The sequence below is a fragment of the Mus musculus genome, chromosome X (genome assembly GCF_000001635.26).
Source record: "Mus musculus strain C57BL/6J chromosome X, GRCm38.p6 C57BL/6J".
Lineage (NCBI taxonomy): Eukaryota > Metazoa > Chordata > Mammalia > Rodentia > Muridae > Mus > Mus musculus.
The window spans coordinates 153,989,312-154,042,323 of NC_000086.7; the positions used below are offsets into that span (position 1 = coordinate 153,989,312).

Below are 53,012 nucleotides of genomic sequence, written 5' to 3' on the forward strand. Positions count from 1 at the left end.
GGTGTTGGATTTTGTCAAATGCTTTCTCAGTATCTAATGGGATGATCATGTGTTTTTTTTCTTTGAGTTTGTTTATATAGTGGATTATGTTTATTAATTTCTATGTATTAAGCCATCCCTGCATCCTTGGGGTGAAGTCTACGTTCTCAGGATGGATGATCATTTTGATGTGTTCTTGGATTTGGTGTGCGAGGACGTTACTGAGTATTTTTGCTTTGATATTCATAAGGGGAATTGGTCTGAAGTTGTCTTTCTTTGTTGGATCTTTGTGTGTTTTAGGTATTAGAGTAATTGTGGCTACATAGAATGAATTGGGTATAGTACATTCTGTTTCTATTTTGTGGAATAGTTTGAGAAAAGTTGGAAATAGGTGTTCTTTGAAGTTCTGATAGAACTCTGCACTAAACCCATTTGGTCCTGAGGGTTTTTTTTTTGTTGTTTTTTTGTTTTTGTTTTTGTTTTGGCTGGGAGACTATTGATGACTGCTTCTATTAATCTGAATCTGATTAAACTTTGGTACCTTGTATTTGTCTAGGAAGTTGTTCTTTTCACTCAGGTTTTCTACTTTTGTTGAGTATAGCCTTTTGTAGTAGGATCTGATAATATATTGGATTTCCTCAGGTTCTGTTGTTATGTCTACTTTTTATTTCTGATTTTATTAATTAGGATATTGTCCCTGTGCCCTCTAGTTGATTTTCTCAAAGAACCAGCTCCTGGTTTGGTTGTTTCTTTGAATAATTCTTTTTGTTTCCACTTGGTTGATTTCAGCCCTGAGTTTGATTATTTACTGCCTTCTCCTCCTTTTGGGTGAATTTGCTTCCTTTAGTTCTAGAGCTTCTAGGTGTGCAGTCTGCCTGCTAGTGTATGCTCTCTGTAGTTTCTTTTTGGAGACACTCAGGGCTATGAGTTTTCCTCTTAGGACTGCTTCACTCTGTCCCATAAGTTTTGGAATCTTGTGGCTTCATTTTCATTAAACTCTAAAAAATCTTTAATTTCTTTCCTTATTTCATCCTTAACCAAGGAATCATTGAGTAGAGTGTTGTTCAGTTTCTAAGTGAATGTTGGCTTTCTACTACTTATGTTGTTATTGAAGATAAGCCTTAGTCTGTGGTGATGTGATAGGATGCATGGGATAATTTCAATCTTTTTGTATCTGTGGAGGCCTGTTTTGTGACCAATTAGATGATCAATTTTGGAGGATGTACCATGTGGCAGGGAGAAGAATGTATATCATTTTGTTTTATGATAAAATGTTCTGCAGATGCCTATTAAATCCATTTGTTTCATAACTTCTGTTAGTGTCCATGTGTCTATGTTTAGTTGATGTTTCCAGGATCTGTCCATTGGTAAGAGTGGGGTGTTGAAGTCTCCTACTATTATTGTGTGAGGTGCAATGTGTGCTTTGAGCTTTACTAAACTTTCTTTAATGAATGTGGCTTCCCTTGTATTTGGAGCACAGATATTCAGAATTGAGAGTTCATCTTTTAGATTTTAACTTTGAGGAGTATGAAGAGCCCCTTCGTGTCTTTTTTGATGACTTTGGTTTAAAAGTCAGTTTTATTTGATAGAATGGCTACTCCAGCTTGTTTCTTCAGACCATTTGCTTGAAAAAATTTTTTCCAGCCTTTCACTCTGATTTAGTGTCTGTCTTTTTTCCTGAGGTGGGTTTCCTGTAAGCAGCAAAATGTTGGTTCCTGTTTATGTAGCCAGTCTCTTAGTCTATGTCTTTTTATTGGGTAATTGAGTCCATTGATGTTAAGAGAAATTAAAATAAAGTAATTGTTGCTTCCTGGTATTTTTGTTGTTAAAGCTGGGATTCTGTTCTTGCGGCTATCTTCTTTTAGGTTTATTGAAGGGTTATTTTCTTGTTTTTTCTAGGGTATAGTTTCTACCCTTGTGTTGGCATTTTCCCTTTATTATCCTTTGAACGGTTGGATTTGTGGAAAGATATTTTGTGAATTTGGTTTTGTTATGAAATACTTTGTTTTCTCCATCTGTGGTAATTGAGAGTTTTGCTGGGTATAGTAGTCTGGTTTGGCATTTGTGTTCTCTTAGGGTCTGTATAACATCTGTCCAGGATCTTCTGGCTTTCATAGTCTCTGGTGAGAAGTCTGGTGTAATTCTAATAGGTCTGCCTTTATATATTACTTGACCTTTTTCCTTTACTGCTTTTAATATTCTATCTTTATTTAGTGCATTTGTTGTTTTGATTATTATGTGTAGAGAGGAATTTCTTTTCTAGTCCAAAGTATTTGGAGTTCTGTAGGCTTCTTGTATGTTCATGGACATTTCTTTCTTTAGGTTTGGGAAGTTTTCTTTTATAATTTTGTTGAAGATATTTGCTGGCCCTTTATGTTGAAAATCGTCTTTCTCATCTATTCCTATTATCCACACTTTTGGTCTTCTCATTGTGTCCTGGATTCCCTGGATGTTTTGAGATAGGATCTTTTTGCATTTTGAATTTTCTTTTATTGTTGTGCCCATGTTCTCTATGGAATCTTCTGCATCTGACATTTTCCCTTCCATCTCTTGTATTCTGTTGGTGATGCTCATATTTATGGTTCTTGATTTCTTTCCTAGAGTTTCTATCTCCAGAGTTGTTTCACTTTGGGTTTTCTTTATTGTTTCTACTTCTCTTTTTAGGTTTTGGATGGTTTTGTTCAATTCTATCATAAATTCTATTTGTGTTTTCCTGTAGCACTTTAAGGGATTTTTGTGTTTCCCCTAGACCTCCACATTGTCAATGTTTGTACATTTAATTTCCTAATGTTCTCTTTTTAATACTTACTGAACTGTTTAATACTTATAGAACTGTGCCATTTTTCGATTCCCAAGAATTTTTCTGAATAAACATATTGTTAATCAAAATTTTCCTGGGATCCCATAAAAAATTCCACCAGTGCCTTATCTACTCTCCAAGAACTAACTTAGCTAAGTCAGGCCTTTAGTGAAACTTTATCCATTTGTAGCCAGATATTCTCTTGGTTTTGCCTAGTTGTTAACAGATTATGTCACTCTATAGCCTCATGACTCGACTCCAAGTCATACTTGTGGTCATTATACTACTGCAACAGTTTTCATGTTGTTCTTAAAAAAAAAAAAACTTTTCACATCTTTCCTATCATTTACTTTCTAGCAGTGTTTGCAGATCTTTAACACTGATTTGACTGGGAAGCTTTCCAAATCCTTGAATGGCAGCACCATCCCCATCATGCCGGCCTTTTATATGGCCATGGAATAACAGAAATACATTTTTATTATGAGTGCCCTAAAGAAAGCACACCTGTTTTATTTCCAATTTCCAATTAATATGTTGAGCACAGAGAATATCAACTATCCCTGATGAATCACCACTGAACTGAATGGTCATTGGAAACAAATCCTCACATACCAACATAAAACCAACACACACACACACACACACACACACACACACACACACACAAACGCACACACACAAATCCCTAAAATGTTTCACTTTGTTTGCACAATTCGTATATTAATTTTACTTTCCTATTTTCAAAGAACATTGAGGTTTGCTGCTACCACATTCATGCTCAGTCTTAGCTCTTGTCAGCAAATTCATATACCGTATATTTTTTTTTTCCTGGAGAATGCCTTCATAATCAATCTTGCTGGTGCTATCTCAATCTTCTCAGTTTGATTTCTGGATATGTAGCTCTCACAACCTCTTTGCCTTGTATAATGCCCGGAACATTCCCACAAGTGTCAATCTAGAACTGGGAAGCCTAGGATTTTAACCTCTCTACCTTCGGGCCATTCTAGACCTTATTCAATTTTCCCCATAAATTTCCAGATAATTTAAAGGGAAACATTAATGTTAGATTCATTCCCACTGTCAGTTTCCTAGGTCCTATATAGCTAGATTCCTCATGGTTAATTCTACCATGAAAATAAGCATTACTCTATGATGTTCACATGGTCTAGCACCACTATGTAGGAAAAGTTGATACATAGATCTTACCATGAACTGCAAATAACTTAACATAAATTCACACACTAGAGCCATTCATACTTTATCCAGTCTAGACTCCTTGACAAGAAAGCTCTTGCAACATCATTCTCTGTCATTTCTATAACCAAGCCTATGAGTACCATCTTCACAAATTCATTTCATAGCTAGGAGGAAAAGATAAGGCACTAACTTTCTTAATAATTCTCTCCAAATTTTTCTTCATATACAGCCATGCAAATTGTCATTTGCCTTCCTTTAGTGAAGAAAGCTCCTTCGCTGGGTTTCTCCACTGAGTTTTCCCATGCTGATACTGATACAAGGATATCACACTTCAAGACATTGCTCTGGAAGCACACATTGTTAGCAGATAGATAAATATAATGAGGTGGAAGTATATATGCTAGAATTATCCAAACACCACCACCACATTTGACTGTGTTCTTTATTTTCTTGACATTAACCTGAGATGCACACATCCACAGCCTATCTCCTTAGTTCAGGACCTAAATATGGATGCACTCATGAAACATTATTTTCTCTCTGAGGTTCTTTAACTATTTTCACTCCCCCAAAGAGTCTTGTAGCACAATGCATAGGTTTTTCCTAAAAACGACACAACATGTGTCATCTCTGCAAGAGGAGACATAGTTCCCGGTCCACATATCCCTGGTAAGTTCATTCAAAACAGCCCATGTGCACCAGGAACACCTGGTGCACTCTTGATTTTTGAGCACAGATAAATGCTGGCTTTGTCTGCTGAATTCTGGACCTTAAACACTAGAGACATTCCCTGATGCACAAGCCTACTTAAGATAAGAAGATGATGCACTGAACTGGTCTCTTCTTGGTATTTTATTTTTACCATTAATTAATAATCTTCTATGATGTGTGGGAGGCACTAATCTATGAGTTTATCAGTATCTTTATAATTCAATTCATTTAAATCATCCTTGAGCAGAATAATGTAAGGGGTTTTCTATGCCTATTAAATTTCAACCTCCATTCCACTTCAGCATATATTTTGAGTTCTGTCTCATGGACATGGATTTTTAAAATCCATTTAAATTATGTTGTTTACTCATGTAACATTTGTGACACTATTATATGAATACATCTGCTAGTAAGTCCCTGTTGTAGTTCACAGGATTTGCAGCTCTTTGATATTGACAATTGGAAGTATTCTAATTTTCATAATATGCATGTACATCAATAGGAATGAATCTTGTATTTGGCAGGAGCTACATTTCTTCATGTTCAATTACTTAAGAAATAGTTTCCTTCCCAATAGGGTCATACTTATATAAAATTGCAGAGAATCTTGAATGGAATTGAAACAGTCTTTTTTTTCAGGAAGCATATAGTTTATGGAACCCTATTCACCCATGGTTTAAAGTAATATATCCTGTTCTGGTCCACTGGGGTTTTATTAGAGGCATAAGTTGTGTAGTAGGAAGTTATTTTACCCATTTAAATTCCTTGCATATTTGTTCATAATTAATAATGTGCTTCTTTTTTTCCATTTTTAATTAGGTATTTAGCTCATTTACATTTCCAATGCTATACCAAAAGTCCCCCATAACCACCCACCCCCACTCCCCTAACCGCCCACTCCCCCTTTTTGGCCCTGGCGTTCCCCTGTACTGGGGCATATAAAGTTTGCGTGTCCAATGGGCCTCTCTTTCCAGTGATGGCCGACTAAGCCATCTTTTGATACATATGCAGCTAGAGTCAAGAGCTCCGGGGTACTGGTTAGTTCATAATGTTGATCCACCTATAGGGTTGCAGATCCCTTTAGCTCCTTGGGTACTTTCTCTAGCTCCTCCATTGGAAGCCCTGTGATCCATCCATTAGCTGACTGTGAGCATCCACTTCTGTGTTTGCTAGGCCCCGGCATAGTCTCACAAGAGACAGCTACATCTGGGTCCTTTCGATAAAATCTTGCTAGTGTATGCAGTAGTGTCAGCGTTTGGATGCTGATTATGGGGTGGATCCCTGGATATGGCAGTCTCTACATGGTCCATCCTTTCATCTCAGCTCCAAACTTTGTCTCTGTAATTCCTTCCAAGGGTGTTTTGTTCCCAATTCTAAGAAGGGGCAAAGTGTCCACACTTCAGTCTTCATTTTTCTTGAGTTTCATGTGTTTAGGAAATTGTATCTTATATCTTGGGTATCCTAGGTTTTGGGCTAATATCCACTTATCAGTGAGTACATATTGTGTGAGTTCCTTTTTGAATGTGTTACCTCACTCAGGAAGATGCCCTCCAGGTCCATCCATTTGCCTAGGAATTTCATAAATTCATTCTTTTTAATAGCTGAGTAGTACTCCATTGTGTAGATGTACCACAGTTTCTGTATCCATTCCTCTGTTGAGGGGCATCTGGGTACTTTCCAGCTTCTGGCTATTATAAATAAGGCTGCTATGAACATAGTGGAGCATGTGTCCTTCTTACCAGTTGGGGCATCTTCTGGATATATGCCCAGGAGAGGTATTGCTGGATCCTCCGGTAGTACTATGTCCAATTTTCTGAGGAACCGCCAGACTGATTTCCAGAGTGGTTGTACAAGCCTGCAATCCCACCAAAAATGGAGGAGTGTTCCTCTTTCTCCACATCCACGCCAGCATCTGCTGTCACCTGAATTTTTGATCTTAGCCATTCTGACTGGTGTGAGGTAGAATCTCAGGGTTGTTTTGATTTGCATTTCCCTGATGATTAAGGTTGTTGAACATTTTTTCAGGTGCTTCTCTGCCATTCGGTATTCCTAAGGTGAGAATTCTTTGTTCAGTTCTGAGCCCCATTTTTTAATGGGGTTATTTGATTTTCTGGAGTCCACCTTCTTGAGTTCTTTATATATGTTGGATATTAGTCCCCTATCTGATTTAGGATAGGTAAAGATCCTTTCCCAATCTGTTGGTGGCCTTTTTGTCTTATTGACGATGTCTTTTGCCTTGCAGAAACTTTGGAGTTTCATTAGGTCCCATTTGTCAATTCTCGATCTTACAGCACAAGCCATTGCTGTTCTGTTCAGGAATTTTTCCCCTGTGCCCATATCTTCAAGGCTTTTCCCCACTTTCTCCTCTATAAGTTTCAGTGTCTCTGGTTTTATGTGAAGTTCCCTGATCCATTTAGATTTGACCTTAGTACAAGGAGATATTATGGATCGATTCGCATTCTTCTACATGATAACAACCAGTTGTGCCAGCACCAATTGTTGAAAATGCTGTCTTTCTTCCACTGGATGGTTTTAGCTCCCTTGTCGAAGATCAAGTGACCATAGGTGTGTGGGTTCATTTCTGGGTCTCCAATTCTATTCCATTGGTCTACTTGTCTGTCTCTATACCAGTACCATGCAGTTTTTATCACAATTGCTCTGTAGTAAAGCTTTAGGTCAGGCATGGTGATTCCACCAGAGGTTCTTTTATCCTTGAGAAGAGTTTTTGATATCCTAGGTTTTTTGTTATTCCAGATGAATTTGCAAATTGCTCCTTCTAATTCCTTGAAGAATTGAGTTGGAATTTTGATGGGGATTGCATTGAATCTGTAGATTGCTTTTGGCAAGATAGCCATTTTTACAATGTTGATCCTGCCAATCCATGAGCATGGGAGAGCTTTCCATCTTCTGAGATCTTCTTTAATTTCTTTCTTCAGAGACTTGAAGTTTTTATCATACAGATCTTTCACTTCCTTAGTTAGAGTCACGCCGAGATATTTTATATTATTTGTGACTATTGAGAAGGGTGTTGTTTCCCTAATTTCTTTCTCAGCCTGTTTATCCTTTGTATACAGAAAGGCCATTGACTTGTGTGAGTTAATTTTATATCCAGCTACTTCATTGAAGCTGTTTATCAGGTTTAGGAGATCTCTGGTGGAATTTTTAGGGTCACTTATATATACTATCATATCATCTACAAAAAGTGATATTTTGACTTCCTCTTTTCCAATTTGTATCCCCTTGATCTCCTTTTGTTGTCGAATTGCTCTGGCTAATACTTCTAGTACTATGTTGAAAAGGTAGGGAGAAAGTGGGCAGCCTTGTCTAGTCCCTGATTTTAGTGGGATTGCTTCCAGCTTCTCTCCATTTACTTTGATGTTGGCTACTGGTTTGCTGTAGATTGCTTTTATCATGTTTAGGTATGGGCCTTGAATTCCTGATCTTTCCAAAACTTTTATCATGAATGGGTGTTGGATCTTGTCAAATGCTTTTTCTGCATCTAACGAGATGATCATGTGGTTTTTGTCTTTGAGTTTGTTTATATAATGGATTACATTGATGGATTTTCGTATATTAAACCATCCCTGCATCCCTGGAATAAAACCTACTTGGTCAGGATGGATGATTGCTTTAATGTGTTCTTGGATTCGGTTAGCGAGAATTTTATTGAGCATTTTTGCATCGATATTCATAAGAGAAATTGGTCTGAAGTTCTCTATCTTTGTTGGATCTTTCTGTGGTTTAGGTATCAGAGTAATAGTGGCTTCATAAAATGAGTTGGGTAGAGTACCTTCTACTTCTATCTTGTGAAAAAGTTTGTGCAGAACTGGAATTAGATCTTCTTTGAAGGTCTGATAGAACTCTGCACTAAACCCGTCTGGTCCGGGGCTTTTTTTGGCTGGGAGATTATTTATAACTGCTTCTATTTCTTTAGGGGATATGGGACTGTTTAAAAGGTTAACTTGATCCTGATTCAACTTTGGTACCTGGTATCTGTCCAGAAATTTGTCCATTTCGTCCAGGTTTTCCAGTTTTGTTGAGTATAGCCTTTTGTAGAAGGATCTGATGGTGTTTTGGATTTCTTCAGGATCTGTTGTTATGTCTCCCTTTTCAGTTCTGATTTTGTTAATTAGGATTTTGTCTCTGTGCCCTCTAGTGAGTCTAGCTAAGGGTTTATCTATCTTGTTGATTTTCTCAAAGAACCAACTCCTCGTTTGGTTAATTCTTTGAATAGTTCTTCTTGTTTCCACTTGGTTGATTTCACCCCTGAGTTTTATTATTTCCTGCCGTCTACTCCTCTTGGGTGAATTTGCTTCCTTTTTTCTAGAGCTTTTAGATGTGTTGTCAAGCTGCTAGTATGTGCTCTCTCCCATTTGTTCTTGGAGGCACTCAGAGCTATGAGTTTCCCTCTTAGAAATGCTTTCATTGTGTCCCAAAGTTTTGGGTACGTTGTGGCTTCATTTTCATTAAACTATAAAAAGTCTTCAATTTCTTTCTTTATTCCTTCCTTGACCAAGGTATCATTGAGAAGAGTGTTGTTCAGTTTCCACGTCAGTGTTGGCTTTCTCTTATTTTTTTTTGTTATTGAAGATCAGCCTTAGTGCATGGTGATCTGATAGGATACATGGGAATATTTCAATATTTTTGAATCTGTTGAGGCCTGTTTTGTGACCTATTATGTGGTCAGTTTTGGAGAAGGTACCATGAGGTGCTGAGAAGAAGGTATATCCTTTTGTTTTAGGATAAAATGTTCTGTAGATATCTGTCAGATCCATTTGTTTCATCACTTCTGTTAGTTTCAGTGTGTCCCTGTTTAGTTTCTGTTTCCATGATCTGTCCATTGGTAAAAGTGGTGTGTTGAAGTCTCCCACTATTATTTTTTGTGTGAGGTGCAATGTGTGCTTTGAGCTTTACTAAAGTTTCTTTAATGAATGTGGCTGCCCTTGTTTTTGGAGCATAGATATTCAGAATTGAGAGTTCCTCTTGGAGGATATTACCTTTGATGAGAACGAAGTGCCCCTCCTTGTCTTTTTTGATGACTTTGGGTTGGAAGTCAATCTTATCAGATATTAGGATGGCTACTCCAGCTTGTTTCTTCATACCATTTGCTTGGAAAATTGTTTTCCAGCCTTTCATTCTCAGGTAGTGTCTATCTTTTTCTCTGAGATGAGTTTCCTATAAGCAGCAAAATGTTGGGTCTTGTTTGTGTAGCCAGTTTGTTAGTCTATGTCTTTTTATTGGGGAGTTGAGACCATTGATGTTAAGAGAAATTAAGGAAAAGTAATTGTTGCTTCCTGTTATTTTTGTTGTTAAAGTTGGCATTCTGTTCTTGTGGCTGTCTTCTTTTAGGTTTGTTGAGGAATTACCTTCTTGTTTTTTTTCTAGGGCGTGGTTCCCGTCCTTGTATTGTTTTTTTTCTGTTATTATCCTTTGAAGGGCTGGATTCGTGGAGAGATAATGGGTGAATTTGGTTTTGTGGAATACTTTGGTTTCTCCATCTATGGTAATTGAGAGTTTGGCTGGGTATAGTAGCCTGGGCTGGAATTTGTGTTCTCTTAGTGTCTGTATAACATCTGTCCAGGCTCTTCTGGCTTTCATAGTCTCTGGTGAAAAATCTGGTGTAATTCTGATAGGCTTGCCTTTATATGTTACTTGACCTTTTTCCCTTACTGCTTTTAGTATTCTATCTTTATTTAGTGCATTTGTTGTTCTGATTATTATGTGTCGGGAGGAATTTCTTGTCTGGTCCAGTCTATTTGGAGTTTTGTAGGCTTCTTGTATGTTCATAGGCATCACTTTCTTTAGATTTGGGAAGTTTTCTTCAATAATTTTGTTGAAGATGTTTGATGGTCCTTTGAGTTGAAAATCTTCATTCTCATCCACTCCTATTATCCGTAGGTTTGGTCTTCTCATTGTGTCCTGGATTTCCTGGATGTTTTGAATTAGGATCTTTTTGCATTTTCCATTTTCTTTGATTGTTGTGCCGATGTTCTCTATGGAATCTTCTGCACCTGAGATTCTCTCTTCCATCTCTTGTATTCTGTTGCTGATGCTCAAATCTATGGTTCCAGATTTCTTTCATAGGGTTTCTATCTCCAGTGTTGCCTCACTTTGAATTTTCTTTATTGTATCTACTTCCCTTTTTAGGTCTAGTATGGTTTTGTTCATTTCCATCACCTGTTTGTATGTTTTTTCCTCTTTTTCTGTAAGGACTTCTACCTATTTGATTGTGTTTTCCTGTTTTTCTTTAAGGACTTGTAACTCTTTAGCAGTGTTCTCCTGTATTTCTTTAAGTGATTTATTAAAGTCCTTCTTGATGTCCTCTACCATCATCTTGAGATATGCTTTTAAATCTAGGTCTAGGTTTTCGGGTGTGTTGGGGTGCCCTGGACTGGGCAATGTGGGAGTGCTGGGTTCTGATGATGGTGAGTGGTCTTGGTTCCTGTTAGTAGGATTCCTACATTTACCTTTTGCCATCTGGTAATCTCTGGAGTTAGTAGTTAATTGACTCTGTTTAGAGATTGTTCTTCTGGTGATTCTGTTACTGTCTATCAGCAGACCTGGGAGACAGATTCTCTCCTCTGAGTTTCAGTGCTCAGAGCACTCTCTGCTGGCAAGCTCTCTTACAGGGAAGGTGCGCAGATATCTTGTTTTTGGACCTCCTCCTGGTCCAAGAAGAAGGCCCAAAACAGGGCCTTTCTCAGAAGCTGTGTTGCTTTGGCAGTTCCCAGAAGCTGTCAGCCTTGAGCAGAATAATGTAAGGGTTTTTCTATGCCTATCAAATTTCAACCTCCTTTCCACTTCAGCATATGTTTGGGGTTCTGTCTCATGGAATGGGTCTTCAATCCATTTAAATTATGTTGTTTACTCATGTAACATTTGTGACACTCTCATATGAATACATCTGCTAGAACATCCCTGTTGTAGTTCACAGGATTTGCAGCTCTTTGATATTGACAATTGGAAGTAGTCTAATTTTCATTAATATGCATGCACATAAATAGGAATGAAGCTTGTATTTGGCAGGAGCTCCATTTCTTCATGTTCAATTATTAAGAAATAGTTTCCTTCTCAATAGGGTCATACTTACATAAAATTGTAGAGAATGTTGAATGGAATTGAAACAGTATTTTTTTCAGGAAGCTTATCTTTTATGGAACACTATTCACCCATGGTTTAAAGTAATATATTCCATTCTGGACTACTGGGGTTTTATTAGAGGCATAAGTTGTGTAGTAGGGAGTTATTTCACCCATTCAAATTCCTTGCATATATGTTCATAATTAATAATGTGCTTCTTTAATGGATTCCCACAAGAGTTTATAAAAGGCTCTCAGTATTTTCTGTACCTGAGATTCTCCACAAAGGAATGTGATTACATTGTTTTCCTTAAGCATCAACTACATTATGAAAATATTTCACCAGGGATTTGCTTTGTTTATTTTTGCAATATGCATTACAGATATACATTCTCTTACTACTGCTTGTTGGCAAAATTTGAGCAAATTATCATAGCCTTTAGACCTTGAAAATTAAAAAGCTAAGGGATATAGAGGAAAAAGTAAGCATAAACACAGCTTGAGAATCAATTGATGCTTGGTATAGAACAAATTTATTTAGAATGAGTTGAGAACTACATGAGTTTCCTGTAGGAAGAGGAAACTTCTTAAAGAACATTCTCACAAATGTTGGAAATCCAAAACTTATCACTTCACGCATCTAGAAGGCCCATTTTGGAAGCATCATTGGCCTTCACAGGACGCTTTAGTTTCAAATCGCTTATCTCAGAGAGAAACATGATCACACCAAAGAGTGACATGGTGGCTATAAGGAGGCCTACTGGTAACACCACAGTTAAATGTTTGCTTGTTAAAGCTTCTTTCTTAACAGGAAAATCAGATGGAAAGTCAAGAGTGGTGTGGCCATAAAAATCTACCATGTGGTTCCAGATCACAGAAACAAATGTGAACATGCTGCTAACAGACAAAATTAAGGCAGAGATCTTGTAGCAATATATCTGCATCTCCACTAGTGGGTTCTTCGTGCAGCTGATTTTAATGGCCATTACACAGAAAACCAGAACCACAGGCTTCATCAAAATGGCCCATACTACCAGGTTCTGAGCATACATAAATTCAGTTGAAATGTTCCAAGTTGAATCAATAGGGGTGTATACCAGCATCTTGGTTAGTGTTCCAGAGATGTTAAACTGCTGAGGGTAATATGCTTCAAACAGGCCAAAGGACACAAACTGCACAACATTGCTGTCAAATTCCCATAGGCGCCAGGATAAGATGCTTGCAATAAGTACTTCAAGCATGAAAGCTGCTAAGCTGCTAAGGAGGCCGCTCAGCTTGTAGATGCAGTCCTTCTCATTGATAAATCTGTAGATGACACTAAACAAGTATAAAGTCAAATAATGACACAAAAGTATATGGGAAAACAATAGGCACATTACATTGGGCAGTAAGATCTCATACCCAGTCTGGGATTTCACATAAGTACATTTCCATGAATAAGTGTTTACCATACTACAAGTAACTGTATAAGAAGCCTGGAAGTCCATGACAATCAGAGGATTACTGTTTTCAAGTAATTTTGTTACAAAATTTTATGTATCTGTCAACTACTAAAATGTAATTTTATATTAACTAAGAATATTCACCCTTGGAATTAATAGTATAAAAATGAATTTGTATTGTCATATATGATGTGATGTTTATTATATGTGAATTCAATTCACAAATGCCAAAAATACATGAAAGCCACGAATACAAGAATGTTCAAATATCATTTCTAAATTACATTATAGCACTATCATGTGACTATTATAAACTGAAGTGTGCTGAAAGAATAAGCAAAATGGCCTGGTGAGAGCGAGAGGGTCTGCCCGGCCCGAGAGGTTTGTGCCTCAGGCCCTGGCGGGAGCCTCCTTGGCTCCGGGACTCCGAGGAGGGCAGGCTGCACGGGTGAGGGTGTGGAATACAGAGATCAGCAGTTTCTGGGACAGGCGAGAGCCACAGAGCTTCTGAGGCGGCGCCATCTTCGGCTCCAGACAACCGGCCACCTTCCTGGCCAAAGCAACACAGCTTCTGGGAAAGATCCTGTTTTGGGCCTTCATCTTTAGCCAGGAGGAGGTCCAAACACCAGATAACTGTACACCTTCCCTGAAAGAGGAGAACTTGCCTGCAGAGACTGCTCTGACCACTGAAACTCAGAGGAGAGAGCTAGTCTCCCACGCCTGCTGATAGAGGGTAACAAAATCAACAGAGGAACAATCTCTAAACAAAGACAACTATAAAAACTAACTCCAGAGATTGCCAGATGGTGAAAGGTAAACGTAAGAATCCTACTAACAGAAACCACCTGAAAAGGTAGACCTGGATTTAAAAGCATATCTCATGATGATGGTAGAGGACATAAAGAAGGAATTTAATAACTCACTTAAAGAAATACAGGAGAACACTGCTAAAGAGTTACAAGTCCTTAAAGAAATACAGGAAAACACAACCAAACAGGTAGAAGTCCTTATAGAAAAACAGGAAAACACATCCAAACAGGTGATGGAAATGAACAAAACCATACTAGACCTAAAAAGGGAAGTAGATACAATAAAGAAAACCCAAAGTGAGGCAACGCTGAAGATAGAAACCCTAGGAAAGAAATCTGGAACCATAGATGCCAGCATCAGCAACAGAATACAAGAGATGGAAGAGAGAATCTCAGGTGCAGAAGATTCCATAGAGAACATCGGCACAACAATCAAAGAAAATGGAAAATGCAAAAAGATCCTAACTCAAAACATCCAGGAAATCCAGGACACAATGAGAAGACCAAACCTACGGATAATAGGAGTGGATGAGAATGAAGATTTTCAACTCAACGTACCATCAAACATCTTCAACAAAATTATTGAAGAAAACTTCCCAAATCTAAAGAAAGAGATGCCCATGAACATACAAGACGCCTACAGAACTCCAAATAGACTGGACCAGACAAGAAATTCCTCCCGACACATAATAATCAGAACATCAAATGCACTAAATAAAGATAGAATACTAAAAGCAGTAAGGGAAAAAGGACAAGTAACATATAAAGGCAAGCCTATCAGAATTATACCAGATTTTTCACCAGAGACTATGAAAGCCAGAAGAGCCTGGACAGATGTTTTATAGACACTAAGAGAACACAAATTCCAGCCCAGGCTACTATACCCAGCCAAACTCTCAATTACCATAGATGGAGAAACCAAAGTATTCCACGACAAAACTAAATTCACCCATTATCTCTCCACGAATCCAGCCCTTCAAAGGATAATAACAGAAAAAAAAAAAAAAAACAATACAAGGACGGGTACCACGCCCTAGAAAAAACAAGAAGATAATCCCTCAACAAAACTAAAAGAAGACAGCCACAAGAACAGAATGCCAACTTTAACAACAAAAATAACAGGAAGCAACAATTACTTTTCCTTAATATCTCTTAATATCAATTTTCTCAACTCCCCAATAAAAAGACATAGACTAACACACTGGCTACACAAACAAGACCCAACATTTTGCTGCTTACAGGAAACTCATCTCAGGGAAAAAGATAGACACTACCTGAGAATGAAAGGCTGGAAAACAATTTTCCAAGCAAATGGTATGAAGAAACAAGCTGGAGTAGCCATCCTAATATCTGATAAGATTGACTTCCAACCCAAAGTCATCAAAAAAGACAAGGAGGGGCACTTCGTTCTCATTAAAGGTAAAATCCTCCAAGAGGAACTCTCAATTCTGAATATCTATGCTCCAAAAACAAGGGCAGCCACATTCATTAAAGAAACTTTAGTAAAGCTCAAAGCACACATTGCACCTCACACAATAATAGTGGGAGACTTCAACACACCACTTTCACCAATGGACAGATCATGGAAACAGAAACTAAACAGGGACACACTGAAACTAACAGAAGTGATGAAACAAATGGATCTGACAGATATCTACAGAACATTTTATCCTAAAACAAAAGGATATACCTTCTTCTCAGCACCTCATGGTACCTTCTCCAAAACTGACCACATAATAGGTCACAAAACAGGCCTCAACAGATTCAAAAATATTGAAATTGTCCCATGCATCCTATCAGATCACCATGCACTAAGGCTGATCTTCAATAAGAAAATAAATAATAGAAAGCCAACATTCACGTGGAAACTGAACAACACTCTTCTCAATGATACCTTGGTCAAGGAAGGAATAAAGAAAGAAATTAAGGACTTTTTGGAGTTTAATGAAAATGAAGCCACAACATACCCAAACTTATGGGACACAATGAAAGCATTCCTAAGAGGAAAACTCATAGCTCTGAGTGCCTCCAAAAAGAAACTAGAGAGAGCACACATTAGCAGCTTGACAACACACCTAAAAGGTCTAGAAGAAAGGTAATCAAATTCACCCAAGAGGAGTAGAAGGCAGGAAATAATCAAACTGAGGGGTGAAATCAACCAAGCAGAAACAAGAAGAACTATTCAAAGAATTAACCAAACGAGGAGTTGGTTCTTTGAGAAAATCAACAAGATAGATAAACCCTTAGCTAGACTCACTAGAGGGCACAGGGATAAAATCCTAATTAACAAAATCAGAAATGAAAAGGGAGACATAACAACAGATCCTGAAGAAATCCAAAACACCATCAGATCCTTCTACAAGAGGCTATACTCAACAAAACTGGAAAACCTGGATGAAATGGACAAATTTCTGGACAGATACCAGGTACCAAAGTTGAATCAGGATCAAGTTGACCATCTAAACAGTCCCATATCCCCTAAAGAAATAGAAGCAGTTATTAATAGTCTCCCAGCCAAAAAAAGCCCCGGACCAGTTGGGTTTAGTGCAGAGTTCTATCAGATCTTCAAAGAAGACCTAATTCCAGTTCTTCACAAACTATTCCACAAAACAGAAACAAAAGGTACTCTACCCAACTCATTCTATGAAGCCACAATTACTCTGATACCTAAACCACAAAAAGACCCCACAAAGATAGAGAACTTCAGACCAATATCCCTTATGAATATTGATGCAAAAATCCTCAATAAAGTTCTTGCTAACCGAATCCAAGAACACATCAAAACAATCATCCATCCTGACCAAGTAGGTTTCATCCCAGGGATGCAGGGATGGTTCAATATATGGAAATCCATCAACGTAATCCAGTATACAAACAAACTCAAAGACAAAAACCACATGATCATCTCGTTAGATGCTGAGAAAGCATTTGACAAAATCCAACACCCATTCATGATAAAAGTCTTGGAAAGATCAGGAATTCAAGGCCCATACATAAACATGATAAAAGCAATCTACAGCAAACCAATAGCCAACATCAAAGTAAATGGTGAGAAGCTGGAAGCAATCCCACTAAAATCAGGGACCAGACAAGGCTGTCCACTCTCGCCCTACCTATTCAACATTGTACTTGAAGTCCTAGCCAGAGCAATTAGACAACAAAAGGAGATTAAGGGGATACAAATTGGAAAGGAAGAAGTCAAAATATCACTTTTTGCAGATGATATGATAGTATATATAAGTGACCCTAAAAATTCCACCAGAGAACTACTAAGCCTGATAAACAGCTTCAATGAAGTAGCTGGATATAAAATTAACTCACACAAGTCAATGGCCTTTCTGTATACAAAGGATAAACAGGCTGAGAAAGAAATTAGGGAAACAACACCCTTCTCAATAGTCACAAATAATATAAAATACCTTGGCATGACTCTAACTAAGGAAGTGAAAGATCTGTATGATAAGAACTTCAAGTCTCTAAAGAAAGAAATTAAAGAAGAGCTCAGAAGATGGAAAGATCTCCCATGCTCATGGATTGGCAGGATCAACATTGTAAAAATGGCTATTTTGCCAAAAGCAATCTACAGATTCAATGCAATCCCCATCAAAATTCCAACTCAATTCTTCAACGAATTAGAAAGGGCAATGTGCAGATTCATCTGGAATAACAAAAAACCGAGGATAGCAAAAACTCTTCTCAAGGATAAAAGAACCTCTGGTGGAATCACCATGCCGGACCTAAAACTGTACTACAGAGCAATTGTGATCAAAACTGCATGGTTCTGGTATAGTGACAGACAAGTAGACCAATGGAACAGAATTGAAGACCCAGAGATGAACCCACACACCTATCGTCACTTGATCTTTGACAAGGGAGCTAAAACCATCCAGTGGAAAAAAGACAGCATTTTCAACAAATGGTGCTGGCAGAACTGGCGGTCATCATGTAGAAGAATGCGAATTGATCCATTTCTATCTCCTTGTACTAAGGTCAAATCTAAGTGGATTAAGGAACTCCACATAAAACCAGAGACACTGAAACTTATAGAGGAGAAAGTAGGGAAAAGCCTCGAAGATATGTGTACACGGGAAAAAGTCCTGAATAGAAGAGCAATGACTTGTGCTGTAAGATCAAGAATCGATAAATGGGACCTCATAAAATTGCAAAGCTTCTGTAGGGCAAAAGACACTGTCAATAAGACAAAAAGGCCACCAACAGATTGGGAAAGGATCTTTACCTATCCCAAATCGGATAGGGGACTAATATCCAATATATATATAAAGAACTCAAGAAGGTGGACTCCAGAAAATCAAATAACCCCATTAAAAAATGGGGCTCAGAGCTGAACAAAGAATTCTCACCTGAGGAATACCGAATGGCAGAGAAACACCTGAAAAAATGTTCAACATCCTTAATCATCAGGGAAATGCAAATCAAAACAACACTGAGATTCCACTTCACTCCAGTCAGAATGGCTAAGATCAAAAACTCAGGTGACAGCAGATGTTGTCGAGGATGTGGAGAAAGGGGAACACTCCTCCATTGTTGGTGGGATTGCAAGCTTTTACAACCACTCTGGAAATCAGTCTGGCGGTTCCTCAGAAAATTGGACATAGTACTACCGGAGGATCCTGCAATACCTCTCCTGAGCAAATATCCAGAAGATGTCCCAACCGGCAAGAAGAACACATGCTCCACTATGTTCATAGCAGCCTTGTTTATAATAGCCAGAAGCTGGAAAGTACCCAGATGCCCCTCAACAGAGGAATGGATACAGAAAATGTGGTACATTTGCACAATGGAATACTACTCAGCTATTAAAAAATGAATTTATGAAATTCCTAGGCAAATGGATGGACCTGGAGGGTATCATCCTGAGTGAAGTAACCCAATCACAAAAGAACTCGCACAGTATGTACTCACTGATAAGTGGATAATAGCCCAGAAACTTAGGATACCCAAGATATAAGATACAACTTGCCAAACGCATGAAATTCAAGAAGAACAAAGACCAAAGTGTGGACACTTTACCCTTTCTTAGAAATGGGAACAAAACACCCATAGAAGGAGTTAAAGAGACAAAATTTGGAGCTGTGACGAAAGAATGGACCATCTAGTGACTGCCATATGCAGGGATCCATCCCATAATCAGCTTCCAAATGCTGACACCATTGCATACACTAGCAAGATTTCGCTGAAAGGACCCAATATAGCTCTCTCTTGTGAGACTATGCCGGGGCCTAGCAAACACAGAAGTGGATGATCACAGTCAGCTATTGGATGGGTCACACGGCCCCTAATGGAGGAGCTAGAGAAATTACCCAAGGAGCTAAAGGGAACTGCAACCCTATAGGTGGAACAACAATATGAGCTAACCAGTACCCGGGAGCTCTTGTCTTTAGCTGCATATGTATCAAAAGATGGCCTAGTCGGCCATCACTGCAAAGAGAGGCCCATTGGACTTGCAAACTTTATATGTCCCAGTACAGGGGAAAGCCAGGGCCAAAAAGGGGGAGTGGGTGGGAAGGGGATTGGGGGGGTGGGTATGGGGGACCTTTGGGATAGCATTGAAAATGTAAATGAGGAAAATACCTAATAAAAAAAGAATAAGCAAAATGAAAACTGATATGGCATAATGATGTATGTACAAATTTCATATATGAAACAGCTATAGACTTATATATGTATACAGGCTTGATAGACACACTGTCATGAACCCACACACTTGCAAACAGGAACACATCAAAATTACATGCCAAAGGAACTCTATGTAGAAAAAACTAACAGTGTTGAATGTCTTTGTGGCATATCTTTTTGAAATGTGAAAATCTTTAAAAAGCTATACAAATTTTTAATTAAGGGCACAGTGAAAATGAATTTCAAAATATGTAAATATCTAGGCCACAGCTACTCCTCAGTGAAAGGGTGATTGCTGCTCTTGTGAAAGGGCCTAAAATCATTCTTCAGTGCCAAAGTCTGAAATCTACACACAAATCAGGAAGACTTGTTAAAATTTACATAATTTAAATATAATGTATTCAAATGCCCATTTTCAGGTTATGAACTTTATTTGATTGTTGCACATATACTGACTATCTCTTGTCTAACTTTTAAGAAAAATAGACTCCAATTGTAATGTATGCACAAGTTCATTTAGATCTGTACTAAGTTAAAACTTTGGAAATAGTTAGTTAATGTTCATAGAAAACTGTGAATCGAGGGATTCCATGGGTTATTTGAAAATAAAACCACGGGGGGGGGAATTTTTGTATCTACCATATATGTGGTATATTTCATTGCCACTGTATATGCAGATGTTTTGAGGGTACTAAAATCATGATCTAGTGGCTAGGAAAACTTCCCTCCCAGGCACCCACTCTTTAACACCTACTAGGGAATGTGCTTCCTATTTGGAGAAGATAGTATCTGTACCACTTGAAAAGTTATAGCAGAGAGATAGGATTTCTTTTCTTTAATATTATTAACATTTTATTAGATGAAGTTAAAATATGATTACATAATTTCCTTCTTCCCTCAAACCGTTCCTATTTATATTACCTCCCTTACTCCCAAATGTATGGCCCCATTTTCTTTATTTATATAAAATGTAATATTCATTAGCCCAGAAACTTAGTATAGCGAGAGATAACGTACAAGATGCAAAACACATGAAACTGAAGAACGAAGACCAAAGTGTGGACACTTTGCTCCTTCTTAGAATTGGAAACAATCACCCATGGAAGGAGTTACAGAGACAAAGTTTGGAGCTGAGACAAAAGGATGGACCATGTAGAGACTGCCATATCCAGGGATCCATCCCATAGTCAGCATCCAAACGATGACACCATGGCATACACTAGCAAGCCTTTGTTGCAAGGACCGTGATATACCTGTCTCTTGTGATACTAGACCGGGGCCCAGCAAACACATAAGTGGATGCTCACAATGAGCTATTGGATAGATCACAGGGCCCCCAATGGAGAAGCTAGAGAAAGTATCCAAGGAGCTAAAGAGATCTGCAAACCTATCGGTGGAACAACATTATGAACTAACCAGTACCCCAGAGCTCTTGACTCTAGCTGCATATGTATCAAAAGATGGCCTAGTCGGCCATCACTGGAAAGAGAGGCCCATTGGTCAGGCAAACTTTATATGCCCCAGTACAGGGGAACACCAGGGCCAAAAAATAGGAATGTGTGGGTAGGGGAGTGGGGGGGTGTGTGTGGGAATTTTGGGATAGCATTGGAAATGTAATTGAGGAAAATACGTAATAAAAATAAATAAAAATAAAATGTAATATTCTACAACTATACACACACACACATATATTTATAAGTATATAACTACAATCTTCTCAGTGCATACAATGTTACTTGTATTTATATTTCAAATCTGATCAGTCGATATAGTTTCACCAATGGGAAGATTCTTTCCAGGGTGCCTTAGGGTTTTATTGCGATGAAGAGACACCATGACTACAACAACTCTTTTTGTTAAAGATTTTTTTCATATACATTTCAAATCCTACCCTGAAAGTTCCCTATATCCTCCCCATGCCATGCTTCCCTACACACCCACTCCCACTTCTTGGCCCTGGCATTACCCTGTACTGTGGCATATAATGTTTTCAATACCAAGGGGCGAGAGATAGGATTCTAATTGATGGTATCTTCAGTAATACCCTGTTCAAGTCTTCTTACTTACCAAGGCAAATCTGTGCCAGTGAATTGCAGGAACAGTGAATATCGATTTACAACTACACAAAGGTGGAAAGTGTTATTATGCCACACAGATGAACTAGTCTAGAAGGACCAGGTTTTGCCTATGTTTGAATCCCATGGAGTAGATGTATCTCTTTCATACAGACCCATTTTAAAACCCTCTATCCAACTTGTGTAATGTTTTACCTCCGAGTATCAACGATGAGTTGATCCATTTGAAAGATGCTGTGATCATAAATATCTTTGAATTCACAGGAAATGTTGAATAGAAATGGAGTCCCAAGGAGGTGAATCACCTTTAGGAAGTGAAATTGTGTTAGGCAGAAATTTCAACTCAGAACAGTGTCTCACCAACCAACTGCTGACTCACACATACCTTTACAATTCTGTCCTACTTTGATTAGTTGGAGCCTCATTTATAAACTTCACAGAGCTTAAACATCCTGAAATGTCTAAACCTCCAGTCAGATCTGCACAATCATTATGCCCCTGTTATATTTAGGAAAAGAGAGCATAATTCACCCACTCATGTCCAGGAAATTATAAAGGTGTAATAACACAAGCTGAAGAGCTCTCTTACACAAGCATGGCTTCCACACACTTGATATTCTCAGATGTACATATATGGAAATTTATATTAACAAATTACTAAAAATTATGTCAAGTACCTTTTTTGTCTTCTTGGTCTTATGAAATGAACAGTTATTACTAATAACTAAATAACATGTCAAATACTTGTGTGGGGAATATGGCTATGGAGAGAAAGTCTGGTTTCCAGTTGAGCTGAGGTCTGAACCTTGGGACCTGGTGCTGACAATTCAACTACATGCAAAGGAAGGAGTTCTCTCATGTCTCCTGGAACTCTGGCTCCTGTTGAAGTTACTGCCCCCCCCATGTCCCCCACAAGAGAAACATGGTTAGTAGTTGCATAGGCAATGTTCCAAGCTTATGACCTGCAGGATAAACACCTCCCCAGTTAACTAGCAACAGCATACCATAGGAAGGCTGTTTGGGTCTTCCTCTCTCTATTGCTCTCTATATCTTACTCCCTTTACTCTCCTCTCTACTCTCCTCTCATTCTCTTGCTCTCTCTTTCTCTCTAGCCTTTGTTCTTTCTGTCTCCCTTTTCCCCCTCTCTTCTCTTGGCCATGGCCTGACTCTCTCTCTTTCCACCTTTTCTCTTTCATCCTGCCTTTCTACAATAAAGCTCTAAAACCATAGACTGTCTATGTTCATCTGTGCTTACTCTTGCCTGTATGAGAACATCTCTCCCTCAGCCCTCTCCCCCATAACTCCAGGGCACAGGGTGTTGGCCTGGGGCCCCATGGTTTTTGGGACTGCCCCTTGTCCAGCACTGTAGAGTGGGGTCAGTGGCTTAGATACCCACCCAGGGCCGAGTAGACAGTGACAGGCATTTCTCTCGCTTCTGCCTGCCCAGAGCACAGGAGAAACTATGGCTAGACATGGGATATCCTCTGTTCCCCCTCCTTCCCCAGCCCCCTTTTAGTTCCCACAAACTTGCCTTTATCTTTTCATTGAAGTGCAACTGTTAGTGACTGCCCAGTGTTAGAGACTCACATTAAAAAGTTTTATGTTTCCAAGACTACCAAAAGTGAATGGCTCATTATGACTCAGACTTAAGATATAGTCTTAAAGGGCCAGTGATGCTAATGCTCTTCTCATATGTTAGAATGTTTCTGGAAATATTTTTTTTCATTTTTAATTTAGAAAGATTCCTTATACAGCATAACTTGATGATGGATTTCCCCTTTGATATTTGAAGATCCTTCCACACCTGCATACTCATCCCAACTGTATATCAATTTACTCATTACAACAAAGCATAGAAGGTCTTATAATACCCTTAATTATAGTAGGAAAAAACAGGAAATCCGTAACTATAACAAATAAAAATCTGAGGAGATTTAAAATAAGTGATGTCACTAGTGCCTGTCATTATCCCTTTCCTGGAGTGCAGTAGATGTACTTTTGGTGAAAATGATTTTTTTTTTCTAGAAAGCATAAACTGGAAATAGCTTCTAGGTTACTGGTGATTCACTGTGTTCAGTACTTTGTGTTAGTTCTACTATTGTCTGGTGTGCACTTGTGTGCATACTCTCAAAGTTTTCTGAATGACAGGAAAGGGCATAATGGATGCATGTCATTTAGGACTGAATACTTCAAAGACTCTCATGTTCTCCACATTGTTCAGTTGAGGGTCTCTTTGTTAATTATCATCTATGGCCCATAAAATCTTGTACAATATCGATTGAGTGAGGCAGTTATGTATGACAAAATAGTATTAAGAGTGAACTAATTTCAATGTTCCCTGATCTGAATATTAGGAGTAGATTTTCCCTATAGCAATGAAGTATCTAATATCAGGTGCCTGTCCACCTAAGCAGTGTTATTTACAATATCTACTAATATTACTACTTCAATTGGAAACAGAGTTTAGCAAAAATGTTGCATGTTAATCCCATAGCATTTGTGAAACTTACACGTGTATATCATCCTAACAGGTCACTGTAGTTCTAAGAACTTGCATCTCTGTGTTCTTGCTGGTTATAATTATCCTGTATTAATTACTCCAGAATCTTAAAGTACCATTTTCACTAACTACATGCATGAAAAACACAGGAAGAGTTCACAGAGAGAGAGAGAGAGAGAGAGAGGGAGAGAGAGAGAGAGAGAGAGAGAGAGAGAGAGAGAGAGAGAGAGAGAGAGAGAAGACAATTAGAAGGAAGGAATGAAAGTCATGTACATATGAAGACATAATACTATCATTACAAAAATATACAACAGGAACAAAAAAGATGAAAAATTATCAATCAATGGCAATTAATATGTCTCTATTCCTCAATAAAAAGACACAGATTCCAGTGTGGATAAGAAATACATCCACCTTTCAAATGCATACAAGAAACACACATTGGAATGGGATTGACTTCAAAGATTTGATTCAATTTTTTTTCTTTTGTTTTGGGGAGACTTTTTTTTTAGCTAATCTGTTTTCTTTTTCATTCTTTTTCTTTTTTTCTTGGATATTTTCTTCATTTACATTCCAAATACTAACCCAAAATTTCCCTATACCCTCCCCCCACTGATCCCCTACCCACTCACTCCCACTTCTTGGCCCTGGCTTTCCCCTGTACTGGGGCACATAAAGTTTTCTAGACCAAGGGTCCTCTCCTCCCAGTGACGGCCAACTAAGCCTTCTTCTGCTACATATGCAGCTAGAGACACGAGTTCTGGGGTTACTGATTAGTTCATATTGTTGTTCTGCCTATAGGGTTGCAGACCCCTTCAGATCTTGGGTATTTTCTCAAGCTCCTACATCCTACCTCGTCCTATAGATGACTAGGAGCATCTATTTCTGTATTTGCCAGGCACTGGTAAAGCCTCAAAGGAGACAGCTCTATCAGGGTCTTTTCAGCAAAATTTTGCTGGTGTATGTAATAGTGTCTGCGTTTGGTGGCTGATTATGGGATGGAACCCAAGGTGGGGCAGTCTCTGGATGGTCGATCCTTTCGTCTTATCTTTATACTTTGTCTCTGCAACTATTTCCATGGATATTTTATTCCCTATAATAGGGAGGAATGAAGTATCCACGAGTTGGTCTTCCTTCTTGATTTTCTTGTGTCGTGGAAGTTGTATCTTGGATGTTCTAGGTTTCTAGGATAATATCCACTTATCAGTGAGTGCATATCAAGTGACTTCTTTTGTTATTGGGTTACCACACTCAGGATGATATACTCCAGATACATCCATTTGCCCAAGAATTTCATAAATTCATTGTTTTTAATAGCTGAGTAGTACTCCATTGTGTAAATGTACCACATTTTCTGTATCTATTCCTCTGTTGTGTGTCATCTGGGTTCTTCCAGTTTCTAGCTATTATAAATAGGGCTTATATGAACATAGTGGAGCATGTGTCCTTATTACCAGTTGGAACAACTTCAGGGTATATACCCAGGAAAGTTATTACTGGATCTACTGGTAGTACTATGTCCATTTTATTGAGGAAACACCAGACTGATTTCCAGAGTGGTTATACAAGCTTGCAATTCCACCAGCAATGGAGGAGTGTTCCTCTTTCTCCACATCATGGTCAGCATCTGCTGTCACCTGAATTTTTTATCCTAGCCATTCTGACTGGTGTGAGGTGGAATCTCAGGGTTGTATTGATTTGTATTTCCCTGATGATTATGGATGTTTTTCATTTTTTTCAAGTGCTTCTCAGCCCTTCATTACTCCTCGGTTGAGAATTCAATGTTTAGCTGTGTACCCCATTTTATAATAGGGTTATTTGAATTTCTGCAGTCCAGCTTCTTGAGCTCCTTGTATATATTGGATATTATTTCTCTATCAGACTTAGGATTGGTAAAAATTCTTTCCCAATCTGGTGGTGGCCTTTTTGTCTTATTGACAGTGTCTTTTGCCCTACAGAAGCTTTGCAATTTTATAAGGTCCCATTTGTCGATTTTTGATCTTACAGCAGAGGCCATTGCTCTTCTTTTTAGGAAATTTTCTCTTGTACCCATATCTTTGAGGGTTTTCCATACTTTCTCCTCTATAAATTTCATTGTCTCTGGTTTTATGTGAAGGTCTTTGGTCCACTTAGACTTGAGCTTTGTACAAGCAAATAAGAATAGATCAGTTTGCATTCTTCTACATGATAACTGCCAGCTGTGCCTTCACAATTTGTTGAAAATGCTGTCTTTTTCAACTGGATGGTTTTAGCTCCCTTGTCAAACATCAGGTGACCATAGGTGTGTGGGTTCATTTTTGGGTCATCAATTCTATTCTATTCATCTACCTGTCTGTCATTCTACCAGTACCATGCAGTTTTGATCACAATTGCTCTATAGTACAGGTTGAGGTCAAGAATGGTGATTCCCACAGAGGTTCTTTTATTGTTGAGAATCTTTTTTGCTATCCTAGGTTTTTTGTTACTCCAGATGAATATTCAAATTGCCCTTTCTTTCTTTCTTTCTTTCTTTCTTTCTTTCTTTCTTTCTTTCTTTCTTTCTTTCTTTTTCTTTTTTTCTTTTTCTTTTTTTTGAGACAGGGTTTCTCTGTGTAGCCCTGGCTGTCCTGGAACTTACTTTGTAGACAATGCTGGCCTCGAACTCAGAAATCTACCTACCTCTGCCTCCCAAATGCTGGGATTAAAGGCGTGTGCCACCACCACCCCAAATTGTCCTTTCTAATTCAGTGAAGAATTCAGTTGGAATTTAAATGGGGATTGCATTGAATCTGTAGATTGCTTTCAGCAGGAGAGACCTTTTTATTATATTAATCCTGCCAATCCATGATCACGGGAGCTCTTTCCTACTTCTGAGATCTTCTTCAATTTCTTTCCTCAGAAATTTGAAGTTCTTGTCATAAAGATTTTTCACTTCCTTAGTTGAAGTCACACCAAGGTATTTTTTATTATTTGTGGCTATTGTGAAGGGTGTTGTTATCCTAATTTTTTTCTCATCCTGTTCATCCTTTGTGTAGAGAAAGGCCACTCATTTATTTGAGTTAATATTATATCCAGCTACTGCAATGAAGTTGTTTATCAGGTTTAGGAGTTTCTGGTGGAATTTTCAGGATCACATTTATATACTATCATCTCATCTGCAAACACTGACATTTTGCCTTCTTTCTTTCCAAATTGTATCCCCTTGATCTCCTTTTCTTCTCGATTGCTATGGTTAGGATTTCAAATAGTATATTAAATAGGTAGGGAGAAGTCCGCAGCCTTGTCTAGTCCATGATTTTAGTGGGATTGCTTTGACTTTTTCTCCATTTAGTTTGATGTTGGCTACTGGTGTGCTGTATATTTCTTTTATTTTGTTTAGTTATGGGTCTTAAATCCCTTATCTTTCCAAGACTTTTATCATGAAGGGGTGTTGGATTTTGTCAAATGCTTTCTCAGCATCTAATGGGAAGATCATGTGGTTTTTGTCTTTAAGTTTGTTTATTTGGTGTATTCTATTGATGGATTTCCATATATTAAACCATCCCTGCATCCCTGGGATGAAGCCTAATTTCTCAGGATGGATGATCATTTTGATGTATTCTTGGATTTGTGTGCAAGGATGTTTTTGCATCGATATTCATAAGGGAAATTGTTCTGAAGTTGTCTTTCTTTGTTGGATCTTTGTGTGTTTTAGGTATCAGAGTAATTGTGGCTTCATAGAATGAACTGGGTTGAGTACATTCTGTTTCTATTTTGTGAAATAGTTTGAGAAGTGTTGGAATTAGGTGTTCTTTGAAATTCTCATAGAACTGTGCACTAAGCCCATCTGATCATGAGTTGTTTTTTTTTTTGTTGTTGTTGTTTTGTTGTTGTTTTTTTTTTTTTTTTTTGGCTGGGAGACTATTGATGACTGCTTCTATTAATCTGAATCTAATTAAACTTTTTTTAACTTGTATTTGTCTAGGAAGTTGTCCATTTCACTCAGGTTTTCTACTTTTGTTGAGTATAGCGTTTTGTTGTAGGATTTGATAATATTTTGGATTTCCTCAGGTTCTGTTTTTATGTCTACTTTTTATTTCTGATTCTGTTAATTAGGATACTGTCCCTGTGCCCTCTAGTTATTCTGGCTAAGGGTTTATCTATCTTGTTGATTTTCTCAAAGAACCAGCTCCTGGTTTGGTTGTTTCTTTGAATAATTCTTTTTGTTTCCACTTGGTTGATTTCAGCCCTGAGTTTGATTATTTCCTGCCTTCTCCTCCTCTTGGGTGAATTAGCTTCCTTTAGTTCTAGAGCTTCTAGGTGTGCAGTCTGATGGCTAGTATATGCTCTCTGTAGTTTTTTTTTTTTTTTTTTTTGGAGGCACTCAGGGCTATGAGTTTTCCTCTTAGGACTGCCTTCACTTTGTCCCATAAGTTTTGGAATCTTGTGGTTTCATTTTCATTAAACTCTAAAAAGTCTTTAATTTCTTTCCTTATTTCATCCTTAACCAAGGAATCATTGAGTAGAGTGTTGTTCAGTTTCTAAGTGAATGTTGGCTTTCTACTACTTATGTTGTTATTGAAGATCAGCCTTAGTCTGTGATGATGTGATAGGATGCATGGGATAATTTCAATATTTTTGTATATGTGGATATCTGTTCTGTGACCAATTAGATGGTCAATTTTGGAGGATGTACCATGTGGCGGGGAGAAGAAGGTATATTGTTTTGTTTTATGATAAAATGTTCTGCAGATGCCTATTAAGTCTATTTGTTTCATAACTTCTGTTAGTGTCCATGTGTCACGGTTTAGTTTCTGTTTCCATGATCTGTCCATTGGTGAAAGTGGTGTGTTGAAGTCTCCTACTTTTATTGTGTGAGGTGCAATGTGTCCTTTGAGCTTCACTAAAGTTTCTTTAATGAATGTGGCTTCCCTTGTATTTGGAGCACAGATATTCAGAATTGAGAGTTCATCTTTTAGAGTTTAAGTTTGAGGAGTATGAAGAGCCCCTTCGTGTCTTTTTTGATGACTTTGGTTTAAAAGTCAGTTTTATTTGATAGAATGGCTACTCCAGCTTGTTTCTTCAGACCATTTGCTTGAAAATTTTTTTTCCAGCCTTTCACTCTGATTTAGTGTCTGTCTTTTTCCCTGAGGAGGGTTTCTTGTAAGCAGCAAAATGTTGGTTCCTGTTTGTGTAGCCAGTCTCTTAGTCTATGTCTTTTTATTGGGTAATTGAGTCCATTGATGTTAAGAGAAATTAAAGAAAAGTAATTGTTCCTTCCTGTTATTTTTGTTGTTAAAGCTGGGATCCTGTTCTGGCGGCTGTCTTCTTTTATGTTTGTTGAAGGATAATTATCTTGCTTTTTCTAGGGTATAGTTTCTAGCCTTGTGTTGGTGTTTTGTTTTTATTATCCTTTGAAGGGATGGAGTCGTGGAAAGTTATTTTGTGAATTTGGTTTTGTCATGGAATACTTTGTTTTCTCCATCTGTGGTAATTGAGAGTTTTGCTGATTATAGTAGTCTGGGAAGACATTTGTGTTCTCTTTAAGGTCTGTATAACATCTGTACAGGATCTTCTGGCTTTCATAGTCTCTGGTGAGAAGTCTGGTGTAATACTTATAGGTATGCCTTTATATGTTACTTGACCTTTTTCCTTTACTGCTTTTAATATTCTATCTTTATTTAGTGCATTTGTTGTTTTGATTATTTTGTGTTGAGAGGAATTTCTCTTCTGGTCCAAACTATTCAGAGTTCTGTAGGCTTCTTGTATGTTCATGGGCATCTCTTGCTTTTGGTTTGGGAAGGTTTCTTTTATAATTTTGTTGAAGATATTTGCTGGCCCTTTATGTTGAAAATCGTCCTTCTTATCTATTCCTATTATCCACATTTTTAGTCTTCTCATTGTGTCCTGAATTCCCTGGATTCTTTGAGTTAGGATCTTTTTGCATTTTGAATTTTCTTTTATTGTTGTGCTCATGTTCTCTATGGAATCTTCTGCATCTGACATCCTCTCTTCCATCTCTTGTATTTTGTTGCTGATGCTCGTATCTATGTTTCTTGATTTCTTTTCTAGGGTTTCTATCTCCAGAGTTGTTTCACTTTGGGTTTTCTTTATTGTTTCTACTTCTCTTTTTAGATTTTGGATGGTTTTGTTCAATTCTATCACCTGTTTGTTTGTATTTTCCTATAGCTCTTTAAGGGATTTTTGTGTTTCCTCTAGACCTCCACATTGTCCATGTTTGTAGATTTAATTTCCTAATGTTCTCTCTTTAATACTTACTGAACTGTTTAATACTTACAGAACTGTGCCATTTTTCTATTCCCAAGAATTCTTCTGAATAAACACATTGTTAATCAAAATTTCTCTGGGATCCCAAAAAAATTCCATCAGTGCCTTATCTACTCTCCAAGAGCTAACTCAGCTATGTCAAGCCTTTAATGAATCTTTATCCATTTGTAGCCAGATATTCTCTTGGTTTTGCCTAGTTGCTAACAGATTATGTCACCCTATAGCCTCATGACTCCACTCTAAGTCATACTTGTGGTCATTATACTACTGCAACAGCTTTCATGTTGTTCTTACAAAGAAAACCTTTCACATCTTTCCTATTGTTTACTTTCTAGCAGTGTTTGCAGATCTTTAACACTGCTTTGACTGGGAAGCTTTCCAAATCCTTGAATGGCAGCACCATTCCCATCATGCCAGGCCTTTTCCATGGCCATGGAATTACAGAAATCAATTGTTACTGCAAGTACCGTAAAGAAAGCACAACTGTTGTATTTCCAATTTCCAATTACTATCTGAATGCACAGAGAATATCAACTATCCCTGATGAATCACCACTAAACTGAATGGTCATTGGAAACACATCCTCACATATCAACACAAAACCAACTCTCTCTCTCTCTCTCTCTCTCTCTCTCTCTCTCTCTCTCTCTCTCACACACACACACACACACACACACACACACACACACAAATCTCTAAAATGTTTCACTTTTTTTGCACAATTCACATATTAATTTTTCTTTCCTATTTTCAAAGAACATTGAGTTTTTGCTGCTACCACACTTATGTTCAGTCTTAGCTCTGGTCACCATATTCACATATCAATTTTCTCCTGGAGAATACCTTCAGAATCAATCTTGCTGGCACTATCTCAATCTTCTCAGTTTGATTTTTGGATATGTAGCTCTCACAACCTCTTTGCCTTGTGAACATTCCCATGAGTGTCATTCTAGAACTGTGAAGCCTAGGATTTTGACCTCTCCACCTGTGGGCCATTCTAGACCTTATTCATTTTTTTGTCATAATTTTCCAGATAATTTAAAGGGAAACATTAATGTTAGATTCATTCCCACTGCAAATTGGTTAGGTCCTATACTGCTAGATTCCTCATGGTTAATTCCCCCATGAAAAAAAGCATTCCTCTATGATGTTCACATGGTCTAGCATCACTATGTAGGAAAAGGTGATACATAGATCTGATGATGAACTGCAAATAACTTAATATAAATTCACACTCTAGAGCCATTCCTACTTTATCCAATCTAGGCTCTTTGACAAGAAAGCTCTTGAAACATCTTTCTCTGTCATTCCTATAATCAAGCCTACAAGTACCATCTTCACAAATTCATTTCATAGCTAGGAGGAAAAGATAAGGTACTAATTTTCTTAATAATTCTCTCCAAATTTTCTCCATATACAGCCATGCAAATTGTCATTTGCCTTCCTTTAGTGAAGAAAGCTCCTTCGCTGGGTTTCTCCACTGAGTTTTCCCATGCTGATACTGATACAAGGATATCACACTTCAAGACATTGCTCTGCAAGCACACATTGTTAGCAGATAGATAAATATAATGAGATGGAAGGATATATACTAGAATTATCTAAACACCAGCACCACATTAACTGTGTTCTTTATTTTCTTGACATTAACCTGAGATGCACACATCCACAGTCTATCTCCACAGTTCAGGACCTAAATATGGATGCACTCATGAAACATCATTTTCTCTCTGAGGTTCTTTAACTATTTTCACTCCCCCAAAGAGTCTTGCAGAACAATGCATGGGTTTTTCCAAAAAAAAACAACACAACATGTGTCATCTCTGCAAGAGGAGGCATAGTTCCCGGTCCACATATCCTTGGTAAGTTCATTCAAAACAGCCCATGTGCACCAGGAACACCTGGTGCACTCTTGATTTTTGAGCACAGATAAATGCTGGCTTTGTCTGCTGAATTCTGGACCTTAAACACTAGAGACATTCCCTGATGCCCAAGCCTTCTTAAAGATAAGAATATGATGCACTGAATTGGTCTCTTCTTGGTATTTTTTTTACCATTAATTAATAATGTTCTACGATGTGTAGGAGGCACCAATCTATGAGTTTATCAGAATGTCTTTATAATTCAATTCATTTAAATCATCCTTGAGCAGAGTAATGTAAGGGTTTTTCTATGCCTATCAAATTTCAACCTCCTTTCCACTTCAACATATGTTTGGGGTTCTGTCTCATGGAATGGGTCTTCAATTCATTTAAATTATGTTGTTTACTCATGTAACATTTGTGACACTCTCATATGAATACATCTGCTAGAATGTCCCTGTTGTAGTTCACAGGATTTGCAGCTCTTTGATATTGACAATTGGAAGTAGTCTAATTTTCATTAATATGCATGCACATAAATAGGAATGAAGCTTGTATTTGGCAGGAGCTCCATTTCTTTATGTTCATTTACTTAAGAAATAGTTTCCTTCTCAATAGGGTCATACTTACATAAAATTGTAGAGAATGTTGAATGGAATTGAAACAGTATTTTTTTCAGGAAGCTTATCTTTTATGGAACACTATTCACCCATGGTTTAAAGTAATATATTCCATTCTGGACTACTGGGGTTTTATTAGAGGCATAAGTTGTGTAGTAGGGAGTTATTGCACCCATTCAAATTCCTTGCATATATGTTCATAATTAATAATGTGCTTCTTTAATGGATTCCCACAAGAGTTTATAAAAGGCTCTCAGTATTTTCTGTACCTGAGATTCTCCACAAAGGAATGTGATTACATTGTTTTCCTTAAGCATCAACTACATTATGAAAATATTTCACCAGGGATTTGCTTTGTTTATTTTTGCAATATGCATTACAGATATACATTCTCTTACTACTGCTTGTTGGCAAAATTTGAGCAAATTATCATAGCCTTTAGACCTTGAAAATTAAAAAGCTAAGGGATATAGAGGAAAAAGTAAGCATAAACACAGCTTGAGAATCAATTGATGCTTGGTATAGAACAAATTTATTTAGAATGAGTTGAGAACTACATGAGTTTCCTGTAGGAAGAGGAAACTTCTTAAAGAACATTCTCACAAATGTTGGAAATCCAAAACTTATCACTTCACGCATCTAGAAGGCCCATTTTGGAAGCATCATTGGCCTTCACAGGACGCTTTAGTTTCAAATCGCTTATCTCAGAGAGAAACATGATCACACCAAAGAGTGACATGGTGGCTATAAGGAGGCCTACTGGTAACACCACAGTTAAATGTTTGCTTGTTAAAGCTTCTTTCTTAACAGGAAAATCAGATGGAAAGTCAAGAGTGGTGTGGCCATAAAAATCTACCATGTGGTTCCAGATCACAGAAACAAATGTGAACATGCTGCTAACAGACAAAATTAAGGCAGAGATCTTGTAGCAATATATCTGCATCTCCACTAGTGGGTTCTTCGTGCAGCTGATTTTAATGGCCATTACACAGAAAACCAGAACCACAGGCTTCATCAAAATGGCCCATACTACCAGGTTCTGAGCATACATAAATTCAGTTGAAATGTTCCAAGTTGAATCAATAGGGGTGTATACCAGCATCTTGGTTAGTGTTCCAGAGATGTTAAACTGCTGAGGGTAATATGCTTCAAACAGGCCAAAGGACACAAACTGCACAACATTGCTGTCAAATTCCCATAGGCGCCAGGATAAGATGCTTGCAATAAGTACTTCAAGCATGAAAGCTGCTAAGCTGCTAAGGAGGCCGCTCAGCTTGTAGATGCAGTCCTTCTCATTGATAAATCTGTAGATGACACTAAACAAGTATAAAGTCAAATAATGACACAAAAGTATATGGGAAAACAATAGGCACATTACATTGGGCAGTAAGATCTCATACCCAGTCTGGGATTTCACATAAGTACATTTCCATGAATAAGTGTTTACCATACTACAAGTAACTGTATAAGAAGCCTGGAAGTCCATGACAATCAGAGGATTACTGTTTTCAAGTAATTTTGTTACAAAATTTTATGTATCTGTCAACTACTAAAATGTAATTTTATATTAACTAAGAATATTCACCCTTGGAATTAATAGTATAAAAATGAATTTGTATTGTCATATATGATGTGATGTTTATTATATGTGAATTCAATTCACAAATGCCAAAAATACATGAAAGCCACGAATACAAGAATGTTCAAATATCATTTCTAAATTACATTATAGCACTATCATGTGACTATTATAAACTGAAGTGTGCTGAAAGAATAAGCAAAATGGCCTGGTGAGAGCGAGAGGGTCTGCCCGGCCCGAGAGGTTTGTGCCTCAGGCCCTGGCGGGAGCCTCCTTGGCTCCGGGACTCCGAGGAGGGCAGGCTGCACGGGTGAGGGTGTGGAATACAGAGATCAGCAGTTTCTGGGACAGGCGAGAGCCACAGAGCTTCTGAGGCGGCGCCATCTTCGGCTCCAGACAACCGGCCACCTTCCTGGCCAAAGCAACACAGCTTCTGGGAAAGATCCTGTTTTGGGCCTTCATCTTTAGCCAGGAGGAGGTCCAAACACCAGATAACTGTACACCTTCCCTGAAAGAGGAGAACTTGCCTGCAGAGACTGCTCTGACCACTGAAACTCAGAGGAGAGAGCTAGTCTCCCACGCCTGCTGATAGAGGGTAACAAAATCAACAGAGGAACAATCTCTAAACAAAGACAACTATAACAACTAACTCCAGAGATTGCCAGATGGTGAAAGGTAAACGTAAGAATCCTACTAACAGAAACCACCTGAAAAGGTAGACCTGGATTTAAAAGCATATCTCATGATGATGGTAGAGGACATAAAGAAGGAATTTAATAACTCACTTAAAGAAATACAGGAGAACACTGCTAAAGAGTTACAAGTCCTTAAAGAAATACAGGAAAACACAACCAAACAGGTAGAAGTCCTTATAGAAAAACAGGAAAACACATCCAAACAGGTGATGGAAATGAACAAAACCATACTAGACCTAAAAAGGGAAGTAGATACAATAAAGAAAACCCAAAGTGAGGCAACGCTGAAGATAGAAACCCTAGGAAAGAAATCTGGAACCATAGATGCCAGCATCAGCAACAGAATACAAGAGATGGAAGAGAGAATCTCAGGTGCAGAAGATTCCATAGAGAACATCGGCACAACAATCAAAGAAAATGGAAAATGCAAAAAGATCCTAACTCAAAACATCCAGGAAATCCAGGACACAATGAGAAGACCAAACCTACGGATAATAGGAGTGGATGAGAATGAAGATTTTCAACTCAACGTACCATCAAACATCTTCAACAAAATTATTGAAGAAAACTTCCCAAATCTAAAGAAAGAGATGCCCATGAACATACAAGACGCCTACAGAACTCCAAATAGACTGGACCAGACAAGAAATTCCTCCCGACACATAATAATCAGAACATCAAATGCACTAAATAAAGATAGAATACTAAAAGCAGTAAGGGAAAAAGGACAAGTAACATATAAAGGCAAGCCTATCAGAATTACACCAGATTTTTCACCAGAGACTATGAAAGCCAGAAGAGCCTGGACAGATGTTTTATAGACACTAAGAGAACACAAATTCCAGCCCAGGCTACTATACCCAGCCAAACTCTCAATTACCATAGATGGAGAAACCAAAGTATTCCACGACAAAACTAAATTCACCCATTATCTCTCCACGAATCCAGCCCTTCAAAGGATAATAACAGAAAAAAAAAAACAATACAAGGACGGGTACCACGCCCTAGAAAAAACAAGAAGATAATCCCTCAACAAAACTAAACGAAGACAGCCACAAGAACAGAATGCCAACTTTAACAACAAAAATAACAGGAAGCAACAATTACTTTTCCTTAATATCTCTTAATATCAATGGTCTCAACTCCCCAATAAAAAGACATAGACTAACACACTGGCTACACAAACAAGACCCAACATTTTGCTGCTTACAGGAAACTCATCTCAGAGAAAAAGATAGACACTACCTGAGAATGAAAGGCTGGAAAACAATTTTCCAAGCAAATGGTATGAAGAAACAAGCTGGAGTAGCCATCCTAATATCTGATAAGATTGACTTCCAACCCAAAGTCATCAAAAAAGACAAGGAGGGGCACTTCGTTCTCATTAAAGGTAAAATCCTCCAAGAGGAACTCTCAATTCTGAATATCTATGCTCCAAAAACAAGGGCAGCCACATTCATTAAAGAAACTTTAGTAAAGCTCAAAGCACACATTGCACCTCACACAATAATAGTGGGAGACTTCAACACACCACTTTCACCAATGGACAGATCATGGAAACAGAAACTAAACAGGGACACACTGAAACTAACAGAAGTGATGAAACAAATGGATCTGACAGATATCTACAGAACATTTTATCCTAAAACAAAAGGATATACCTTCTTCTCAGCACCTCATGGTACCTTCTCCAAAACTGACCACATAATAGGTCACAAAACAGGCCTCAACAGATTCAAAAATATTGAAATTGTCCCATGCATCCTATCAGATCACCATGCACTAAGGCTGATCTTCAATAACAAAATAAATAATAGAAAGCCAACATTCACGTGGAAACTGAACAACACTCTTCTCAATGATACCTTGGTCAAGGAAGGAATAAAGAAAGAAATTAAGGACTTTTTGGAGTTTAATGAAAATGAAGCCACAACATACCCAAACTTATGGGACACAATGAAAGCATTCCTAAGAGGAAAACTCATAGCTCTGAGTGCCTCCAAAAAGAAACTAGAGAGAGCACACATTAGCAGCTTGACAACACACCTAAAAGGTCTAGAAGAAAGGTAATCAAATTCATCCAAGAGGAGTAGAAGGCAGGAAATAATCAAACTGAGGGGTGAAATCAACCAAGCAGAAACAAGAAGAACTATTCAAAGAATTAACCAAACGAGGAGTTGGTTCTTTGAGAAAATCAACAAGATAGATAAACCCTTAGCTAGACTCACTAGAGGGCACAGGGATAAAATCCTAATTAACAAAATCAGAAATGAAAAGGGAGACATAACAACAGATCCTGAAGAAATCCAAAACACCATCAGATCCTTCTACAAGAGGCTATACTCAACAAAACTGGAAAACCTGGATGAAATGGACAAATTTCTGGACAGATACCAGGTACCAAAGTTGAATCAGGATCAAGTTGACCATCTAAACAGTCCCATATCCCCTAAAGAAATAGAAGCAGTTATTAATAGTCTCCCAGCCAAAAAAAGCCCCGGACCAGTTGGGTTTAGTGCAGAGTTCTATCAGATCTTCAAAGAAGACCTAATTCCAGTTCTTCACAAACTATTCCACAAAACAGAAACAAAAGGTACTCTACCCAACTCATTCTATGAAGCCACAATTACTCTGATACCTAAACCACAAAAAGACCCCACAAAGATAGAGAACTTCAGACCAATATCCCTTATGAATATTGATGCAAAAATCCTCAATAAAGTTCTTGCTAACCGAATCCAAGAACACATCAAAACAATCATCCATCCTGACCAAGTAGGTTTCATCCCAGGGATGCAGGGATGGTTCAATATATGGAAATCCATCAACGTAATCCAGTATACAAACAAACTCAAAGACAAAAACCACATGATCATCTCGTTAGATGCTGAGAAAGCATTTGACAAAATCCAACACCCATTCATGATAAAAGTCTTGGAAAGATCAGGAATTCAAGGCCCATACATAAACATGATAAAAGCAATCTACAGCAAACCAATAGCCAACATCAAAGTAAATGGTGAGAAGCTGGAAGCAATCCCACTAAAATCAGGGACCAGACAAGGCTGTCCACTCTCGCCCTACCTATTCAACATTGTACTTGAAGTCCTAGCCAGAGCAATTAGACAACAAAAGGAGATTAAGGGGATACAAATTGGAAAGGAAGAAGTCAAAATATCACTTTTTGCAGATGATATGATAGTATATATAAGTGACCCTAAAAATTCCACCAGAGAACTACTAAGCCTGATAAACAGCTTCAATGAAGTAGCTGGATATAAAATTAACTCACACAAGTCAATGGCCTTTCTGTATACAAAGGATAAACAGGCTGAGAAAGAAATTAGGGAAACAACACCCTTCTCAATAGTCACAAATAATATAAAATACCTTGGCATGACTCTAACTAAGGAAGTGAAAGATCTGTATGATAAGAACTTCAAGTCTCTAAAGAAAGAAATTAAAGAAGAGCTCAGAAGATGGAAAGATCTCCCATGCTCATGGATTGGCAGGATCAACATTGTAAAAATGGCTATTTTGCCAAAAGCAATCTACAGATTCAATGCAATCCCCATCAAAATTCCAACTCAATTCTTCAACGAATTAGAAAGGGCAATGTGCAGATTCATCTGGAATAACAAAAAACCGAGGATAGCAAAAACTCTTCTCAAGGATAAAAGAACCTCTGGTGGAATCACCATGCCGGACCTAAAACTGTACTACAGAGCAATTGTGATCAAAACTGCATGGTTCTGGTATAGTGACAGACAAGTAGACCAATGGAACAGAATTGAAGACCCAGAGATGAACCCACACACCTATCGTCACTTGATCTTTGACAAGGGAGCTAAAACCATCCAGTGGAAAAAAGACAGCATTTTCAACAAATGGTGCTGGCAGAACTGGCGGTCATCATGTAGAAGAATGCGAATTGATCCATTTCTATCTCCTTGTACTAAGGTCAAATCTAAGTGGATTAAGGAACTCCACATAAAACCAGAGACACTGAAACTTATAGAGGAGAAAGTAGGGAAAAGCCTCGAAGATATGTGTACACGGGAAAAAGTCCTGAATAGAAGAGCAATGACTTGTGCTGTAAGATCAAGAATCGATAAATGGGACCTCATAAAATTGCAAAGCTTCTGTAGGGCAAAAGACACTGTCAATAAGACAAAAAGGCCACCAACAGATTGGGAAAGGATCTTTACCTATCCCAAATCGGATAGGGGACTAATATCCAATATATATATAAAGAACTCAAGAAGGTGGACTCCAGAAAATCAAATAACCCCATTAAAAAATGGGGCTCAGAGCTGAACAAAGAATTCTCACCTGAGGAATACCGAATGGCAGAGAAACACCTGAAAAAATGTTCAACATCCTTAATCATCAGGGAAATGCAAATCAAAACAACACTGAGATTCCACTTCACTCCAGTCAGAATGGCTAAGATCAAAAACTCAGGTGACAGCAGATGTTGTCGAGGATGTGGAGAAAGGGGAACACTCCTCCATTGTTGGTGGGATTGCAAGCTTTTACAACCACTCTGGAAATCAGTCTGGCGGTTCCTCAGAAAATTGGACATAGTACTACCGGAGGATCCTGCAATACCTCTCCTGAGCAAATATCCAGAAGATGTCCCAACCGGCAAGAAGAACACATGCTCCACTATGTTCATAGCAGCCTTGTTTATAATAGCCAGAAGCTGGAAAGTACCCAGATGCCCCTCAACAGAGGAATGGATACAGAAAATGTGGTACATTTGCACAATGGAATACTACTCAGCTATTAAAAAATGAATTTATGAAATTCCTAGGCAAATGGATGGACCTGGAGGGTATCATCCTGAGTGAAGTAACCCAATCACAAAAGAACTCGCACAGTATGTACTCACTGATAAGTGGATAATAGCCCAGAAACTTAGGATACCCAAGATATAAGATACAACTTGCCAAACGCATGAAATTCAAGAAGAACAAAGACCAAAGTGTGGACACTTTACCCTTTCTTAGAAATGGGAACAAAACACCCATAGAAGGAGTTAAAGAGACAAAATTTGGAGCTGTGACGAAAGAATGGACCATCTAGTGACTGCCATATGCAGGGATCCATCCCATAATCAGCTTCCAAATGCTGACACCATTGCATACACTAGCAAGATTTCGCTGAAAGGACCCAGATATAGCTCTCTCTTGTGAGACTATGCCGGGGCCTAGCAAACACAGAAGTGGATGATCACAGTCAGCTATTGGATGGGTCACACGGCCCCTAATGGAGGAGCTAGAGAAATTACCCAAGGAGCTAAAGGGAACTGCAACCCTATAGGTGGAACAACAATATGAGCTAACCAGTACCCGGGAGCTCTTGTCTTTAGCTGCATATGTATCAAAAGATGGCCTAGTCGGCCATCACTGCAAAGAGAGGCCCATTGGACTTGCAAACTTTATATGTCCCAGTACAGGGGAAAGCCAGGGCCAAAAAGGGGGAGTGGGTGGGAAGGGGATTGGGGGGGTGGGTATGGGGGACCTTTGGGATAGCATTGAAAATGTAAATGAGGAAAATACCTAATAAAAAAAGAATAAGCAAAATGAAAACTGATATGGCATAATGATGTATGTACAAATTTCATATATGAAACAGCTATAGACTTATATATGTATACAGGCTTGATAGACACACTGTCATGAACCCACACACTTGCAAACAGGAACACATCAAAATTACATGCCAAAGGAACTCTATGTAGAAAAAACTAACAGTGTTGAATGTCTTTGTGGCATATCTTTTTGAAATGTGAAAATCTTTAAAAAGCTATACAAATTTTTAATTAAGGGCACAGTGAAAATGAATTTCAAAATATGTAAATATCTAGGCCACAGCTACTCCTCAGTGAAAGGGTGATTGCTGCTCTTGTGAAAGGGCCTAAAATCATTCTTCAGTGCCAAAGTCTGAAATCTACACACAAATCAGGAAGACTTGTTAAAATTTACATAATTTAAATATAATGTATTCAAATGCCCATTTTCAGGTTATGAACTTTATTTGATTGTTGCACATATACTGACTATCTCTTGTCTAACTTTTAAGAAAAATAGACTCCAATTGTAATGTATGCACAAGTTCATTTAGATCTGTACTAAGTTAAAACTTTGGAAATAGTTAATGTTCATAGAAAACTGTGAATCGAGGGATTCCATGGGTTATTTGAAAATAAAACCACGGGGGGGGGGGAAATTTTTGTATCTACCATATATGTGGTATATTTCATTGCCACTGTATATGCAGATGTTTTGAGGGTACTAAAATCATGATCTAGTGGCTAGGAAAACTTCCCTCCCAGGCACCCACTCTTTAACACCTACTAGGGAATGTGCTTCCTATTTGGAGAAGATAGTATCTGTACCACTTGAAAAGTTATAGCAGAGAGATAGGATTCCTTTTTTTTAATATTATTAACATTTTATTAGATGAAGTTAAAATATGATTACATAATTTCCTTCTTCCCTCAAACCGTTCCTATTTATATTACCTCCCTTACTCCCAAATGTATGGCCCCATTTTCTTTATTTATATAAAATGTAATATTCATTAGCCCAGAAACTTAGTATAGCGAGAGATAACGTACAAGATGCAAAACACATGAAACTGAAGAACGAAGACCAAAGTGTAAACACTTTGCTCCTTCTTAGAATTGGAAACAATCACCCATGGAAGGAGTTACAGAGACAAAGTTTGGAGCTGAGACAAAAGGATGGACCATGTAGAGACTGCCATATCCAGGGATCCATCCCATAGTCAGCATCCAAACGATGACACCATGGCATACACTAGCAAGCCTTTGTTGCAAGGACCGTGATATACCTGTCCCTTGTGATACTAGACCGGGGCCCAGCAAACACATAAGTGGATGCTCACAATGAGCTATTGGATAGATCACAGGGCCCCCAATGGAGAAGCTAGAGAAAGTATCCAAGGAGCTAAAGAGATCTGCAAACCTATCGGTGGAACAACATTATGAACTAACCAGTACCCCAGAGCTCTTGACTCTAGCTGCATATGTATCAAAAGATGGCCTAGTCGGCCATCACTGGAAAGAGAGGCCCATTGGTCAGGCAAACTTTATATGCCCCAGTACAGGGGAACGCCAGGGCCAAAAAATAGGAATGTGTGGGTAGGGGAGTGGGGGGGGGTGTGTGTGGGAATTTTGGGATAGCATTGGAAATGTAATTGAGGAAAATACGTAATAAAAATAAATAAAAATAAAATGTAATATTCTACAACTATACACACACACACATATATTTATAAGTATATAACTACAATCTTCTCAGTGCATACAATGTTACTTGTATTTATATTTCAAATCTGATCAGTCGATATAGTTTCACCAATGGGAAGATTCTTTCCAGGGTGCCTTAGGGTTTTATTGCGATGAAGAGACACCATGACTACAACAACTCTTTTTGTTAAAGATTTTTTTCATATACATTTCAAATCCTACCCTGAAAGTTCCCTATATCCTCCCCATGCCATGCTTCCCTACACACCCACTCCCACTTCTTGGCCCTGGCATTACCCTGTACTGTGGCATATAATGTTTTCAATACCAAGGGGCGAGAGATAGGATTCTAATTGATGGTATCTTCAGTAATACCCTGTTCAAGTCTTCTTACTTACCAAGGCAAATCTGTGCCAGTGAATTGCAGGAACAGTGAATATCGATTTACAACTACACAAAGGTGGAAAGTGTTATTATGCCACACAGATGAACTAGTCTAGAAGGACCAGGTTTTGCCTATGTTTGAATCCCATGGAGTAGATGTATCTCTTTCATACAGACCCATTTTAAAACCCTCTATCCAACTTGTGTAATGTTTTACCTCCGAGTATCAACGATGAGTTGATCCATTTGAAAGATGCTGTGATCATAAATATCTTTGAATTCACAGGAAATGTTGAATAGAAATGGAGTCCCAAGGAGGTGAATCACCTTTAGGAAGTGAAATTGTGTTAGGCAGAAATTTCAACTCAGAACAGTGTCTCACCAACCAACTGCTGACTCACACATACCTTTACAATTCTGTCCTACTTTGATTAGTTGGAGCCTCATTTATAAACTTCACAGAGCTTAAACATCCTGAAATGTCTAAACCTCCAGTCAGATCTGCACAATCATTATGCCCCTGTTATATTTAGGAAAAGAGAGCATAATTCACCCACTCATGTCCAGGAAATTATAAAGGTGTAATAACACAAGCTGAAGAGCTCTCTTACACAAGCATGGCTTCCACACACTTGATATCCTCAGATGTACATATATGGAAATTTATATTAACAAATTACTAAAAATTATGTCAAGTACCTTTTTTGTCTTCTTGGTCTTATGAAATGAACAGTTATTACTAATAACTAAATAACATGTCAAATACTTGTGTGGGGAATATGGCTATGGAGAGAAAGTCTGGTTTCCAGTTGAGCTGAGGTCTGAACCTTGGGACCTGGTGCTGACAATTCAACTACATGCAAAGGAAGGAGTTCTCTCATGTCTCCTGGAACTCTGGCTCCTGTTGAAGTTACTGCCCCCCCTATGTCCCCCACAAGAGAAACATGGTTAGTAGTTGCATAGGCAATGTTCCAAGCTTATGACCTGCAGGATAAACACCTCCCCAGTTAACTAGCAACAGCATACCATAGGAGGGCTGTTTGGGTCTTCCTCTCTCTATTGCTCTCTATATCTTACTCCCTTTACTCTCCTCTCTACTCTCCTCTCATTCTCTTGCTCTCTCTTTCTCTCTAGCCTTTGTTCTTTCTGTCTCCCTTTTCCCCCTCTCTTCTCTTGGCCATGGCCTGACTCTCTCTCTTTCCACCTTTTCTCTTTCATCCTGCCTTTCTACAATAAAGCTCTAAAACCATAGACTGTCTATGTTCATCTGTGCTTACTCTTGCCTGTATGAGAACATCTCTCCCTCAGCCCTCTCCCCCATAACTCCAGGGCACAGGGTGTTGGCCTGGGGCCCCATGGTTTTTGGGACTGCCCCTTGTCCAGCACTGTAGAGTGGGGTCAGTGGCTTAGATACCCACCCAGGGCCGAGTAGACAGTGACAGGCATTTCTCTCGCTTCTGCCTGCCCAGAGCACAGGAGAAACTATGGCTAGACATGGGATATCCTCTGTTCCCCCTCCTTCCCCAGCCCCCTTTTAGTTCCCACAAACTTGCCTTTATCTTTTCATTGAAGTGCAACTGTTAGTGACTGCCCAGTGTTAGAGACTCACATTAAAAAGTTTTATGTTTCCAAGACTACCAAAAGTGAATGGCTCATTATGACTCAGACTTAAGATATAGTCTTAAAGGGCCAGTGATGCTAATGCTCTTCTCATATGTTAGAATGTTTCTGGAAATATTTTTTTTCATTTTTAATTTAGAAAGATTCCTTATACAGCATAACTTGATGATGGATTTCCCCTTTGATATTTGAAGATCCTTCCACACCTGCATACTCACCCCAACTGTATATCAATTTACTCATTACAACAAAGCATAAAAGGTCTTATAATACCCTTAATTATAGTAGGAAAAAACAGGAAATCTGTAACTATAACAAATAAAAATCTGAGGAGATTTAAAATAAGTGATGTCACTAGTCCCTGTCATTATCCCTTTCCTGGAGTGCAGTAGATGTACTTTTGGTGAAAATGATTTTTTTTTTCTAGAAAGCATAAACTGGAAATAGCTTCTAGGTTACTGGTGATTCACTGTGTTCAGTACTTTGTGTTAGTTCTACTATTGTCTGGTGTGCACTTGTGTGCATACTCTCAAAGTTTTCTGAATGACAGGAAAGGGCATAATGGATGCATGTCATTTAGGACTGAATACTTCAAAGACTCTCATGTTCTCCACATTGTTCAGTTGAGGGTCTCTTTGTTAATTATCATCTATGGCCCATAAAATCTTGTACAATATCGATTGAGTGAGGCAGTTATGTATGACAAAATAGTATTAAGAGTGAACTAATTTCAATGTTCCCTGATCTGAATATTAGGAGTAGATTTTCCCTATAGCAATGAAGTATCTAATATCAGGTGCCTGTCCACCTAAGCAGTGTTATTTACAATATCTACTAATATTACTACTTCAATTGGAAACGGAGTTTAGCAAAAATGTTGCATGTTAATCCCATAGCATTTGTGAAACTTACACGTGTATATCATCCTAACAGGTCACTGTAGTTCTAAGAACTTGCATCTCTGTGTTCTTGCTGGTTATAATTATCCTGTTTTAATTACTCCAGAATCTTAAAGTACCATTTTCACTAACTACATGCATGAAAAACACAGGAAGAGTTCACACCTGCATATCTAAATGGGAAGGAGAGAGAGAGAGAGAGAGAGAGAGAGAGAGAGAGAGAGAGAGAGAGAGAGAGAGAGAGAGAGAGAAGACAATTAGAAGGAAGGAATGAAAGTCATGTGCATATGAAGACATAATACTATTATTACAAATATATACAACAGGAACAAAAAAGACAAGAAATTAACAATCAATGGCAATTAATATCTCTCTATTCCTCAATAAATAGACACAGATTCCAGTGTGGATAAGAAATACATCCACCTTTCAAATGCATACAAGAAACACACATTGGAATGGGATTGACTTCAAAGATTTGATTCAATTTTTTTTCTTTTGTTTTGGGGAGTCTTTTTTTTTAGCTAATCTGTTTTCTTTTTCATTCTTTTTCTTTTTTTCTTGGATATTTTCTTCATTTACATTCCAAATCCTAACCCAAAATTTCCCTATACCCTCCTCCCACTGATCCCCTACCCACTCACTCCCACTTCTTGGCCCTGGCTTTCCCCTGTACTGGGGCACATAAAGTTTTCTAGACCAAGGGTCCTCTCCTCCCAGTGACGGCCAACTAAGCCTTCTTCTGCTACATATGCAGCTAGAGACACGAGTTCTGGGGTTACTGATTAGTTCATATTGTTGTTCTGCCTATAGGGTTGCAGACCCCTTCAGATCTTGGGTATTTTCTCAAGCTCCTACATCCTACCTCGTCCTATAGATGACTAGGAGCATCTATTTCTGTATTTGCCAGGCACTGGTAAAGCCTCAAAGGAGACAGCTCTATCAGGGTCTTTTCAGCAAAATTTTGCTGGTGTATGTAATAGTGTCTGCGTTTGGTGGCTGATTATGGGATGGAACCCAAGGTGGGGCAGTCTCTGGATGGTGGATCCTTTCGTCTTATCTTTAAACTTTGTCTCTGCAACTATTTCCATGGATATTTTATTCCCTATAATAGGGAGGAATGAAGTATCCACGAGTTGGTCTTCCTTCTTGATTTTCTTGTGTCGTGGAAGTTGTATCTTGGATGTTCTAGGTTTCTAGGATAATATCCACTTATCAGTGAGTGCATATCAAGTGACTTCTTTTGTTATTGGGTTACCACACTCAGGATGATATACTCCAGATACATCCATTTGCCCAAGAATTTCATAAATTCATTGTTTTTAATAGCTGAGTAGTACTCCATTGTGTAAATGTACCACATTTTCTGTATCTATTCCTCTGTTGTGTGTCATCTGGGTTCTTTCAGTTTCTAGCTATTATAAATAGGGCTTATATGAACATAGTGGAGCATGTGTCCTTATTACCAGTTGGAACAACTTCAGGGTATATACCCAGGAAAGTTATTACTGGATCTACTGGTAGTACTATGTCCATTTTATTGAGGAAACACCAGACTGATTTCCAGAGTGGTTATACAAGCTTGCAATTCCACCAGCAATGGAGGAGTGTTCCTCTTTCTCCACATCATGGTCAGCATCTGCTGTCACCTGAATTTTTTATCCTAGCCATTCTGACTGGTGTGAGGTGGAATCTCAGGGTTGTATTGATTTGCATTTCCCTGATGATTACGGATGTTTTTCATTTTTTTCAAGTGCTTCTCACGGTTGAGAATTCAATGTTTAGCTGTGTACCCCATTTTATAATAGGGTTATTTGAATTTCTGCAGTCCAGCTTCTTGAGCTCCTTGTATATATTGGATATTATTTCTCTATCAGACTTAGGATTGGTAAAAATTCTTTCCCAATCTGGTGGTGGCCTTTTTGTCTTATTGACAGTGTCTTTTGCCCTACAGAAGCTTTGCAATTTTATAAGGTCCCATTTGTCGATTTTTGATCTTACAGCAGAGGCCATTGCTCTTCTTTTTAGGAAATTTTCTCTTGTACCCATATCTTTGAGGGTTTTCCATACTTTCTCCTCTATAAATTTCATTGTCTCTGGTTTTATGTGAAGGTCTTTGGTCCACTTAGACTTGAGCTTTGTACAAGCAAATAAGAATAGATCAGTTTGCATTCTTCTACATGATAACTGCCAGCTGTGCCTTCACAATTTGTTGAAAATGCTGTCTTTTTCAACTGGATGGTTTTAGCTCCCTTGTCAAACATCAGGTGACCATAGGTGTGTGGGTTCATTTTTGGGTCATCAATTCTATTCTATTCATCTACCTGTCTGTCATTCTACCAGTACCATGCAGTTTTGATCACAATTGCTCTATAGTACAGGTTGAGGTCAAGAATGGTGATTCCCACAGAGGTTCTTTTATTGTTGAGAATCTTTTTTGCTATCCTAGGTTTTTTGTTACTCCAGATGAATATTCAAATTGCACTTTCTTTCTTTCTTTCTTTCTTTCTTTCTTTCTTTCTTTCTTTCTTTCTTTCTTTCTTTCTTCCTTTCTTTCTTCCTTCCTTTCTTTCTTTCTTTTTCTTTTTTTCTTTTTCTTTTTTTTTTGAGACAGGGTTTCTCTGTGTAGCCCTGGCTGTCCTGGAACTTACTTTGTAGACAATGCTGGCCTCGAACTCAGAAATCTACCTACCTCTGCCTCCCAAATGCTGGGATTAAAGGCGTGTGCCACCACCACCCCAAATTGTCCTTTCTAATTCAGTGAAGAATTCAGTTGGAATTTAAATGGGGATTGCATTGAATCTGTAGATTGCTTTCAGCAGGAGAGACCTTTTTATTATATTAATCCTGCCAATCCATGATCACGGGAGCTCTTTCCTACTTCTGAGATCTTCTTCAATTTCTTTCCTCAGAAATTTGAAGTTCTTGTCATAAAGATTTTTCACTTCCTTAGTTGAAGTCACACCAAGGTATTTTTTATTATTTGTGGCTATTGTGAAGGGTGTTGTTATCCTAATTTTTTTCTCATCCTGTTCATCCTTTGTGTAGAGAAAGGCCACTCATTTATTTGAGTTAATATTATATCCAGCTACTGCAATGAAGTTGTTTATCAGGTTTAGGAGTTTCTGGTGGAATTTTCAGGATCACATTTATATACTATCATCTCATCTGCAAACACTGACATTTTGCCTTCTTTCTTTCCAAATTGTATCCCCTTGATCTCCTTTTCTTCTCGATTGCTATGGTTAGGATTTCAAATAGTATATTAAATAGGTAGGGAGAAGTCCGCAGCCTTGTCTAGTCCATGATTTTAGTGGGATTGCTTTGACTTTTTCTCCATTTAGTTTGATGTTGGCTACTGGTGTGCTGTATATTTCTTTTATTTTGTTTAGTTATGGGTCTTAAATCCCTTATCTTTCCAAGACTTTTATCATGAAGGGGTGTTGGATTTTGTCAAATGCTTTCTCAGCATCTAATGGGAAGATCATGTGGTTTTTGTCTTTAAGTTTGTTTATTTGGTGTATTCTATTGATGGATTTCCATATATTAAACCATCCCTGCATCCCTGGGATGAAGCCTAATTTCTCAGGATGGATGATCATTTTGATGTATTCTTGGATTTGTGTGCAAGGATGTTTTTGCATCGATATTCATAAGGGAAATTGTTCTGAAGTTGTCTTTCTTTGTTGGATCTTTGTGTGTTTTAGGTATCAGAGTAATTGTGGCTTCATAGAATGAACTGGGTTGAGTACATTCTGTTTCTATTTTGTGAAATAGTTTGAGAAGTGTTGGAATTAGGTGTTCTTTGAAATTCTCATAGAACTGTGCACTAAGCCCATCTGATCATGAGTTGTTTTTTTTTTGTTGTTGTTGTTTTGTTGTTGTTGTTTTTTTTTTTTTTTGGCTGGGAGACTATTGATGACTGCTTCTATTAATCTGAATCTAATTAAACTTTTTTTAACTTGTATTTGTCTAGGAAGTTGTCCATTTCACTCAGGTTTTCTACTTTTGTTGAGTATAGCGTTTTGTTGTAGGATTTGATAATATTTTGGATTTCCTCAGGTTCTGTTTTTATGTCTACTTTTTATTTCTGATTCTGTTAATTAGGATACTGTCCCTGTGCCCTCTAGTTATTCTGGCTAAGGGTTTATCTATCTTGTTGATTTTCTCAAAGAACCAGCTCCTGGTTTGGTTGTTTCTTTGAATAATTCTTTTTGTTTCCACTTGGTTGATTTCAGCCCTGAGTTTGATTATTTCCTGCCTTCTCCTCCTCTTGGGTGAATTAGCTTCCTTTAGTTCTAGAGCTTCTAGGTGTGCAGTCTGATGGCTAGTATATGCTCTCTGTAGTTTTTTTTTTTTTTTTTTTTTGGAGGCACTCAGGGCTATGAGTTTTCCTCTTAGGACTGCCTTCACTTTGTCCCATAAGTTTTGGAATCTTGTGGTTTCATTTTCATTAAACTCTAAAAAGTCTTTAATTTCTTTCCTTATTTCATCCTTAACCAAGGAATCATTGAGTAGAGTGTTGTTCAGTTTCTAAGTGAATGTTGGCTTTCTACTACTTATGTTGTTATTGAAGATCAGCCTTAGTCTGTGATGATGTGATAGGATGCATGGGATAATTTCAATATTTTTGTATATGTGGATATCTGTTCTGTGACCAATTAGATGGTCAATTTTGGAGGATGTACCATGTGGCGGGGAGAAGAAGGTATATTGTTTTGTTTTATGATAAAATGTTCTGCAGATGCCTATTAAGTCTATTTGTTTCATAACTTCTGTTAGTGTCCATGTGTCACGGTTTAGTTTCTGTTTCCATGATCTGTCCATTGGTGAAAGTGGTGTGTTGAAGTCTCCTACTTTTATTGTGTGAGGTGCAATGTGTCCTTTGAGCTTCACTAAAGTTTCTTTAATGAATGTGGCTTCCCTTGTATTTGGAGCACAGATATTCAGAATTGAGAGTTCATCTTTTAGAGTTTAAGTTTGAGGAGTATGAAGAGCCCCTTCGTGTCTTTTTTGATGACTTTGGTTTAAAAGTCAGTTTTATTTGATAGAATGGCTACTCCAGCTTGTTTCTTCAGACCATTTGCTTGAAAATTTTTTTTCCAGCCTTTCACTCTGATTTAGTGTCTGTCTTTTTCCCTGAGGAGGGTTTCTTGTAAGCAGCAAAATGTTGGTTCCTGTTTGTGTAGCCAGTCTCTTAGTCTATGTCTTTTTATTGGGTAATTGAGTCCATTGATGTTAAGAGAAATTAAAGAAAAGTAATTGTTCCTTCCTGTTATTTTTGTTGTTAAAGCTGGGATCCTGTTCTGGCGGCTGTCTTCTTTTATGTTTGTTGAAGGATAATTATCTTGCTTTTTCTAGGGTATAGTTTCTAGCCTTGTGTTGGTGTTTTGTTTTTATTATCCTTTGAAGGGATGGAGTCGTGGAAAGTTATTTTGTGAATTTGGTTTTGTCATGGAATACTTTGTTTTCTCCATCTGTGGTAATTGAGAGTTTTGCTGATTATAGTAGTCTGGGAAGACATTTGTGTTCTCTTTAAGGTCTGTATAACATCTGTACAGGATCTTCTGGCTTTCATAGTCTCTGGTGAGAAGTCTGGTGTAATACTTATAGGTATGCCTTTATATGTTACTTGACCTTTTTCCTTTACTGCTTTTAATATTCTATCTTTATTTAGTGCATTTGTTGTTTTGATTATTTTGTGTTGAGAGGAATTTCTCTTCTGGTCCAAACTATTCAGAGTTCTGTAGGCTTCTTGTATGTTCATGGGCATCTCTTGCTTTTGGTTTGGGAAGGTTTCTTTTATAATTTTGTTGAAGATATTTGCTGGCCCTTTATGTTGAAAATCGTCCTTCTTATCTATTCCTATTATCCACATTTTTAGTCTTCTCATTGTGTCCTGAATTCCCTGGATTCTTTGAGTTAGGATCTTTTTGCATTTTGAATTTTCTTTTATTGTTGTGCTCATGTTCTCTATGGAATCTTCTGCATCTGACATCCTCTCTTCCATCTCTTGTATTTTGTTGCTGATGCTCGTATCTATGTTTCTTGATTTCTTTTCTAGGGTTTCTATCTCCAGAGTTGTTTCACTTTGGGTTTTCTTTATTGTTTCTACTTCTCTTTTTAGATTTTGGATGGTTTTGTTCAATTCTATCACCTGTTTGTTTGTATTTTCCTATAGCTCTTTAAGGGATTTTTGTGTTTCCTCTAGACCTCCACATTGTCCATGTTTGTAGATTTAATTTCCTAATGTTCTCTCTTTAATACTTACTGAACTGTTTAATACTTACAGAACTGTGCCATTTTTCTATTCCCAAGAATTCTTCTGAATAAACACATTGTTAATCAAAATTTCTCTGGGATCCCAAAAAAATTCCATCAGTGCCTTATCTACTCTCCAAGAGCTAACTCAGCTATGTCAAGCCTTTAATGAATCTTTATCCATTTGTAGCCAGATATTCTCTTGGTTTTGCCTAGTTGCTAACAGATTATGTCACCCTATAGCCTCATGACTCCACTCTAAGTCATACTTGTGGTCATTATACTACTGCAACAGCTTTCATGTTGTTCTTACAAAGAAAACCTTTCACATCTTTCCTATTGTTTACTTTCTAGCAGTGTTTGCAGATCTTTAACACTGCTTTGACTGGGAAGCTTTCCAAATCCTTGAATGGCAGCACCATTCCCATCATGCCAGGCCTTTTCCATGGCCATGGAATTACAGAAATCAATTGTTACTGCAAGTACCGTAAAGAAAGCACAACTGTTGTATTTCCAATTTCCAATTACTATCTGAATGCACAGAGAATATCAACTATCCCTGATGAATCACCACTAAACTGAATGGTCATTGGAAACACATCCTCACATATCAACACAAAACCAACTCTCTCTCTCTCTCTCTCTCTCTCTCTCTCTCTCTCTCTCTCTCACACACACACACACACACACACACACAAATCTCTAAAATGTTTCACTTTTTTTGCACAATTCACATATTAATTTTTCTTTCCTATTTTCAAAGAACATTGAGTTTTTGCTGCTACCACACTTATTTTCAGTCTTAGCTCTGGTCACCATATTCACATATCAATTTTCTCCTGGAGAATACCTTCAGAATCAATCTTGCTGGCACTATCTCAATCTTCTCAGTTTGATTTCTGGATATGTAGCTCTCACAACCTCTTTGCCTTGTGAACATTCCCATGAGTGTCATTCTAGAACTGTGAAGCCTAGGATTTTGACCTCTCCACCTGTGGGCCATTCTAGACCTTATTCATTTTTTTGTCATAATTTTCCAGATAATTTAAAGGGAAACATTAATGTTAGATTCATTCCCACTGCAAATTGGTTAGGTCCTATACTGCTAGATTCCTCATGGTTAATTCCCCCATGAAAAAAAGCATTCCTCTATGATGTTCACATGGTCTAGCATCACTATGTAGGAAAAGGTGATACATAGATCTGATGATGAACTGCAAATAACTTAATATAAATTCACACTCTAGAGCCATTCCTACTTTATCCAATCTAGGCTCTTTGACAAGAAAGCTCTTGAAACATCTTTCTCTGTCATTCCTATAATCAAGCCTACAAATA

The 53,012-nt window shown here is 38.0% G+C and overlaps 2 protein-coding genes across 4 annotated transcripts; both read right to left on the reverse strand.

Moving 5' to 3' along the window:
- Nucleotides 1-12,278: 12,278 nt before the first annotated feature.
- Samt1 (spermatogenesis associated multipass transmembrane protein 1) lies at nt 12,279-23,329 on the reverse strand. Of its 2 annotated transcripts, NM_030036.1 has the most exons (3): nt 23,261-23,329; nt 21,925-22,034; nt 12,279-13,083 (listed from the first exon to the last, which is right to left on the reverse strand). In NM_030036.1, the coding sequence occupies exons 2-3, from the start codon at nt 21,951-21,953 to the stop codon at nt 12,399-12,401; spliced, it is 714 nt and encodes a 237-aa protein (NP_084312.1). In that variant the 5' UTR covers nt 21,954-22,034; nt 23,261-23,329; the 3' UTR covers nt 12,279-12,398. The 2 variants fall into 2 exon arrangements, with proteins under 2 accessions (NP_084312.1, XP_017174127.1); XM_017318638.1 differs by lacking the exon at nt 23,261-23,329 and having other exon boundaries at nt 12,281-13,071; nt 21,925-22,033.
- Nucleotides 23,330-33,468: 10,139 nt separating this feature from the next.
- On the reverse strand, nt 33,469-44,516 carry Samt1b (spermatogenesis associated multipass transmembrane protein 1b). Of its 2 annotated transcripts, NM_001201358.1 has the most exons (3): nt 44,448-44,516; nt 43,112-43,221; nt 33,469-34,273 (listed from the first exon to the last, which is right to left on the reverse strand). In NM_001201358.1, exons 2-3 carry the CDS (start codon nt 43,138-43,140, stop codon nt 33,589-33,591), a joined length of 714 nt encoding a protein of 237 aa, NP_001188287.1. In that variant the 5' UTR covers nt 43,141-43,221; nt 44,448-44,516; the 3' UTR covers nt 33,469-33,588. The 2 variants fall into 2 exon arrangements, with proteins under 2 accessions (NP_001188287.1, XP_017174095.1); XM_017318606.1 differs by lacking the exon at nt 44,448-44,516 and having other exon boundaries at nt 33,471-34,261; nt 43,112-43,220.
- Nucleotides 44,517-53,012: the final 8,496 nt, after the last annotated feature.

Excerpts from the sequence above, each read along its gene's own strand:
- Samt1 (NM_030036.1), bottom strand. The coding sequence starts at position 21,953 with ATGGATCAACTCATCGTTGATACTCGGAG. Across the intron at positions 13,084-21,924 it reads CTCATCGTTGATACTCGGAG|TGTCATCTACAGATTTATCA; the intron begins GTAAAACATTAC and ends ATACTTGTTTAG.
- Samt1b (NM_001201358.1), bottom strand. The coding sequence starts at position 43,140 with ATGGATCAACTCATCGTTGATACTCGGAG. Across the intron at positions 34,274-43,111 it reads CTCATCGTTGATACTCGGAG|TGTCATCTACAGATTTATCA; the intron begins GTAAAACATTAC and ends ATACTTGTTTAG.